The sequence below is a fragment of the Triticum aestivum genome, chromosome 2A (genome assembly GCF_018294505.1).
Source record: "Triticum aestivum cultivar Chinese Spring chromosome 2A, IWGSC CS RefSeq v2.1, whole genome shotgun sequence".
NCBI classification, from domain to species: Eukaryota; Viridiplantae; Streptophyta; class Magnoliopsida; order Poales; family Poaceae; genus Triticum; species Triticum aestivum.
The window spans coordinates 549,659,858-549,731,946 of NC_057797.1; positions in this window are offsets into that span (position 1 = coordinate 549,659,858).

The following is a 72,089-nucleotide window of genomic DNA, read 5'->3' on the forward strand; positions in this document are numbered from 1 at the left end:
ACTCCTCGTGACGTCTGGGATCTCATCCGGGACTCCGAACAACATTCGGTAACCACATACAAACTTCCTTTATAACCCTAGCGTCATCGAACCTTAAGTGTGTAGACCCTACGGGTTCGGGAGACATGCAGACATGACCGAGACGTTCTCCGGTCAATAACCAACAGCGGGATCTGGATACCCATGTTAGCTCCCACATGCTCCACGATGATCTCATCGGATGAACCATGATTTCAAGGACTTAATCAATCCCGTATACAATTCCCTTTGTCTAGCGGTACGATACTTGCCCGAGATTCGATCGTCGGTATCGCGATACCTTGTTCAATCTCGTTACCGACAAGTCTCTTTACTCATTCCGTAACACATCATCCCGTGATCAACTCCTTGGTCACATTGTGCACATTATGATGATGTCCTACCGAGTGGGCCCAGAGATACCTCTCCATCACACGGAGTGACAAATCCCAGTCTCGATTCGCGCCAACCCAACAGATACTTTCAGAGATACCCGTAGTGTACCTTTATAGCCACCCAGTTACGTTGTGACGTTTGGCACACCCAAAGCATTCCTACGGTATCCGGGAGTTGCACAATCTCATGGTCTAAGGAAATGATACTTGACATTAGAAAAGCTTTAGCGAACGAACTACACGATCTTGTGCTAGGCTTAGGATTGGGTCTTGTCCATCACATCATTCTCCTAATGATGTGATCCCGTCATCAACGACATCCAATGTCCATGGTCAGGAAACCATAACCATCTATTGATCAACGAGCTAGTCAACTAGAGGCTTACTAGGGACATGGTGTTGTCTATGTATCCACACATGCATCTGAGTTTCCTATCAATACAATTCTAGCATGGATAATAAACGATTATCATGAACAAGGAAATATAATAATAACTAATTTATTATTGCCTCTAGGGCATATTTCCAACACGAATCACCCCAGGCCACTCTTTTTTTGGATGTCTGTACAAGTACTAAATTTTGCCACAAAGTTTACTGAATTTTTGTACAGTATTTTGGCACAGTTCAGTACTGAAATTTTGGCACATGTTTCAACTGAATTTTGCTACGGTTTTCAATTGAATTTTGGCACAACTTTGTACATAATTGAACCATTAAAATAAGACAAAAAATCTGAAACTGTCATGAAGATTGTACACACATGGACCATCAATACGTTGCTCGACAGAAATCTGAAATAGTTTGAAACAAACAGAACATCATCCATAATTAACTGGAATATATGTTGCTCGAAACTACAAGTTCACTTGTCTTGATAACATAAAAAGGTGATCAAAAGGAGCAGTGCTTAACCCCATCAAAAGGAGCAATTCATTCATGAACATGATCATTCATGGCTAACAAAAGTTCATTCATGAACTTGATCACACGGTCATGAAAACTACAACGAAAGGAAATCATGCAGGTCTTCGGGCCAGCCTTCACGAAACAGAGCATCTTGTGGTGCATTTTGGCTCACAATTACCTCCTCTTTAGCCTGCATGAAGAGAGGTGATTCTTGATTGACAGCTCCAAAAAGCAAGTTGTAGAATCCTGGAGCAGCAGCCCTTGCTCCTCTGGGAGGATTGCTTCCAGATGCAACATTTCCTCCTATTGTAGCTCTTGAAACACCCCCCCCTTTGAACACTACCTCCTCTTGTTACATTGCCTCCTCTCCTTCCACCTATGCTTCCTCTTGCCCCTCTTCCTCTTCTTGGTACATTGCCTCCCCTTTGAGCCGAGCCTCCTCTTGTTACATTGCTTGCTGCAGTAGCTACACTCCTCACCCTGCCCCTTGTCATTGCTGTTGTCACCCTGCCTACAGGGATTGTGTCTCTAGCATTTGCAATGAAACTAGAATCAGGCAAGGGACCATCAAAAACCTTCTTTATGCAAAAGAAGAATTGGCTCCCTAGATTGCTCCTTCTCAGCTCATGCCCATAGTCCCACATTGAGTTGTATTGATCATCATCTTCTCCCCTAATTTCTTCCACAGCTGCTCTTCTTGCCCTTCCCAACTTACTTTTGTGAGCAACTAAGTTAAATTCTTGTTCCACCTTCTCTGAAAACTTCCTTAAGGGCATTTTCTCATTGTCTCTGAACTGTTTAGTAAGAAATGGAGCTACAAGAACTTTCAGGTCCCATTCTTTTGTGCATGTGTGCTTGTCAGTGTACTTCTTGATCTGAATGCTGCTGGATCTGTTGTCTTTGCCTGCCTTCAAGTACCAAGTACAGTCATCCTTGCATATAGCCTCTAATGACATGTTAGTATTTCTGAGCTTCCTCACCTTCACTCTATTTCTGACACTATATGCATTTAGAGCATGTCTGAGCTCTATCATGTCTGCGAATACCATCCCTAGCTTAAACACTGGTGCATTCAAGTCTGTTCTAGGGTTGAAAACACTAAATTTATGCTTCAGCTTCTCTTTCTCTGCTATTGACATATTCAAATGACTGTGCTCCAATGCATCTTCTGGAAGTTCTGCTTCATAGTCAGCAAATTCATTCTTTTCTCTGTGATCATCAACATCTTTGTCAACATTTTTCTCAAAAGGGTCATCATCACCATCTTGAACATCATAGTCACTCTCATAAAAATCCTCATCTGTTAACTCTTCTTCAACATTCTCCTCTTCTTCATTGTTATCACCATCATCCTCACATTCCTCCTCCACTTGAGCTGCAAACCCAGAACTAGATCCTTCACCATATGTCATCCTCCTCCTTGATTTCCTTGATACCTTTTTAATTGGACTATTTCCTTTCTCTGACCAGCTAACATTTTCTTTTCCATTGGGTTTTGTGGGAGTAATGACCTTCATGTTGGGGAACGTTGCAGAAAACAAAAAATTTCCTACAGTTTCACCAAGATCCATCTATGAGTTCATCTAGCAACGAGTGATCGGATGCATCTACATACCTTGTAGATCGCGAGCGGAAGCGTTCAAAGAACGGGGATGAGGGAGTCGTACTCGACGTGATCCAAATCACCGGATATCCTAGCGCCGAACGGACGGCACCTCTGCGTTCAACACACATACGGTCAGCATGATGTCTCCTCCTTCTTGATCCAGCAAGGGGAAGGAGTGGTTGAGGAAGATGGCTCCAGCAGCAGCACGACGGCGTGGTGGTGGTGGAGAAGCAGTACTCCGACAGGGCTTCGCCGAGCTCGACAGAGGAGGAGGAGGTGTTGGAGGGGAGAGGGAGGCGCCAAGGGCATGGGTGCGGCTGCCCTCCCTCCCCCCTCTATATATAGGGGCCCTAGGGGGGCGCCGGCCCTAGGAGATCCAATCTCCTAGGGGGGGGCGGCCAAGGGGGGTGGAGTGCCCCCCAAGGCAAGTGGGAAGCAACCCCACCCTAGGGTTTCAACCCTAGGTGCAAGGGGTGGGCCTTGGGGGGCCCATGGGGCCCTCCGGGATGGGTGGCCCCACCCGGTGGACCCCCGGGAACCTTCCGGTGGTCCCGGTACAATACCGGTGACCCTCGAAACTCCCCCGATGGCCGAAACTGCACTTCCTATATATAATTCTTCACCTCCGGACCATTCCGGAACTTCTCATGACGTCCGGGATCTCATCCGGGACTCCGAACAACTTTCGGGTTACTGCATATTCATATCCCTACAACCCTAGCTTCACCGAACCTTAAGTGTGTAGACCCTACGGGTTCGGGAGACATGTAGACATGACCGAGATGGCTCTCCAGTCAATAACCAAAAGCGGGATCTGGATACCCATGTTGGTTCGCACATGCTCCTCGATGATCTCATCGGATGAACCACGATGTCGAGGATTCAAGCAACCCCGTATAAAATTCCCTTTGTCAATCGGTACGTTACTTGCCCGAGATTCGATCGTCGGTATCCCAATACCTCGTTCAATCTTGTAACCGGAAAGTCACTTTACTCGTACCGTAATGCATGATCCCGTGACCAGACACTTGGTCACTTTGAGCTCATTGTGATGATGCATTACCGAGTGGGCCCAGAGATACCTCTCCGTCATATGGAGTGACAAATCCCAGTCTTGATCCGTGTCAACCCAACAGACACTTTCGGAGATACCCGTAGTATACCTTTATAGTCACCCAGTTATGTTGTGACGTTTGGTACACCCAAAGCACTCCTACGGTATCCGGGAGTTACACGATCTCATGGTCTAAGGAAAGGATACTTGACATTGGAAAAACTCTAGCAAACGAACTATATGATCTTGTGCTATGTTTAGGATTGGGTCTCGTCCATCACATCATTCTCCTAATGATGTGATCTCGTTATCAATGACATCCAATGTCCATAGTCAGGAAACCATGACTATTTGTTGATCAACGAGCTAGTCAACTAGAGGCTTACTAGGGACATGTTGGTATCTATTTATTCACACATGTATTACGATTTCCGGATAACACAATTATAGCATGAATAAAAGACAATTATCATGAACAAGGAAATATAATAATAATGCTTTTATTATTGCCTCTAGGGCATATTTCCAACACTTCGGCAGTTCTGTAACTCCAGTAATCAGAACATCATCATCTGTTGACTGCAGGGTTTCACCATGATATACTAGAAGCACTAAGTTCTTGTGCTCTACTATTGCAGTAATCATCAGCACCATATCTTCATCACAAGTGATAAGCTTAAGGCCATCAGCAATTTTCTTCGCTAGTTGCAACCAATAGACATTAATTTTGGAGGCGTCCATGTCACATCCTAGTTGTGAAAGAAAGTCATTGATCCATAGCATTGACCATGTGTCACTGTCACACATGTCAAACCAGTCAACCTCATAATCCATGTAAGTCTTGTTGCTCTCACTCCCACAAAAACCCTTGTGGTGAATCTCAACAGTAAAGAAACTGTCAAAATCACCTACATTGTTAAAATAATGCATATTCAGTAAGCGGGGTACAAAAAAGTAATGAACAAAAAATTCTGTTAGCAACTAAATCAGTACAACAAAAGTACAGAAGGAATTGACATTCAGGTAACATATTCACGTAATTCTCCTTACAAGTACAGCACCCATACCTGAAATCCAGTTAACATATTCACCTAATTCTCCTTACAAGTACAGCACACATACCTGAAATTCAGTTAACATATTCACCTAATTCTCCTTACAAGTACAACACACATACCTGAAATTCAGTTAACATATTCACCTAATTCTCCTTACAAGTATAACACACATACTTGATATTCAGTTAACATATTCACCTAATTCTCCTTACAAGTACAACACACATACTTGAAATAGCAATTTAAGTGCCAAATTCAGAGTACACGTCTTCAGTGTGAATTTTTTTCAGTTTACTACATTTTTTTCTTCAGAAATTCAGAGTACAAACAACATTATTTGCATCTCAGAAACATCACACAATTTTAGCTACATAATCCAACCAAATAGGATCATATCATAAACCATAGCGAAACAACAAATTTATCATACTTTTACACCTAAAAAACTGCGTCCTTTCATAACCCCTTCCAAAACCCTAGGTCGATTTGCAAACAGGGGAGTTTCACCTTGAAATGGCTACAGGGGAGCTGAACCCTAGCACAATTGAACATCTGCCAAGAACCCTAAGGGCACAAACACCGACCTAACTTGGCACAACGGAAGACGATGGCACAAAGAAGACGGCGGCGAGCAGAGGAAAAACAAGATGGCGGAGACCAGTGAGGGGGCAGGTGTACCATACGACGGCGCTGCTTCGCCCGGACATCGACGGCGTGGTTCACTCATCTCCTCCGACGACGGCCGCCGTGACCCGCTGGCTCCTCAGCCTTCGCCCCTGTACGATCAGGAAATGAAGCGGTGGGAGTCAAACTGAAAGGCCAGTGATTTTGGGGTTGTTTTGCGCACATAGAAACAACTTGAGGGGCGCCCGTGCATGTTTACCACACGCGGGTTGCTTCAGTATTTTTTCGCTCACTGATAGTGGCCCTGTGCATACGTGGCTTGCCACACCAGCAGCGGATACGGAGGGAATGACCGTATGTGCACCAAAATGCAAGTTGTATGACCAGAAAAACGTATTTTGATAGTTCTAGCACTAAACTGCACATCCAACGCAAGTTGTATGACCACCAGTGATATTACCTCTTAAATATTCCACTTCAATTTATGACATTGTCCATAGTTAAGACATTGCAGAATATGACATTGTGCTGTAGTGGGTAGGTTCACCACACCACTGGATTACGGATCAAGAACAGAAGCATACATGCAGTGCAAAAGAAGATCACTTGCTTTGCATAGTTTAATTTACATGGTATGAAGAAGGAACTTGGTTGTACAACTGAAAACTTAAATTAAGAAGGTCAAACTTTTGTTTTTGAACTACATAATGAACTTTAAACATGCAATTTGATGCAAACACCAAAAATAAACAGTTGCTACAGTCATGCCTAACCAAATATACACAACAAAGTTTGAAGGCATGATAAGGACAGACTTACATTATTGGTGAAGACTGGCTCTATAAAGCCCTTGTCCATGCTGATGGGGGGGGGGGGGACAATTCAAGAAGTTTAGCACATAATCTTCTTCATAAGCATTGCCTTTATTTTACATTTTGTTAAGAATAAATGTAGATGTGATAATATAAGAAAAAATGGAGAAGATTTAAGATAAGATGAAGAGTGATGCTACATAACCAAGTAGCTATAAATGTAAGTACAATGATACATGCAAAAGGAACAACCAAGAGCAATGCATAGCTAAACTTCTTCAGTACCATCGGTGTTATCCAACCTTATGGTAAGAGTAAATAGAGATCTAATGTGCAAAAAATAGAGGGAAAAGGAAAATAAGCTGCAGAGTGATGGTACATGAACAACTAGCTGTCAATATAAGTAGACTGATAAGGGACAATAGGTACTTACAAGAACAATGCTGAGCTAAAAAAATTCAGTGGCATTGGATATATTCTACACTAATGTAAACATTCATACAGATCAGATAATTTGGAGCGAACAATTGATAAGCAAGCTATCATGCATACTGTTGTGACATAATGAACCAGGTATGAATGCAAGTACAGTTATACAGGACAATAGGTACTAACAAGAGCAAAGCAGCGGGCAACATATTTGCGATATCCTGTCATCCTTTTCAAATCGGGATTCTTCTTTGAGAAGATTTCCTGCAAAAGAGATCTGTAAGGCACATGCGGAAAAGTAGAAGTTCAAATTGTCATGTGATATTATAGACAATACCTCATCTTGTGAACGAGACAAGTGCAACACAAGGTTTTTCCATTCAATGTATTCTAAATTTAGCATAGGAGACTTCACCGGAAATTCATTTATAGACTTGCCATCAAAGTGTGACTTCCTCAGGTAACACCGATACTACTGCAATGCTTCCTTGAAAAGCGCAAGCAAGCTTTCCTCATCATGACTATCCAGATTGACCCTCGCCTACTTACAACAATGTAAATCATTGATGTGTTCAATCAACAGAAAACAGGAAAATAATCACCATGAATAATAGCACTTACACGTAAGTGGGACAGGAAGATGTGAAAATGGTGTTTGTCTTCACTATAATCTTCCCATGATGGGAATATATGCACGTAGTCCCTAAAAACATTGAAAGCATTGTCTTTTAAACTGGGAACAACTGGAATGGGGTTCCAATCTGCAGGAATTGGCCATCTCTACAGTTGGGATAGGTCTTCGCCCGGTGTACTTGTTGTACTTTTTACTGGAGTGGGATTTTTCTGTGGTATGGCTGGTGCTATGGCAACTGAAATCGGCATACCTTTTGCTGGAGTGCAGGTCTTGTGTGGTGGGGCTAGTGGTGTGGCCAATGAAGTATGGGTACAACATAGTGGAGTTGGTCCTATGTTTTGTCTCACTGGTTGTTGAGCCAATATAAGTGGGGTGTTGTCTGATTTCTCCGGTACCACCACATTTTTCAAGGACTTTTCTGGTGCTCCTTCAGCTTCGGCAATCACCCTCTTCCTTTTTGATCTCTTATGCACAAGAACAACATTTGAGTGGAAAAACTTGGTATGATGACTCAGGGAGTCCTGGATAAGGGGGTGTTCGGATAGCCGGACTATACCTTCAGCCGGACTCCTGGACTATGAAGATACAAGATTGAAGACTTCGTCCCGTGTCCGGAAGGGACTTTCCTTGGCGTGGAAGGCAAGCTTGGCGATACGGATATGCAGATCTCCTACCATTGTAACCGACTTTGTGTAACCCTAACCCTCTCCGGTGTCTATATAAACCGGAGGGTTTTAGTCCGTAGGACAACATACACAACAACAATCATACCATAGGCTAGCTTCTAGGGTTTAGCCTCTCCGATCTCGTGGTAGATCTACTCTTGTACTACCCATATCATCAATATTAATCAAGAAGGACGTAGGGTTTTACCTCCATCGAGAGGGCCCGAACCTGGGTAAAACTTCGTGTCCCTTGCCTCCTGTTACCATCCGGCCTAGACGCACAGTTCGGGACCCCCTACCCGAGATCCGCCGGTTTTGACACCGACATTGGTGCTTTCATTGAGAGTTCCTCTGTGTCGTCGCCATCAGGAAGGATGCCTCGCCCCGTCTTTAAAGACGGCACCGTTGCTAAGGGAGCTTTGACTGTCGGCCAAACCCTCCAGCTAGGTGGTTTTCTTATGACCGCCTGTTCGGCTTCTGCGCCGACTATGACCTCTCGAGTGATCGAAAACAATCTTCATGTCAGCTCGGAACTCGCCGAGAAGTTAGATCCAATGGAGCTCTCCTCCATAACCGAGCTCTTGGATCGCTTCGCCACCCTGGGAGTCGCTATGGATTATGACCAGATTGGGCCTAAACCCGATCTGAGAGAGATTAACTCTCCCCAAGTCACCCATCATGTTGCCGTGGTAGAGGGATAGTGCGGCGACCCTTCATCTATCTTAAGGACTCGCTACGTCCGGATTCCCGATCCCTCCAAGCCGGATACCCGCGGAGGGGAGGATATCACTCAAGACCTGAACTTGGAGTCAGGCGACGGGCTGGATTCATTGGACAGCATTCAGGAATCCAAATTTTTGAGTTCGGAAATTCCTAGGCCTCTGAGCCTTAGATGCGGTGAGGCTTCGGATTTAATTCCACCCACCCACCCCAACATAAGCGATCTATCCAAAATCAGGCAAGAGCCCGATGAAACAGTACATCATTACTGGGCCAGATTCCTCCTGGTTAAGAACAGGCTAAGGGACTGCCGTGAAGAAGACGCAATCTCAATCTTCTGCAATAATTGCACGGACAAGGGAATACTCAACGCCATAAGTTGCCGTGATATTACACACTTCGCTGACTTGGCGTCCATTGTACGAAAGTACTGTGTGATGGAAAGCGCCTGGAAAACCGAAATCAAATTTTGGGACAATCCGGCCCTGAATACAAACCCAGTCTGAAATAAAAGGGTGCATCATCACCAGACACCCGGGTCAAGCACTAAAAAGCAAAAACCCTCCACAGGGAATGGAACCATACTGGAAGGATGGCTCAATGGACCCTGTAAAATTCACAGCACAGAGGACGCCACACCAACTCACAGCCTCAGAGCATGTTGGATACTCCGGCAGGTGCCCAAAATTGGTGAAAATCTCCTAATTCCAAAGGCCACTGAAAGCCACCCCAAAGACACCAATACGGTATTAACAGTCTTCGAGACTTTCGCATCAAATAATATGCGAAAAAGGACACTCCGTAGCCTTGCCGGAGTCTACCAAGTAGCAACAATAAATCCGTGGAGTGACACGGCTATTACCTTTAACGCCAGTGATGAACCTAAATTCCGAACAGCCCGAGCACTAGCCGCATTGGTCCTCAGTCCAATAGTGGACGACTTTCATCTTACCAAGGTACTCATGGAGGGCGGCAGCGGATTGAACCTCATTTATGAGGAAACCCTTCAAAAATGGAAATAGACTGGAACCGCATTGAGTGAAGCAGCACAACCTTTAGAGGAATAATCCCCAGTGGGGAAGCGCGCTGTACAGGAAAAATCACACTAGATGTGGTGTTCAGCACGCCGGATAATTACAGGTCCGAAGAGGTCACGTTCCATGTGGCTACGTTCAGCAGCAGTTATCACGCTCTGCTAGGGCGGGAAGCATTTACAATCTTCCAAGAAATACCCCATTACGGGTACATGAAGCTCAAGATGCCCGGGCCTAACGGGATCATCACTCTCGCTAGTGATCCGGACATAGCACTCCGCGCCAAAAATAAGACAGCCGCACTGGCCCTCGAGGCACTATCCGAAGCCCTAGCGGCTGAGGAACTGACTGCGCTGCTCTCTACGGTGAATAGGGACGATGTGGTACTCGACAAAAGATCCAAGTCCACCTCCTTTAAACCGGCGGACGAAATAGTCAAATTCCAAGTCCATCCAACGGACCCCAATAAAACAGCTTCCATCGGGGCACAATTAAACCCTGGCGTAGACACCGCACTGTGAGATTTCGTACGAGAGAATTGGGACATTTTCGCCTGGCACCCTTCAGACATGCCAGGAATCCCACGCAGGCTGGCGAAGCACATCTTAAATATCAAACAGGATTCAAACCTGTCAAAGAGGGTCTTCGGCGTTTTTCCGAGCCTAAGAGATAGGCCATCGGAGAGGAGCTTGAAAAGCTATTGGAGGCCGGATTCATCAGAGATATAAAACATCCGGACTGGCTAGCAAACCTGGGGATGGTACCAAAGAAGGACAAATCCTGGCGCTTGTGTGTTGATTTTAAAGACCTTAACAAGGCTTGCCCAAAGGATCCCTTCCCCCTCCCCCGCATCAATCAAATTATCGACGCTACCGCAGGACACGATTCGTTGTGTTTCCTCGACCCATATTCCGGCTACCATCAAATCAAGATGGCAGAACCAGAACAAGCCGCAACGGCATTTATCACACCATACGGCCCATTGTGTTTCAACATGATGCCCTTCAGGCTAAAAAACACCGGCGCAACATATCAGCGCATGATTCAGACATGTCTGGCAAGCCAGATCGGCAAAACAGTGGAGGCATATGTAGATGATGTGGTCGTCAAAATAAGACATGTTTAATCTCTAGTAGACGACTTGAGGCTCACATTTGATAACCTCCGAACATACGACATCAAGCTCAACCCGGAAAAATGCGTTTTCGGCGTTCCAACCGGAAAGCTCTTGGGCTTCATTGTGTCCGGTAGAGGAATTGAAGCAAATCCAGCCAAGATCCGAGCTCTGTCGCAACTGCATATCCCAAAGGACCTCAAACAAATACAAAAGTTGACCGGATGCGTGGCGGCTCTAAGCCGCTTTATCTCCCGCTTGGGAGAAAAGGCCCTACCCCTTTACCGCCTCCTTCGACGGGCCAAACACTTCAAATGGACGGATGCAGCCACGGCCGGACTCGATGAAATAAAAGCCATACTGGCAACAAACCCAGTCCTGGCCGCGCCAAACATCGGTGAACCAATGCTATTATACATTGCAGCAACACATCAGGTTGTAAGCGCAGTGCTCGTCGTCGAACGAGAAGCGGACGGACACAAATTCCCCCCTCAAAAGCCGGTCTATTATGTCTCCACTATCCTCACTCCCTGCAAATCACGGTACCCGCATTATCAAAAGATTGCGTACGCGGTATTCATGGCATCCCGGAAGCTACGACACTACTTTCAAGAGTGTTCAATAACAGTAGCCTCGGAAGTACCACTTAACGATATTATAAACAACCGTGACGCAACGGGCCGGATTGCAAAATGGGCCATTGAGCTCCTCCCGTTCGACATAACTTATAAGCCATGGCACGCCATCAAGTCGCAAGTCTTGGCCGACTTCATCACAGAATGGACGGAGGCCGAACTCCCTAAAGAGTACGACACATATTCAAATTGGATCATGCATTTCGACAGCTCCAAGATGTTGGCCGGACTTGGGGCCGGCGTCATTTTGACGTCCCCCACAGGAGACACAGTTCAATACGTACTCCAGATTATGTACACGGACTACAACAATGCAGCCGAATATGAGGCCCTTTTACATGGTCTCCGGATGGCAGTATCCATGGGCATTCAATGCCTAGAGGTGCGCAGGGACTCGAACCTTGCAATATCCCAAATAAATGGAGACTTTGATGCCAAGGATCCAAAAATGGTAGCTTACCGCAACACCGTCCTAAAAATGTCAGCTCGGTTCGAGGGGCTTGAATTTCACCATATAGCCCGGGAAAATAATCAGGCGGCAGATGTCCTGGCACGCATCAGAGCAAAACGCGATGTAGTCCCCCCCAACATATTCTTGGAAAGGCTGTTCAAGTGATCCGTAGTATGGGAAGGGGAGCCGAACAATAACAGCCCGGACCCAACCGCACTACCCGACACCGAACATACTGACACAGTCGGAGGCTCTGCCAATGAAATAACACCTTCAGCCCACGTAATAATGGCCATCATCGCCCCGTGGACAGAACCATTCCTCGCCTACCTTACTAGGAAGGAACTCCCCGAGGACCAAAATGAAGCACGCTGCATAGTGCGGTGATCCAAAGCCTATAGAGTCCACGAGGGAGAGCTTTATAAGAAAAGCACTACCGGAGTCCTTCAAAGGTGCATCTCCGAAGAGGAGGGGCGGAACCTCCTGGCTGAAATTCATGCTGGACTCAACGGTCATCACGCTGCAGCTCGGTCCCTTGTAAGCAAGGCCTTCCGTACGGGCTTTTATTGGCCGACGGCCCGGGCAGACACTCAGGACTTGGTCCAACGATGCACCGGTTGCCAGCTCTTTGCAAACCAAAGCCATATGCCACCCACCGCCCTCCAAACTATCCCCATTACTTGGCCCTTCGCGGTCTGGGGGCTTGACATGGTTGGACCCCTTAAAGGCGGAACCCACAAGCAAAAATACTTACTGGTCATGGTGGATAAGTTCACCAAATGGATAGAAGCCAAGCCTATTAAGACGGCCGAATCCGAACCGGTGATAGACTTTATATCCGGGGTTGTACACCGTTACGGCGTCCCCCACAGCATCATCACTGATAACGGCACGAACTTCACGACCGACGAGGTAAAACTCTGGTGCAGAAACATGGGCATCAAGCTCGATTATGCTTCCGTCTATCACCCACAAACTAACGGCCCGGTCGAATGTGCAAATGGTCTTATCATGAGCGGCATCAGACCCAGATTAGTGCGGTCCCTCAAGGAATCTAACACGCACTGGGTAGAGAAGCTCGACTCCGTACTCTGGGGGCTGCGGACCATGCCGAATCGCACCACCGGATACACACCATTTTTTATGGTGTACGGCACAGAGGCAGTTTTGCCTTGTGACATAATTCATGACTCACCTCGAGTGCGCATGTACGAAGAAAGAGAAGCCGAGCTCGATCGGCAGGACAGCTTGGGCGCATTGGAGGAGGAGCATGACGTGGCAAAAGCCTGTTCCGCATTCTATCAACAGCAGGCTCGAAGATACCAAAGCAGAGAAGTACAGGCCAAAAATTACAATGTTGGCGAATTAGTTCTACGACTAGCGGACAAGAAAAAGGACAAACTCAAGCCCAAGTGGGAAGGTCCCTTCATAATTGACCAAGTCCTGACTGGTGGAGCGTACCACCTGCGGGATGCATCGGATAACCGACTCGAGCCAAACCCATGGAACGCAGCCCGTCTCCGAAGATTCTATGCCTAGCGCCGGACTCTGTGTTCGTCTCCTTCCTCTGTCCATTTTTTATATATTTGTTGTCTTACATTTCTCTTCTTCTCTCTCTCTCTCCCTCTCTTATAGCCTTTACAGGCTCATAAAGTGACGCGCTATCCGCGCTCATTAAACCTGGGGGCTTCTTTAAATAGAAGCTTATTCATACAGGCTTCATGCCCAACACATGTGTCACACTTCCGCATGTACCTTTTATTCACCATTATATGCATCGATATGACTTAAGTTTTGGCCAAGCTGGGTTGCCTGGCTCATGTGCTTACCCCTACGTTCCCGATTGTTCGTCTAGGTGGTAAAGGGAGCACCTCTGTGATTGTTACTGCCGGGTCAGCCGGACGTGTACCTCAGACTGGGTGAAGCCGAAAGCTAGCGTTATTAAGGGAATATTCGGTCGGTGAACTAAAGATGATCTTTTTTTATTTTTATCTATACGCCCCAGATGTTTTTCCTGCGTTTCTTTTCGCAGCATGGACATGCACCTTAGGGCATGCCTCCCAGGGAAAGGAACCCCAACAGAACTATTCTCCCTGGAAGATGTTTCTTACTAACCATGTAATATAACATAACTAGTCGGGCACTTGTCTGTTCAAGCACTAATGACCCCTACGCCTGGTCTCCATGCATTCCCCGGTTACTATATAACCGCATGGGAATTCGGACACACTCCGGACCGTCAGGTCCCGAGGCTGAAGCGAAAAGTTCGGCCATGACAAATGATCTACAATCCGGCTAGAAGGCATTATAAATGTCAATTAAATTACATAGTCATTTTGACTGATTGTATTCCTCTTCAATACCATCTAACAGGCTGTCTAATTTACAGTCCTACTAGGAATACTTTGCGGCCAACTCTACTTGGCCGTATACTAAGCTTACAGGGATCTCCTTCCCATCGGGCCCTACAGGACCGACCTCGGCCATGTGGTTGGGGTCAGCCTTTGCGTACCGCGTCTTCACCATGGCCAGGCCTCCCTAGCGCCTTGACGGCAGGCCGATATCTTCCACAATCGGAAGCACCGCTGTGATCCCTTTAGCTTCTCCGCAACCTCTCCAAGACCTTTGGGCATGGAGACGGATGGCCACAGGGCCTGGGCGACGCCTTGCATCGCCTGCCGAAATCGATCGAGCAGTTGCGAGAGCTCGGGAAGAAGGTCACCCGTAGAACCGGGCATCTCCTCTGCAGGACGAGCTGTTAGCACACCTACAGATATTGCTCTGTTAGTCGACTTCCCCGCCGAACTTTCTTTCAAAGGTTCGTTCAAGCACTTACTAAATATGTCGAGACGAAGCCGCTGATTCTCCTTCACGGAGTCTGACAGCTGGGCACGAACATCTTTCAGCTCGACGCCCAGCTTGGTGTTGGCATCTTGGAGATCGTTCTTCTCCTGCCTCACCTTTGTCAGCACCTTCTCACCAAACTTTAGCTGGCGTAGGAGGTGTTGCCTTTCCGGATTCAATCCGGCGCCATCTGCAGTTTCATTTGTCAAATTTGCACCCATGCCGTGCTTCGCAGAATACTTATCTTTCGAAGTATATATTACCAAAGGGGGTCTCCTTGGGCTCCCCTGCCGCGGCTAGTGCGGCCTCGAGTTGGGCTTTGCACTCTTCCAGCTCCTTGGACAGTATGGAATTCTTTTCTGTAAGAACCTACATAACAAATGATCCTTAAATCAGTTATTCTAACTATTTCAAGTCTCGGGGGCTACTGGTATCAATATATAATTACCAAAAATTTCTTACCCGTATGTCTTTTACATATTGCTCCGTGGCTCTGGCTAGACCATTTTGAGCGGCAAGGAGGTACGCATCTCCCGGTTTGAAGGCATCTAACGCCTCTTGGGAGAAACAAGCGTCGCGTAGAATTGTCCGGCGATGCCTGTGGTTCATGGCACTCTCCACCTCAGAGTTGGTGGCAGACAAGCTGTCCACATCCTCCGCCGGAGGAGCACCCGGTGCGCGCATTATGCTCGCCTTCACCTCCGGACCAGGCTTTGGAGCCTGGCTGGTGGAGGCGCGACTGGCAGCCTCTACGAATCCAGTCCGGCAAGGTCTCTTTGTCCTGAAGAGAGCACGAGTGTTAATGTTCCTTGAAGGTGTAACACCTAGGATAAGGGGGCGCGCCATACATTTGCGCCGACGTCTCGGTCCGGACTGCACCTCTTTTCTGCCCACGGGGCCCTGCGGTCCCTCGTTGGCTTGTCGCCACAGGATCAGCCTCCGGTTTCTGGGAGGCTGGGATTAGCCTTGGGTAATCAGCCATAATGGCCACCAAGGCGTTGTCCTTGCTCAATTGATGGAACACTCCATCAATCAGCTCCACCGAAAAGTTTGGATCCTCTTGAGAGTCCGGGTCGAGGGACCGTCCTGGGTCCTCGGGTTGTGGAGGAGGGCTGCTTATTTCTTTAACAGCCTGGCGCAGTTCCTGCGTTGAAATCACTAGATTGAATATTTAACAATGGAGATATAAAATGGATGGGCAAGATGTGACCACTCACCCAGCTTGGAGGATTGTACATGGAAAATCCACCCTTTGGGTCGACGTGGAGAAAATCCTCCTCTTCTCCCTTGTACAAAGCGGACAAGGTCTTTATTAGAGCCGCAGCTGAATCCGGCCCCTTACGGCCATAGCGGGTGTTGTCTTCCTCCCCGTTGAAGTCCAACATGGGGTGGCCTCTATACTGTAGTGGCTGCACCCCTCGCATGATGCATGCGGCCATGACCCCGATCATGGCCAGTCCAGAATGAGCTAACAATCTTATCCGGCCCATCAGGTAAATAACGTCCCTGTCACATTCCCTCTGAGGGCTCCGTGGACGCCAGCTTAGGCGTTTCTTCAAGGGAGCACTGTCGAATTCAGGGAGGCTGATCCGGACAGGATCCGGCAGTGGGACGTCTTCTATATAAAACCATTCCGAGGGCCAGTCTTCGGACGCCTTCTTTGGGGTTCCGGACAGATATCCGGTCCCGGCGATGCGCCACACTTCGGCTCCGCCCACTTGATACATTGACCCCTTCTTGGAACGGGGCACGAGGCAGGATAGCTCTTTCCACAGCCCGAAATGAGCCTCAACACCCAAGAACAGCTCGCAGAGGGCTACAAAGCCCGTGATATGCAATACGGAGGCAGGCGTGAGATTATGTAGCTGGAGGCTATAGAACTCCAGCAGCCCCCGGAGAAATGGATGGATTGGAAATCTGAGCCCCCTTATTAAATAAGGGACGAGGCACACCCGCTCTCCTTTGGAGGGATTAGGGGCACTCTCTGCTTGCTCTCCGCCGTTATAGACGGCAAGACCGGCTCGAACCGGACCATATAGGCCCGGGGGAGAAATCCCTTGGTCTGGAGCGGTACTAGCTCGCTATGCGGGATGGAGCATCTCTCCCAATATCCAGGCTTAGGGCTGGAAGGGTGAGGGGAGGAGTTGTGACGGCTGGCCATGGTGGAATGGACCTTTGTGGGATGCGCTCTGATGAACACTCGCGAAGGGGAGAAGGTGTGGTTTGGATCTAAATCCTCGTCCCCTTAAATAGGGCAGCTCATTTACGTGGCTAGGGGTGTGGATGTAAAAACACTCAGACTTTTCATATTCGTTTGACACGTGGGAAGCGGCCATTATTAGGCGTAGAAGCCAAGGAGCACAACATCTACAAGAAACTGGACTTTATTCAACAGGTACACGGAATTTGGGGGAGAACCCGCCTTGCAATGCCGAAGACAATCTGCGCGCCGGACTCATCGTCATTGAAGCCTAGTTCGGGGGCTACTGAGGGAGACCTGGATAAGGGGGTGTTCGGATAGCCGGACTATACCTTTAGCCGGACTCCTGGACTATGAAGATACAAGATTGAAGACTTCGTGCCGTGTCCGGAAGGGACTTTCCTTGGCGTGGAAGGCAAGCTTGGCGATACGGATATGCAGATCTCCTACCATTGTAACCGACTTTGTGTAACCCTAACCCTCTCCGATGTCTATATAAACCGGAGGGTTTTAGTCCATAGGACAACATACACAACAACAATCATACCATAGGCTAGCTTCTAGGGTTTAGCCTCTCCGATCTCGTGGTAGATCTACTCTTGTACTACCCATATCATCAGTATTAATCAAGCAGGACGTAGGGTTTTACCTCCATCGAGAGGGCCCGAATCTTGACATATATGATGAGTAAACTAAGCAGATGGCGATGTAAAAAAGTAGAAGAAATGAAAGACAACTTATGCAAGATATGCGCAATCAAGAAAACCTCGCCAAATTAGAACAGACACCTTGATGGGTGAACAGGACAGGCCATCTACCTTTGACTCCTTGAGGTCAAAATAGTCATTAGGACCATATTTTGAACAAGAATCTACAGGTGGGGAGCGTATGAGTTTCATTGCATCCAGAATGGCACTCAATGCCTTGGTGCCAATTTTGTAAGTCATTGTAGTGTTCCACAATATTCTTCTGATGCACAGATTCTGATATTCACTTTGATTATGTATAATATCTGAGAAGCATGAAAACATAAATAGTAGTGAGATTATCTTAGTAACGCAGAGGATATTCTAATATAGGGGCGCCCCTGTAAACCCTTATGTGCTATCACTGGATTCTGATGAGAGAGCTCACGTGTAATGTAATATGGTGCGCGCGTTAATATAATCTGGCACAAGTACACAAAAAATAGGCTCCAGAAGTAAGGATAGTTGGCAGATGATAGGTTCATAATATACTGTATGGTGAGTTTATTGCCAAACCATGATAACAAGAGCACACAGCAACTAGGCAGATTGTAGTGTACATAAAAGGGGTACACCATAACCAAGATATATAAATCGGGAAAGTGGAACTGGCTAGAAAATACGGTGTTGTATTGTCACTACTAATTGAAAGCCTATCGATCACTTACAAGACAGCTCTATCAGCTGTTGACTGCAGATGTCCCTGCTCCCCTTCCTGACAAGGAACATACTGTCCGTACTAAATACAGAATAACAAAATAGGAACATGCTAAAGAATAGAAGAGGAAGCATATTCTTGAGGTTCCGGTTCATTGCATACAATGTTGGTTGCCCACTCATGATGAATCACATCGCCCAAAGAAATGCAATTCCATGCTGTCTCTCTATATGTGGCCACATGCATTTGGAAAATGAAGAGGGAGCATTACCTAACCAATTAAATGTGTGTCTGTTAACTAATATCAGTATCATATCACAATTCATATTTGAAGAAGTAAGCTTCGGACTTATGATTGTGTGTTGTTTAGCTTCAAGAGTGGACTGCTGCTAGTGCGACACAAAGTAGCTACACAGATCACAGTGTAGATATAATGGGAAAACCGTAAGCATCAGGAGTAAATTCAGCAAAGTGGAACTTGCTAGAATATATGTGCTAGTATTGCCGGTATGGCTAGAAAGGCTTCGGATACCAGCTCTCTTCAACTGAAGGTGCGGCACTGTTAATATCAGTGTAACTCTCAAAGGTGACACAGCTCGCCGCATTTCCATGATAATCTTATAGGATTCAAGTGGGCGGGCCACTACAATTCCTATTCCTATGTTTACCAAATCCTATGAATCAAAGAGGACCGAAGAGTTCAAAGTGTCCATCACAACCGACCGTATAGACCTCTACACTGCAAATGTCCCAGCTCATCTTCACTACAAGGAATATACTGTACTACTATCATACTCCCTCTGTTCCAAAATATAAGTCTTTGTAGAGATTTCCACTATGGATCACATACAGATGTATACAGATACATTTTAGAGTGTAGATTCACTTATTTTGCTCCATATGTAGTCCATGATGGAATCTAAACAAATACTTGTATTTAGGAACGGAGAGAGTACTTATTAGAGAAGAACGGAAGAGGAACATGCTAAAGAAGAGCAAGCAGATTTTGGATAATAAAATGTTCATTGCACAATGCCCATACATGATGAACCAGAGCGCATTAAGAATGCAACTCCCAGTTGTCTCTCTATATGTGGTGCACGTGCTTTTTGAAAGTAAAGTAGGAACATTATCTGACTAATTAAACGTTATCTATTCTAGTAATATCAGCATCATGTCAGATTCATATTTGAGCAACAAGTTTGGAATTATGAGTAGCACGTTGTTTAGCTCGATGGATTCAGGAGCAGTGCTAAGAAGCTATGATGATGGTATTGAATATAAAGGCATGTATGCATGCAAGTCACGTGACTTTTGTCATTTTGGTAAGTCGACCATTTCAGGCGGTTGGATGAAGATCCTACATCTCCTAACTCTTGTTCTTCCTCGTCTTTAATTCTTCCCATGCAGAACACCGCACGGGCCGCCGGCCAAACCACTGGCCCCGCCCCCCCCCCCCCCGCCCTCCCCTGAACCGCCCCCACCGCTTGTGTTCCTCCGCCACCCCCAACCCCACCCCGCCCCCACCCACGTAGAGTTTTCTTCGTTCGCGCGAGGACCCACCACTGCCCCGCACAACCACCTTCCCCACCCAGCCCCTTCCTTCGCACCGACGAACTCCGGCGAGCTCTGAAAAATCGACTGACCTAATTTTGAAATTTAGTCTACTGTCATTTGACTAGTGTGGAATATAAAAGCGTAAAACCATAAGCATTATGAGTATAGTGTTGAGCGTGGCATGGCGGATCTGAAGGTGCAAACCGATCAAAGGCAACTTCGCAACCAATGGTTGCTTTCAACTAACAAAGTAAGTGATGGACAAGAAATCAGAGTAAAGTAGTGGCGATCTATTTTCTTGCCACGATAAATAAATTGAGCAGATACGAAAGAGTACCGCCTCTGGTGCGGCGCCGTGTATGCATCTGCTTAGAATTTGACAGTGTTGTGGTAGCGATGGTTGTCGGCGGCATGGAAGCAGATCTAGGAGGGTAGACGGTGGCGGCAGGGCGCGGTGGACGAGACGGTCGTATAGGAGCGGAGCTGGCAAGGTGGACAACGGCGGTGATGAAGCGAGAAGATGGGATGCAAGGATCTTGGTCCGAAGCCGTGGATGAGAGAGGCCGATCTCTTATAATGGACGATGGCGTCGGGGTATCAGCTCCTACATGGTGGAGGAGGACCGAAGGATGGGGTGGAGGACGGAGGAGGCTGGGGTGGAGAGGGTGTTTTGGCGCCCACAGAGTATGAATGGGGAAATGGAAGGAGAGAGGAAGGGGGGAACCATTTCTTCAGGGCGCGTTTGTCTCAAATGCGAGGAAATTTACAAACTTAGCCCCCGTTTAAAATTTCCTACATCACAGCAATATTAGTCGGTTGGGGATAGGATGGTAATCTCGCATACACCGAACATTTGTCGACGAGAGTTTGTTTTGGCGCCCACCGTGTATGAATCGGGGAGGGAGTCGATTTCGATCGAGGAGACACTGTGTTTTGGCTCCCAACATGTATGAATCTAGGTGAGAGTCGGTTATGTCATGTTTGAGTGAAATTACAAACCTACCCCTATCAAAACCTATAGAAATCGAGCCGATAGGCTTTGTGTGTCAGGGATAGGCTGTAATTCCGTCTCGCAGATTTTGGTTTCGGGCGGTTACTGCGACTTTCTCCGCTTCGTTCCAATTTTTGCAGAGCAAGAGTGCATGTCTATCGTGCCAACTCAATTTGAATCTAGTTTGTTTTCTATTTTTGTTCGGGCATGATCCATTTTCAATTGGAATAAAATTCTATATACATCATTTTTTATGTATATTTGCATGTCAGGGTTAGGCTTTGCGTGTCAGGGATAGGCTGTAATTCCGTCTCGCAGATTTTTGTTTCGGGTGGTTACTGCGACTTTTTCCGCTTCGTTCCAATTTTTGCAGAGCAAGAGTGCATGTCTACCTTGCCAACTCAATTGGAATCCAGTTTGTATTCTATTTTTGTTCGGGCATGATCCATTTTCAATTGGGATAAAATTCTATATACATCATTTTTATGTATACTTTCAAAAGCGCAAAAAAGAATTCTGCTCCTTTATATATATAATATGATTTACAAATACAATGATGTCAAAATCATAAGGTTGAATTCAAAAAAATTAAACCAAATTATGTTCTACTAAAATGTATGGGTCAGTAATATCTACATATTAAATAACATAGATGCACGTGAGTTCATATGAGTATGTATGTTTGATAGATCAATTTTCGTTCAAGTATGAATTACGTGTATCATCATCTCAAATTCAAATATCTGAATCCTTTTTATGTTGACTACTTTCACGCCCATCTCTCTCGCATGCTCTTTCATGTAGCTATCACTCTCTTTTCTCCAGCTCACCCGCATGCTCACTTCATGCATGTTTCTCCTATTTTCGCAAACATAGTCTCTCTACATCTCCCTTGAGAAGTGTCACACTCTCCCTATCATTATACATTACACGGTTTTCATTATCTCTCACGTCTCTACCATTCTCTGGTATCACTAGGTACCTAACCTTTCTTTTTCACCGCCACACACACAATCTCACTTGTCTTTCACTTTGCCTTTCTCTCTATGGAGTTCTCTCACACACCCTATATCTCTCTAGATATGACTCATACCACTTAAATTACTCTCTCCTGCAGACACAACATTTGTTGCGGTCTCCTTTCCGTCTGCATCCCAGTTATAAAACTATCATTATTCATTTGTTTACCGATCAGACAAACTCCACCCCCTCTCTCTCACACACACAGACACAACTACTTCTTCCACTCCTGTCGGGGGGATGAACCCCAGGCAGGCAATGGAACCTGGATCCTTTTCAAAAACAACGGGGCCAGCAACGCCCCTCAAGCCAGCTCATGCTTGGCCGAGTCCCTCGACCCGGCCAAGCCCCTCGACCCGGCCAAACTCCTCAACCCGGTCAGACTCCTCAACTCAGCCTCAACAACTAGCTCAAGACAGCTGAACCCGGCATATGAAGACTTCTCCAACAAGCCAGCTTCACCCTTGGCGCGTTCCTCAACCCAGCCATGGGTCAGCTCCTGTCCCATCCCATTCATACGATGGGACAAGTCTCCATCTACCGATGACCAAGGCAATAGTGCCCCACGCATGCCTCTGGTCAGCCGGGGCGTGGCAACAGTGGCCCACCTACCCACTGACTAGGGCCGGTGTGGCAACAGTGTGACCATCGTCACCAATGATGCCAGCAAGCGGCGACCTGATGGAGCGCCACTGTAGCTGACTCAACCCGGGCACTCCCTGACGATCGACAAGATGGCCAACAGTGCCCTGTACCCAGCGGGCTCCACGCCCAGAGAACCCGGCGATTCCTGACCCCCGGCGGGTCCTAGTGCCGGCTTCCCGAACAATGACAACCCGACCCCATGTCCTTGTAACATTACCATTATACCCCCAGGGGGTTGTCCTATAAAACCCCTAGGATCCCTCATGCATACAGAGACGCGATCGATCACTCACCCACTCACACACACATAGCAATCCACACCCAAGGAGAGGGAGCATCCTAAGCCTTGGCATGCCTTCTTTCTTCCTCCATACTGTCGGCGTTCTGGGAACGGGGGTCCCCAGACTTGCCTGCCTGCGGCCTGCGGTGTGGCGCAATGGGGGGCCCAACATGGCCCATCTTCATCAACACAAGACTCAAGACCATCGCGAGGGGCCAAGCCTCGTTAGGCGGACGACACAGCGCATCCTCAGGCGAAGCCTCATCAGGCTGGCTCGCGAGGAGGAGGAGATATCAAGGCGGGGTACCTCGCGAGGTGCCCATGACGTAAGTCGTGATGACTCAGGGTGCCAGGTGGGTGCCAGCGCGCGCAGCATCCCTCTTTCCTCTTTGGTGCAAAGGGGGCAAGCGCAGCCATGGAGTACCGAGGCATCAGGCAAAGGTTGTCACTTCGGTGCAACGAGACCAAGACCAGGAGGACTACGAGACGGAGGTCACCATGGAGCCCTGCACGACATCATCACCAGAGCCTTTGGCAGGCGGAGACTGCTTTTGTCAGGATAAGTGTACTCGCTGTCCCCCTTCAAATTAGCCCGCCATTGTTGGCTCCCTTCCCGCTCAATATTTGGGAAGAGGACCAAGGCCTCTATAAATAGGACTAGCCGCCCACATAGCAAAGGGTTCAATCGGTTGGTTCATCTGGTTCGCAAGCAGAGAGAGTGGGTGAGAGAGAGAAAGGTGACCGAGCTCCCCCTAGCAGTTCATCACCCCAGCCAAGAACAGACCCTCGCGAGGCTGTTCTTCCCTGTATTGTTCATCATCACCAGCCCCAGGAGGCAATCCACAAACCACACACTGGAGTAGGGTATTACACCACAACGGTGGCCCGAACCAGTATAAATCTTGTGTCTCTTGCGCAGTTCTTTTAGTAGTTTAGTTCCTTGCGAGATGGTGAGGTTGAAGGAGTAATCTCCGTGCGCACCCCAGTGTTCGAACCTTAAGGGTCTGCCGGAACCCACGAATCCGACATTTGGCGCGCCAGGTAGGGGTGCGCCGGAGGTCGTCTTCCACCACTCCGTGCCCCGTCGCCTCTTCATCACCATGACTGGCGACCAGGAGGGCAACCCTGACCCATGGGCTGCGTGGCACGCCCGCGTGGAACAGCTCGCCTCGGGCGAACCCACGCCCCAGGCAGCTCGTGGGCCGCGGGCGACGCGGACAGACTTCGACGACTCTTACGCCGCGGCAGGCTCGGTCGGCAGCGAGGGCCTCCAGTCACGCCGCGACAACGACGTCGTACACGTGCCGGGAGCAGGCGAACTCGAGGGCCGCGCTCACGGTGGCCCGAGAGCTGCTACGGTGCAGACTACCGGAGGGCGGCCACGACGCGCTGCTGGAGCGAGTGGCGGAGCTCCTGGGCTTCGCCTCCTCGGGGGCTCACCCCTTCTCCACCCAGCTCCCATCTGAAGCCCAGGGCGACCCGCACGGGGGCTCCGCGCGCGCCTGCAGGCCCCAAGGCTGCTCCAACGCCAGTGAGGCTGTCAGCACCGGACCGGCGGCGGCGCTGCCCCCGCCCCCGGCCCGCGAAGAAGAAGGACTCAACGCGACCCGCGGCCCCGGAGGGCGGCCGCTTTGCCACCCCGCAGTAGGCATGACAGGTGGGACTGCGTGGCATGCGGGGTGTCGCGGCGTGGCACTCGGGATGCGCGGCGACAGAAGAGTACGTGCCCCTCATGATAGACCAAGGGCACCCTCACGGGGACGGACAAGGCTCGCTCCTCGGTCCAAGCTGGGGGGACGAGGCAATGGAGGCTGAGCTCTTCCAGGAGCTCCGGGACGAACCCGCTGGCCACGCTAGAGGCAACGATCATTGGGCACCGCTAACTCTTCAGGGGCAGGTATACGCTAACCATGAATCGCAGGAGGTGCAGGTCACCGCGGCAAGCGGCTGCCCCGCTCCTACAGTCTCCTACCCCTCGGGAGGAGGGTGCAGGGGGCTGCAGGGGAGGGGCCGGGATCCGACATCACCACCGCGGCATTCGGAGCAAGGCGTTCTTAGGAGGTAGGCCCTCTGCTGGGGAGGTGCCTCAGGGCCTGCCCCTGGCAGAGGACCCGTGGTCGTCGGGGGAACCACTGGCGACCGCTCTACCCCATCGGGCGGCGTCTTGGGTTCCGGTCGTTGCTGATGGCACTAGAGTGTGGCGCAAGGCGGGGCCCTCGTCTGGCGATATGAAGCAAGGCCAGTACCTGTGAAGAAGGCCCGGTGCCTGTGAAGCTCGCCGCCCCGTGACACTCTCACGTAATAATTAGTGGGGCTGTACACGCCCTGGAGTCTCAGGGGTGCCGGCTTCAGGCCCTGGGGCTGCTTCCCACGCCTAGTGGACAGCAGTTAGCTCCGCGCTGGTAACAAGACGTCCAAGACTAGATTAGGTGCCGGACGCGGCCTTTTGTCTGCCTTTTGTTGCCTTTCCCTTTGGCTGTAACTTTTCTCTCGCTGGATTTAAGTTGGATTCGAATTCAAGATTTGCGTGTGTTTGGGGAAGGGGTGCTTATTCTCGCTCGAGCCATTTCTCGCGTTCTGGTTACCGCTTTGCCACAGCTGCCTCCCCTCGCGAGCCCTTCGCGAGTCGGGTCAGGCCAGGCTCGAGCGCAGCCCAGGCTGCCTCCGTTGCTCCCTCTCGGGAGGATTTTCGGGTGCCTGCGGAGGTTGTCCTATTCGGAAAAGGCCCAGTGCCTGTGAAGCCCTCGCGCTCGAGGAAAAGGCCCAGTGCCTGTGAAGCAAGGCGAGTGCCTGTGAAGCTCTCACGCTCGAGGAAAAGGCCCAGTGCCTGTGAAGCAAGGCGAGTGCCTGTGAAGCTCTCGCGCTCGAGGAAAAGGCCCGGTGCCTGTGAAGCAAGGCGAGTGCCTATGAAGCTCTCGCGCTCGACGAAAAGGCCCAGTGCCTGTGAAGCAAGGCGAGTGCCTCTGAAGCTCTCGCACTCGAGGAAAAGGCCCAGTGCCTGTGAATCAAGGCGAGTTCCTGTGAAGCTCTCGCGCTCGAGGAAAAGGCCCGGTGCCTGTGATGCAAGGCGAGTGCCTGTGAAGCTCTCGCGCTCGAGGAAAAGGCCCGATGCCTGTGAAGCAAGGCGAGTGCCTGTGAAGTCATTGCGCTCAAGAGAAGGCCCAGAGCCTGTGAAGAAGGCCAACGCCTGTGAAGTTTCTCATCAAAAACGGTCTCACATCCTGAGAACCCAACTAGAGAGCACCCAAGGCGTCGCGCCCTCCTGCAGGCCGCCTCGGGGCCAGCGTGGAGCAAAGGTAAACCAGCCCACCGTCAGGCGCGCGCGCAATTTGACTACTACTGACATGATGGACACAAGTTTTTACATGAGGGGCTTCCCCTCCCAAAATGCTCCCACGACCGTCAGGCCAAACACCTGGCCGACCGTGCCTCCAACTGCGTCACCACGGCGATGAAGAACTGCAGGTTACCGGCATAGTTGATCGTGTGCGGCTCACCGACGGCCGCCTCGCAGATGTTGCCCAAGGCCACGTTAGCCCTCTCCCTAAGCGTGGTGAGCATGGGGCCGTGCGCGTGCTCCAGGAGTCGCCGCTGGCGTATTTCGTCGGCATTCTGATGCTCAACAGCATCAGCTTCCTCCATCCGCTGGCGAAGACGGAGCACCTCGGCCTGGGAGGCGGCCAACTCCTTTTGCGCTGCCTCAAGGGCGGCTAGGGAGGCGTCGGCCCGCCGCATCGCCTCGTCCCGTTGGGCCCTCAGGGCTGCGTTTCTGCCCTCGGCTTCAACTTGGATCATCCCCAGCTTCCCCTCGAACTCACGCTCGAGGCCTTGGCGCGTCGTCGCCGCCCGACGACAAACCTCCTCCAGGACACGCGCTTCCCGCACAGCGACATCGTCTTCCACCCGCGTCACCAGGCGCTCCCTCGTCTCCAGCCGCTCGTACTCAAGGGTGCATTCGGCGGCTTCCAGCACCAACGCTTCCTCGCGCTTCTGAAGCTCAGCCGAGTCGCCAGAAGCCACCCTCATCGACGCAAGGGCCGCCTCGTGCCGCTCCGCTTGCTCCTCCAGCGAGTGGCACCGGGCCAGGAGCTCGCGAGCCCGCTCCTCCGTCACCTCTCGCCACCCGTCAGTTCTCCGGGCCTCCTCGATGGCCTGGGAATGGGCCACTCGAGAGGCCTCCAGCAACGCCTTCGCCTCTTCATCATCGAGGTCACGCTAACGACGCGCGAGGGCGACGGCGGCCTCCAGCTCGCACCTCCCGGCGGCCAAGCGCAGGCCCTCGGCCTCCAGGCGAGCGTCTTCGTCAGCAAGCTCCTCCCCAAGCAAATCTACCGCATCAGCCGCTCGTCGAAGGAACCCTTGGCGGCGAGCGCGGCGCTCCCGGGCGTGCTCGAGCACATCTTCTACACCATCATCCGCCCCAAGCAAGCGCTGGGGGCTGCGAGTCACCGTTCCTCCTCCGGGCAGGGGGCTGGGGGCTGCCACCCTCGCGATGGCCGGGCGCGCCGCATCAGAAGGCCGGCCTAGGGCCAGCCCATCTCCAGATGAGGGGCGCAGGAGGCACCTCAACCAGTCACAGTCCACGACCAGACGGGAGGCACCCGACAGACTGGCTATTCCCTGACAGGGCCCGCGAAGGAGAAGCGCGGGGAACGAAGGGCCGCGGTGCACCTCGAGATGGTCCGCCCAATCAGACGCCCTCCCACAAGGGCAGAGCTGCTCGGAGCATTGGAGGACGGTAGAGGAGCCGGAGCCAAGGGAGGCGGCACCTCGGCGACTTCCGCGAGCTCAGTCGGAAGGGGCCTGTGGAGCAAGGATCAGCAAAAGCAACAAGAGGATCAGGAGCGAGAAAGGAAAAAGACTTACTCGTCAGTGGCAAAGTACTTCCTGCGCTTCAACACGCGACAAGGGGAGTCATCACCCAGGGCCTCCCTCTTCCTCCAGAGGGCCTCAAAGTCCACGCGGAAGCGACCCAAGAGAAGAGTGCAAGGATCAACCTGCCGCGAGGATGAAGCAGTGGAGCGGTCCGCGTCAGGGGCGCCTGCCTGGCACATGCCTTCTATTACCCCACCATAAGACGCGGTTGGGGCCTCCAAGGCCTCAGCCCCAGGTGCTGGGAGTGGCTGCTTGCCACCTTCGGCCGCAGCGGCACGGGCCTCAGGAGTTGTCTCCTCACGAGCGTCACCAGGCGCTGCCGCCTCATCAGGAGCCCCCTCGGCCTCAGGCGCCTCTTGCCTCCCTACTCCGCCACTTGAGGAGGAGTCGCCTTGGCCAATTGAGAGAGCAGTCACCACCACTGGATTCTCGCGAGGTCCTTGGAGGCCGACGGGACGTAGCCCGCACTCATCGAAGACGGGCATCTGCTTCATGAAGTCAGCCCTACTCTGGCAGAGATACAGCAGGGCCCCTCCCTGCCGGACGTTGCCGGGGTTGGGCTCCCCGGCCAAGGTCAAGAGCGTCGACTTCAGCGCCGCAGGAGCCAGGTCTTCTTCCTGGAGCCTCATGTTATCCTCGCACCCACGGAAGGCCCACATCCGGCAAGAGTGGCGTTGCAGGGGAGCGACGCGGCACAACAGAAACTCCTTCACCACTTTGGGCGCCCTTACCCCGAGCTTCCTCAGCAGCGTGAAGCGAGTCCAGACGAAGACGAGCCGTGGGTTCTTAAGCGTCTCCTGGCCCCAACCCGAATTGGGGATGGCAGGCGAGGTCGGCTCCGATAGCCGGGGGCTGGGCACCCCTGCGTCCATGTACAACCACCGCTCGCGGAACCCAGCCGCGGGCTGGGGGAGTTTGAAGTCAATCCCAGAGGCCTCGGTCTCAGGCTCGGCAGCAAAGCTCGTGCACGCCCAGCGCTGGGAGGGGTCGACAAGACGCAGCGAGAAGAAGTGGCGCAGCAGGGCAACCGTAGGAGGGATGCCCACCATGGCGTCGCAAACGAAGGCGAAGACCGAAAGGAGGGTGATGGACTCAGGACTTAGATGCATCAAGTGGATCTGATAATGGGAGAGCACGACATTGAAGAAATCGGAGAAGGGGGGAACCAGACCCGCCCACAAGGCGTCGGTGAGACATGGGACCTCGGTTGCTATCCTGTCAATGGAGAAGTGGGATGTGGGCCAGGCCGTCGTCCTCCCGCACTCATTGAAGACGGTGGCCAGGGCCAAGCTGTCCCTGCCCAGGCACTCTTGGTTGAGTACGGTCGACTGGCCGACGGCGGGGGCCACCGATGGCGGCGCGCGAGACGAAGGCATGGGTTTCTCACCACTCTCCTTCCTCGTCGGAGTCATGGCGATGGGAAGGAGGGGGAAGATTCGAGATTGGATTGAAGGCGGGAGCAGGCGTTCAAAGGAAGGAAGAACAGGGGGTGCCCGAGCAACGGGAAGGGGAGCGGCTGTGTGCAACTACCAGTCCTTCTAGCAGGGCGCACAATAAGGAAGCGTGGGGGAACGGTGCCGCCCACGTCCAATCAACCGCCACGCGGCGCCCAAGGCCGCAGGCTGTTAGGGCCCGCGGCACTTCGCCCTTGCCCTTTCGCCTCTCGGCACGGCCAAGTCCATGCGCGCCTTGGGCCCGGGGGCTACTGTCGGCGTTCTAGGAACGGGGGTCCCCAGACTTGCCTGCCTGCGGCCTACAGCGTGGCGCAATGGGGGGCCCAACATGGCCCATCTTCATCAACACAAGACTCAAGACCCTCGCGAGGGGCCAAGACTCGTGAGACGGACGACACAACGCATCCTCAGGCAAAGCCTCATCAGGCTGGCTAGCGAGGAGGAGGAGATATCAAGGCGGGGTACCTCGCGAGGTGCCCACACATAAGCCGTGACGACTCAGCGTGCCAGGCGGGTGCCAGCGCGCGCAGCGTCCCTCTTTCCTCTTTGGTGCAAAGGGGGCAAGCGCAGCCGCGGAGTACCGAGGCATCAGGCAAAGGTTCCCACTTCGGTGCAACGAGACCAAGACCAGGAGGACTACGAGACGCAGGTCACCATGGAGCCCAGCACGGCGTCATCACCAGAGCCTTTGGCAGGCGGAGACTGCTTTTGTCAGGATAAGTGTACTCGCTGTCCCCCTTCAAATTAGCCCGCCATTGTTGGCTCCCTTCCCGCTCAATATTTGGGAAGAGGACTAGGGCCTCTATAAATAGGACTAGCCGCCCACATAGCAAAGGGTTTGATCACTTGGTTCATCTGGTTCGCAAGCAGAGAGAGTGAGTGAGAGAGAGAGAAAGGTGACCGAGCTCCCCCTAGCAGTTCATCACCCCAGCCAAGAACAGACCCTCGCGAGGCTGTTCTTCCCTGTATTGTTCATCATCACCAGCCCCAGGAGGCAATCCACAAACCACACACTGGAGTAGGGTATTACACCACAACGGTGGCCCGAACCAGTATAAATCTTGTGTCTCTTGCGCAGTTCTTTTAGTAGTTTAGTTCCTTGCGAGACGGTGAGGTTGAAGGCGTAATCTCCATGCGCACCCCAGTGTTCGAACCTTAAGGGCCTACCAGAACCCACGAATCCGACACATACAGCTCTAGGAGCAACCCTGTACTGATACACATCAACTACACTCGACAGCACTAGGGGTGTTATCTCTCTGGAGAGCCCCGAACCTGGGTATGACTTGCGTCCCGCGCTTGCTCATGCCGACCTCGCCTCTGGAGCCCACCAGTGCTCTCGAGACTCCTCCTATCTTTAGCCATCTCTTGGCATCTACCATGCACCCATTGTGGGGCAGCTCGAGGCGGTCCTGGCCGGGAGCATGCTTCAGACGGGGCTCCTCTTCGACTCCGATGAGCCCATCACGCTGGCGGACGACGTCATCGACGCACTCACCGCCTTCTTCGCCGCGCTGTGCATCTCCAATGCGCCTGCGGCCGATGAGTACCCCGGCGAGGTACTAGACATTTCCGACTCCCCCCTTCCTCTCGGCGGCAAAGCTCCCGCCGGGGCAATGGACCTCTGCGTGGAGGTCTTCGTCACCGACACCGGTGCCTCTTCCCTAGAGAGCGCGGTGAGGAAGGCCGCCGAAGCCAAGGCCACAGTGGAGCGGGCCGGCTCGCCCAACCTGCTGCGCGCCATGATGCAGAGCCTTCGTGTCCCCATCGGCACCGACATTGATGCCTCCAACATCGCCGAGGCCCGGACTTGCCTCGAGGAGGACATCCAGCGCCTCCTGGACCTCACTGGGACGCTTGCCGCCATGCAGCGTCACCCGGACTCCGCTCAGCTGGAGCGCAATGCCGCCTACGGCTTCACGCCGGACGTGCCCCGAGCCAAGTTGGGTCGCCGATGTGCAGGCCTGGGGCGGCGCGATCGGATGCGCCTTCGGCGCCCTCCCGCCTGTCTACAAGACTCCCGTCAAGAACATGCGCGCCGCCCAGGCGGCTGTGGTCGGCCTGGATCAGCTCATGGGCGAGGAGCTGAAGGATCGCCTCAAGCTGGTGAATGACCGCCTCGATGCAACCAACGCATAGCAGGACCACCTCAACCAACTCGCCAAGCCGGCGGGATCCGGCTCCCTCCGTGACAACGGACCCGGCGATCATCAGAACACGGCGTCTTTGCCACCCGGTGAGGCGCACTCCGGTCGCACCCGGACCCGACGCAATCCCGCCCCAATGACTGCCGGTTCCTTGGGCGACGAGCTGGCCTTGGAAGACCGACACCGGTTTGATCCCCCTCTCCAACCCGGCCGACGTCTGACTACAGTCGCCCCGGCCGCCAGCGGAGCGGTCGCCAGCCGGCTGGGCCCCCGCGCCATTGACGACACCAACGTCCGCCACCGCCTCGACCGATTCTCCCTCTCCCAGGAGCTGGAGGAGAACGGCCCTGTCGGCCCGACGTGATTCAGTCCACGTCACCAAATGGTTCACGCTCCCCCATGATACCCCCAACTACAACGGCATCGTGAAGACGGAAGACTGGCTCACCGACTACACCACCCCCATCGGCATCGCCGGCGGCAACCACCGCCTCACCGTGCGCTACGCACCGCTCATGCTCCAGGGATCAGCCTGCACGTGGTTGAACAACCTGCCGGTGGGAAACATCAATGCGTGGGTCGACTTCGAGCAAGCTTTCGTGCGCAACTTCACCGGCACCTACAAATGACCCGGCCACCCTAGTCAGCTCGCCATGTGCGTGCAGGTACCGGCGGAAACCGGCCGCGAGTACCTGCATGCTGGACCGAGCTTTGAAACAGCTGCGAGGGCGTCCACGAAGTCCAAGCAATCCATTACTTCGTCAAAGGGTGCCGGGATGGCACCCTCCTCAAGCACAAGCTCTTACGCTCCGAGCCGGCCACCATGGCCGCGCTCATGGTGATGGCTGACAAGTACACCAACGCTGACTCCGCCATGAAGATCCAGGTGGCACTGGATGAAGCCGGCAAAGAGAAACCGGTTCCCCCTCTGAAGTCGGCCGGTGAAGGAAGCCGGCAGCAGCACAAGCGGTAGAAATACAAGCGCAAGGACAATCAACCGGCCCAGCGCTACTACAACTGGCTTGACGTGGCCGCTGAACAGGCCTCCACGACCGACCTGGTCGCCAAGCACCGGCAGACCGGCAAGACAATGTGGGAACCCGGCATGAGCTTCGAGGAGATGCTCGACACCCCTTGCAAGTACCATAGCGGAGCAAGGCCGTCCACGCACACGCTTCGGCAGTGCGCCATCACCAAGCGCATCATGAGGGGTGACGTCTCGCCTGCTCCAGCCCCCGCAGCGGGAGCGGGGCAGCCGCCTCCGCCTCCACCACCGCCCCAGGCCGGCGGCGCGATGCGCAATGACACCTACCCCTCCCAGAACGCGACATACGTCGTCTTCACCAGCCTCGACGACGACAAGCACAACGAGCGCCTCCTTCGGCAGGAGGTGAACACCGTCATCCCGGCCAAACCAGAATACATGCATTGGTCGGAGCGCTCAGTCACATGGACCCAGAAAGACCACCCGACTGTCATGCCGAGTCCAGGTGGCTACGCCCTCGTCCTCAACCCCACCATCGTCGCGCCTCGGCGCACCTGCAAGTTCTCCCAAGTCCTCATCGACAGCGGCAGCAGCATCAACATCCTCTACCGCGACACCATGACCAAGCTCGGCCTCGAGGCCAATGACCTAGAGGCGACCCGGACGATCTTCCACGGCATCGTCCCCGACCTCTCCTGCTCTCCAATCGGCCGGATCCGGCTAGACGTCCTGTTCGGCGACAACGACCATTTCTGACGCGAGACGCTTTGATAAGAGGTGGTGGACCTGACCAGTGCGTACCATGCGCTGCTGGGCCAGCCTACGCTCACCAAATTCATGGTGGCCCCCCCTACGCCTACCTGAAGATGAAGCTACCGGGTCCGAAGGGCCTCATCACCATCACTAGCGACTATAAAATTGTGGGTTTTGGCAAAACCCTTGAGGTTCAAACACCGGGGTGCACACGAAGATCTCTCCCCCTCTCTAGCTCACGCACTCTACGATCTCACGGCCTAGCTCGACGAACCCAAAGAACACGAGACACAAGATTTATATTGGTTCGGGCCACCGTTGTGGTGTAATACCCTACTCCAGTGTGGTGTGGTGGATTGCCTCTTGGGTTGAGGATGAACAGTTACAAGGGAAGAACAGCCTCGCGAGGAGAGGTGTTCTTGTGCTTGGTGAACTTGAGTGCTGGGTGCTATGGATTCGATCTAGGTTTCGATCCCCCTACTGTGGTGGTGGCTAGTCCTATTTATAGAGGCCTCGGTCCTCTTCCCAAATATTGAGCGGGAAGGGATCCCACAACGGCCGTATTCGAAGGGAGACAACTAGTAAAAGCGTATATGGTGGCTAACATATGCAAATAAGAGCAAGAAGAGAAGCAACACAGCGGTCGTGAACTAGAAGTGATCAAGAAGTGATCCTGAAACTACTTACGTTCGAGCATAGCACAAGAACCGTGTTCACTTCCCGGACTCCGCCAAAAAGAGACCATCACGGCTACACACGCGGTTGATGCATTTTAATTAAGTCAAGTGTCAAGTTCTCTACAACAGGACATTAACAAATTCCCATCTGCCACATAACCGCGGGCACGGCTCTCGAAAGTTTAAACCCTGCAGGGGTGTCCCAATGTAGCCCATCACAAGCTCTCACGGTCAATGAAGGATATTCCTTCTCTCGGGAAGACTCAATCAGTCTTGGAATCCCGGTTACAAGACATTTCGTCAATGGTAAAACAAGACCAGCAGAGCCGCTCGATGTGCCAACAATCCCGATAGGAGCTGCACATATCTCGTTCTCATGGCAACACCGGATAAGCAATCCGTACAACTAAAACCAAACCTCAAGTTTCCCCGAGGTGGCGCTGCAAGGGGCTCTAGTTCGGACCAACACTTAGAGAAGCACTGGCTCGGGGGGTTAAAATAAAGATTACCCTCGGGTTGGCCGACCCAAGGGAAGGGTAATAGGTTGTTAGGCAAATGTAAAACCAAGGTTGGGCCTTGCTGGAGGAGTTTTATTCAAAGTGAACTGTCAAGGGGTTCCCATAACACCCAGCCGCGAAAGGAACGCAAAAATCAAGGAACATAACACCGGTATGACAGAAACTAGGGCGGCAAGAGTGGAACAAAACACTAGGCATATGGCCGAGCCTTCCACCCTTTAACAAGAATATAGATGCATTAATTAAAATATAAGAGATATTGTGATATCCCAACATATCCATGTTCCAACATGGAACAAAACTTCAACTTCACCTACAACTAGCAATGCTATAAGAGGGGCTGAGCAAAAGCAGTAACATAGCCAAACAACAGTTTGCTAGGAAGGTGGGTTAGAGGCTTGACATGGCAATATGAGAGGCAGGATATAACAAGTGGTAGGTAGCGCGACATAGCGATAGAACGAACAACTAGCAAGCAAAGATAGAAGTGATTTCGAGGGTATGGTCATCTTGCCTGAGATCCCGCAAGGAAGGGCGTCGGAGGTAGGCTGATGCGGTGGGGACAACCCGGATCCGGGACGAGGGGTTTCGCCGGGGCATGTTCTAGGCCGGATCGAGGCGGAGACGACGAGCACGGGAGGTGTGGCCCTCACGGCAGCCGACGCCGGCGAGCTCCTGCAGCGGGCGACGCGACGAGCACGAGAGGCGACGATGGGGAAGGCAGGATCCGGTGGGCGGCGGCTCAAAGGCGGCGGGTCGAGGTCGACGGGAGGCGGGAGGCGGCGCTCCGGTGCGGTGCGCAATGGCGGCAGGGCCCGAGGTCGCCGGCGGGAGGGGCGGTGGCGGCGCTCCCCCAATCCAGCTCGGGGTCGAGTGGGAGGAGGCGCGGGCTTGCGCGAGGAACGGACGGCGGCGTTCGGGCGGCTGCGCGGGCCTGGGCGGGCCGTGCCTAGGCCCGGCGGGCCACGGTGATACGTCTCCAACGTATCCATAAATTTTGATTGCTCCATGCTATATTTTCTTCTATTTTGGACATTATTGGGCTTTAGTATACACTTTTATATTATTTTTGGAACTAACCTTTTAACCAGAGGCCCAGGCCAGAATTGCTGTTTTTTTTGCCTATTTTAGGGTTTCGAAGAAAAGGAATATCAAACGGAGTCCAAACGGAATGAAACCTTCGGCAACGTTATTTTTGGAACGAACAAGATCCAGGAGACTTGGACCCTTCGTCAACCAACCAACAGGGAGGCCACGAGGTAGGGGGCGCGCCTACCCCCCAGGCGCGCCCTCCACCCTCGTGGGCCCCCTATTGCTCCACCAACGTACTTCTTCCTCCTATATATACCAACGTACCACCAAACGATCAGATACGGAGCCAAAACCCTAATTCCATTGCCATAACTTTCTGTATCCATGAGATCCCATCTTGGGGCCTGTCCGGAGCTCCGCCGGAGGGGGCATCGATCACGGAGGGCTTCTACATCAACACCATAGCCTCTCCGATGAAATGTGAGTAGTTTACCTCAGACCTTCGAGTCCATAGTTATTAGCTAGATGGCTTCTTCTCTCTTTTTGGATCTCAATACAAAGTTCTCCATGTCTCTTGTGGAGATCTATTCGATGTAATCTTCTTTTGCGCTGTGTTTGTTGAGACCAATGAATTGTTGGTTTATGATCAACTTTATCTATGAACAATATTTGAATCATCTCTGAATTCTTTTATGTATGATTGGTTATCTTTGCAAGTCTCTTCGAATTATCAGTTTGGTTTGGCCTACTAGATTGATCTTTCTTGCAATGGGAGAAGTGCTTAGCGTTGGGTTCAATCTTGCGGTGTCCTTTCACAGTGACAGTAGGGGCAGCAAGGCATGTACTGTATGGTTGTCATCGAGGATAACAAGATGGGGTTTTCATCATATTGCATGAGTTTATCCCTCTACATCATGTCATCTTGCTTAAAGCGTTACTCTGTTCTCTTGAACTTAATACTCTAGATGCATGCTGGATAGCGGTCGATGTGTAGTACTAGATGCAGGCAGGAGTCGGTCTACTTGTCTCGGACGTGATGCCTATATACATGATCATACCTAGATGTTCTCATAACTATGCTCAATTCTATCAATTGCTCAACAGTATGTTCACCCACCATAAAATACTTATGCTCTTGAGAGAAGCCACTAGTGAAACCTATGGCCCCCGGGTCTATCTTCATCATATTAATCTTCCAACACCTAGTTATTTTCATTGCTTTTATTTTGCTTTGCATCTTTATCATAAAAACACCAAAAATATTATCTTATCATATCTATCAGATCTCACTCTTGTAAGTGACCGTGTAGGGATTGACAACCCCTTATCGCTTTGGTTGCGAGGATATATTTGTTTTGTGTAGTTGCGAGGGACTCGTGCGAAGCCTCCTACTGGATTGATACCTTGGTTCACAAAACTAAGGGAAATACTTACGCTACTTTGCTGCACCACCCTTTCCTCTTCAAGGGAAAACCAACGCAAGTGCTCAAGAGGTAGAATGCGACGGTAGGGGGAGCAGGGCTGGGACGCGTGGCGGACTCTTGTTGGTGGAGGGCGGCAGCGCTAGCCGCATAGGCGGTGCCAAGTGGCAGAGGCGATGTGGCTGGGCATGGAAAACGAGGCAGAGGGGGGGGTGGCGGCGGCTGAGGGTTAGGGGAGGCTAGGGGTAGGTTTTAGTCTATGATTAGTCCGAAAATGGACTAGGGGTCTATATAGCCTAGGTATTGCTAGGGTTTGGGTCTAGGGGGGTTTCTCGAGCGTTTTGGTTCCAAATAGAGGGGGGAACTAGGTGGGGCTTGTGGGCTGTGCAAGAGAGGTCTCAGGCTGAGAGGAGACAGACGGAAATGCAGCCCGGCAGGGTTTCCAGAGACCGAAAACGTCCGACATGTGACTGGCTATAGTGGCGCTATATGTTTAACGGTTGGGCCATCAAACGAGCTCCGAATGCGATGAAACTTGACAGGAGGTCTACTGACAACATAACAACACCACATGTCAACTTCAACCCATTCCAAGAACATTTTCTGGCCACTTATAAAATAATATTTCGGATGTGCCGCGGGCGCGTGCAAGCGTGTCTGGGCTCAGAACGAACAACGGAAGGAACGGGGAGACCGAGACGGATGCAAGTTTCGAAAACATGTAGATGCAATGCGGATGATGACATGGCAAGATGCAACACGCAAGCTAATGGCTAGGCAACAACAACGAATAACTGGAAGACACCTGGCGCAACGGCCTTGGGGCGTTACACCACCCCACCACTACAAGAGGATCTCGTCCCGAGATCTAGGATGGCACTAGAGAGAAGCAGAAAAGGAAGAGGAGAGGTAAACTAAATTGCTTCTTTGACAAACGAGTGAAACCAAAGAACCTTGAGATGTTAAAAAAATTCGAGAAAAGAATACAATGAAGGTGAACGAAGTTAAAAACACACTATTAGAAAAGAGGAACAAGGAACATTACGGGAACCTTGTAGGTTGAAAGACATAAGAAAAGGGTTACAATGGACAAGAAGTCCTCTTTTCTAAAGGGTTACAATGGACAAAAGGGTTACAATGAACCTTGTAGGTTGAAGGTCTCTTTGTCCTGAAGAGAGCACGAGTGTTAATGTTCCTTGAAGGTGTAACACCTAGGATAAGGGGGCGCGCCATACATTCGTGCTGACGTCTCGGTCCGGACTGCACCTCTTTTCTGCCCACGGGGCCCTGCGGTCCCTCGTTGGCTTGTCGCCACAGGATCAGCCTCCGGTTTCTGGGAGGCCGGGATTAGCCTTGGGTAATCAGCCGTAATGGCCACCAAGGCGTTGTCCTTGCTCAATTGATGGAACACTCCATCAATCAGCTCCACCGAAAAGTCTGGATCCTCTTGAGAGTCCGGGTCGAGGGACCGTCCTGGGTCCTCGGGTTGTGGAGGAGGGCTGCTTATTTCTTTAATAGCCTGGCGCAGTTCTTGCGTTGAAATCACTAGATTGAATATTTAACAATGGAGATATAAAATGGATGGGCAAGATGTGACCACTCACCCAGCTTGGAGGATTGTACATGGAAAATCCACCCTTTGGGTCGACGTGGAGAAAATCCTCCTCTTCTCCCTTGTACAAAGCGGACAAGGTCTTTATTAGAGCCGCAGCTGAATCCGGCCCCTTACGGCCATAGCGGGTGTTGTCTTCCTCCCCGTTGAAGTCCCACATGGGGTGGCCTCTATACTGTAGTGGCTGCACCCCTCGCATGATGCATGCGGCCATGACCCCGATCATGGCCAGTCCAGAATGAGCTAACAATCTTATCCGGCCCATCAGGTAAATAACGTCCCTGTCACATTCCCTCTGAGGGCTCCGTGGACGCCAGCTTAGGCGTTTCTTCAAGGGAGCACTGTCGAATTCAGGGAGGCTGATCCGGACAGGATCCGGCAGTGGGACGTCTTCTATATAAAACCATTCCGAGGGCCAGTCTTCGGACGCCTTCTTTGGGGTTCCGGACAGATATCCGGTCCCGGCGATGCGCCACACTTCGGCTCCGCCCACTTGATACATTGACCCCTTCTTGGAACGGGGCACGAGGCAGAATAGCTCTTTCCACAGCCCGAAATGAGCCTCAACACCCAAGAACAGCTCGCAGAGGGCTACAAAGCCCGTGATATGCAATACGGAGGCAGGCGTGAGATTATGTAGCTGGAGGCTGTAGAACTCCAGCACCCCCAGAGAAATGGATGGATTGGAAATCTGAGCCCCCTTATTAAATAAGGGACGAGGCACACCCGCTCTCCTTTGGAGGGATTAGGGGCACTCTCTGCTTGCTCTCCGCCGTTATAGACGGCAAGACCGGCTCGAACCGGGACCATATAGGCCCGGGGGAGAAATCCCTTGGTCTGGAGCAGTACTAGCTCGCTATGCGGGATGGAGCATCTCTCCCAATATCCAGGCTTAGGGCTGGAAGGGTGAGGGGAGGAGTTGCGACGGCTGGCCATGGTGGAATGGACCTTTGTCGGATGCGCTCTGATGAACACTCGCGAAGGGGAGAAGGTGTGGTTTGGATCTAAATCCTCGTCCCCTTAAATAGGGCAGCTCATTTACGTGGCTAGGGGTGTGGATGTAAAAACACTCAGACTTTTCATATTCGTTTGACACATGGGAAGCGGCCATTATTAGGCGTAGAAGCCAAGGAGCACAACATCTACAAGAAACTGGACTTTATTCAACAGGTACACGGAATTTGGGGGAGAACCCGCCTTGCAATGCCGAAGACAATCTGCGCGCCGGACTCATCGTCATTGAAGCCTAGTTCGGGGGCTACTAAGGGAGACCTGGATAAGGGGGTGTTCGGATAGCCGGACTATACCTTCAGCCGGACTCCTGGACTATGAAGATACAAGATTGAAGACTTCGTGCCGTGTCCGGAAGGGACTTTCCTTGGCGTGGAAGGCAAGCTTGGCGATACGGATATGCAGATCTCCTACCATTGTAACCGACTTTGTGTAACCCTAACCCTCTCCGGTGTCTATATAAACCGGAGGGTTTTAGTCCATAGGACAACATACACAACAACAATCATACCATAGGCTAGCTTCTAGGGTTTAGCCTCTCCGATCTCGTGGTAGATCTACTCTTGTACTACCCATATCATCAGTATTAATCAAGCAGGATGTAGGGTTTTACCTCCATCGAGAGGGCCCGAACCTGGGTAAAACTTCGTGTCCCTTGCCTCCTGTTACCATCCGGCCTAGACGCACAGTTCGGGACCCCCTACCCGAGATCCGCCGGTTTTGACACCAACAATGACAGATGGAATATGTATTGATAATGGATGGGCATGGCATCTTGACATATACGATGAGTAAACTAAGCAGATGGCGATGTAAAAAAATAGAAGAAATGAAAGACAACTTATGCAAGATATGCGCAATCAAGAAAACCTCGCCAAATTAGAACAGACACCTTGATGGGTGAACAGGACAGGCCATCTACCTTTGACTCCTTGAGGTCAAAATAGTCATTAGGACCATATTTTGAACAAGAATCTACAGGTGGGGAGCGTATGAGTTTCATTGCATCCAGAATGGCACTCAATGCCTTGGTGCCAATTTTGTAAGTCATTGTAGTGTTCCACAATATTCTTCTGATGCACAGATTCTGATATTCATTGTGATTATGTATAATATCTGAGAAGCATGAAAACATAAATAGTAGTGAGATTATCTTAGTAACGCAGAGGATATTCTAATATAGGGGCGCCCCTGTAAACCCTTATGTGCTATCACTGGATTCTGATGAGAGAGCTCATGTGTAATGTAATATGGTGCGCGCGTTAATATAATCTGGCACAAGTACACAAAAAATAGGCTCCAGAAGTAAGGATAGTTGGCAGATGATAGGTTCATAATATACTGTATGGTGAGTTTATTGCCAAACCATGATAACAAGAGCACACAGCAACTAGGCAGATTGTAGTGTACATAAAAGGGGTACACCATAACCAAGATATATAAATCGGGAAAGTGGAACTGGCTAGAAAATACGGTGTTGTATTGTCACTACTAATTGAAAGCCTATCGATCACTTACAAGACAGCTCTATCAGCTGTTGGCTGCAGATGTCCCTGCTCCCCTTCCTGACAAGGAACATACTGTCCGTACTAAATACAGAATAACAAAATAGGAACATGCTAAAGAATAGAAGAGGAAGCATATTCTTGAGGTTCCGCTTCATTGCATACAATGTTGGTTGCCCACTCATGATGAATCACATCGCCCAAAGAAATGCAATTCCATGCTGTCTCTCTATATGTGGCCACATGCATTTGGAAAATGAAGAGGGAGCATTACCTAACCAATTAAATGTGTGTCTGTTAACTAATATCAGTATCATATCACAATTCATATTTGAAGAAGTAAGCTTCGGACTTATGATTGTGTGTTGTTTAGCTTCAAGAGTGGACTGCTGCTAGTGCGACACAAAGTAGCTACACAGATCACAGTGTAGATATAATGGGAAAACCGTAAGCATCAGGAGTAAATTCAGCAAAGTGGAACTTGCTAGAATATATGTGCTAGTATTGCCGGTATGGCTAGAAAGGCTTCGGATACCAGCTCTCTTCAACTGAAGGTGCGGCACTGTTAATATCAGTGTAACTCTCAAAGGTGACACAACTCGCCGCATTTCCATGATAATCTTATAGGATTCAAGTGGGCGGGCCACTACAATTCCTATTCCTATGTTTACCAAATCCTATGAATCAAAGAGGACCGAGGAGTTCAAAGTGTCCATCACAACCGACCGTATAGACCTCTACACTGCAAATGTCCCAGCTCATCTTCACTACAAGGAATATACTGTACTACTATCATACTCCCTCTGTTCCAAAATATAAGTCTTTGTAGAGATTTCCACTATGGATCACATACAGATGTATACAGATACATTTTAGAGTGTAGATTCACTTGTTTTGCTCCATATGTAGTCCATGATGGAATCTAAACAAAGACTTGTATTTAGGAACGGAGAGAGTACTTATTAGAGAAGAACGGAAGAGGAACATGCTAAAGAAGAGCAAGCAGATTTTGGATAATAAAATGTTCATTGCACAATGCCCATACATGATGAACCAGAGCGCATTAAGAATGCAACTCCCAGTTGTCTCTCTATATGTGGTGCACGTGCTTTTTGAAAGTAAAGTAGGAACATTATCTGACTAATTAAACGTTATCTATTCTAGTAATATCAGCATCATGTCAGATTCATATTTGAGCAACAAGTTTGGAATTATGAGTAGCACGTTGTTTAGCTCGATGGATTCAGGAGCAGTGCTAAGAAGCTATGATGATGGTATTGAATATAAAGGCATGTATGCATGCAAGTCACGTGACTTTTGTCATTTTGGTAAGTCGACCATTTCAGGCGGTTGGATGAAGATCCTACATCTCCTAACTCTTGTTCTTCCTCGTCTTTGATTCTTCCCATGCAGAACACCGCACGGGCCGCCGGCCAAACCACTGGCCCCGACCCCCCCCCCCCCGCCCTCCCCTGAACCGCCCCCACCGCTTGTGTTCCTCCGCCACCCCAACCCCACCCCGCCCCCACCCACTTAGAGTTTTCTTCGTTCGCGCGAGGACCCACCACTGCCCCGCACAACCACCTTCCCCACCCAACCCCTTCCTTCGCACCGACGAACTCCGGCGAGCTCTGAAAAATTGACTGACCTAATTTTGAAATTTAGTCTACTGTCATTTGACTATTGTGGAATATAAAAGGGTAAAACCATAAGCATTATGAGTATAGTGTTGAGCGTGGCATGGCGGATCTGAAGGTGCAAACCGAGCAAAGGCAACTTCGCAACCAATGGTTGCTTTCAACTAACAAAGTAAGTGATGGACAAGAAATCAGAGTAAAGCAGTGGCGATCTATTTTCTTGCCGCGATAAATAAATTGAGCAGATACGAAAGAGTACCGCCTCTGGTGCGGCGCCGTGTATGCATCTGCTTAGAATTTGACAGTGTTGTGGTAGCGATGGTTGTCGGCGGCGTGGAAGCAGATCTAGGAGGGTAGACGGTGGCGGCGGGGCGCGGTGGACGAGACGGTCGTATAGGAGCGGAGCTGGCAAGGTGGACAACCGCGGTGATGAAGCGAGAAGATGGGATGCAAGGATCTTGGTCCGAAGCCATGGATGAGAGAGGCCGATCTCTTATAATGGACGATGGCGTCGGGGTATCAGCTCCTACATGGTGGAGGAGGACCGAAGGATGGGGTGGAGGACGGAGGAGGCTGGGGTGGAGAGGGTGTTTTGGCGCCCACAGAGTATGAATGGGGAAATGGAGGGAGAGAGGAAGGGGGGAACCATTTCTTCAGGGCGCGTTTGTCTCAAATGCGAGGAAATTTACAAACTTAGCCCCCGTTTAAAATTTCCTACATCACAGCAATATTAGTCGGTTGGGGATAGGATGGTAATCTCGCATACACCGAACATTTGTCGACGAGAGTTTGTTTTGGCGCCCACCGTGTATGAATCGGGGAGGGAGTCGATTTCGATCGAGGAGACACTGTGTTTTGGCGCCCAACATGTATGAACCTGGGTGAGAGGCGGTTATGTCATGTTTGAGTGAAATTACAAACCTACCCCTATCAAAACCTATAGAAATCGAGCCGATAGGCTTTGTGTGTCAGGGATAGGCTGTAATTCCGTCTCGCAGATTTTGGTTTCAGGCGGTTACTGCGACTTTCTCCGCTTCGTTCCAATTTTTGTAGAGCAAGAGTGCATGTCTATCGTGCCAAATCAATTTGAATCTAGTTTGTTTTCTATTTTTGTTCGGGCATGATCCATTTTCAATTGGAATAAAATTCTATATACATCATTTTTTATGTATATTTGCATGTCAGGGTTAGGCTTTGCGTGTCAGGGATAGGCTGTAATTCCGTCTCGCGATTTTTGTTTCGGGCGGTTACTGCGACTTTCTCCACTTCGTTCCAATTTTTGCATTGCATGAGTGCATGTCTACCTTGCCAACTCAACTGGAATCCAGTTTGTATTCTATTTTTGTTCGGGCATGATCCATTTTCAATTGGGATAAAATTCTATATACATCATTTTTATGTATACTTTCAAAAGCGCAAAAAAGAATTCTGCTCCTTTATATATATAATATGATTTACAAATACAATGATGTCAACATCATAAGGTTGAATTCAAAAAAATTAAACCAAATTATGTTCTACTAAAATGTATGGGTCAGTAATATCTACATATTAAATAACATAGATGCACGTGAGTTCATATGAGTATGTATGTTTGATAGATCAATTTTCGTTCAAGTATGAATTACGTGTATCATCATCTCAAATTCAAATATCTGAATCCTTTTTATGTTGACTACTTTCACGCCCATCTCTCTCGCATGCTCTTTCATGTAGCTATCACTCTCTTTTCTCCAGCTCACCCGCATGCTCACTTCATGCATGTTTCTCCTATTTTCGCAAACATAGTCTCTCTACATCTCCCTTGAGAAGTGTCACACTCTCCCTATCATTATACATTACACGGTTTTCATTATCTCTCACGTCTCTACCGTTCTCTGGTATCACTAGGTACCTAACCTTTCTTTTTCACCGCCACACACACAATCTCACTTGTCTTTCACTTTGCCTTTCTCTCTATGGAGTTCTCTCACACACCCTATATCTCTCTAGATATGACTCATACCACTTAAATTACTCTCTCCTGCAGACACAACATTTGTTGCGGTCTCCTTTCCGTCTGCATCCCAGTTATAAAACTATCATTATTCATTTGTTTACCGATCAGACAAACTCCACCCCCTCTCTCTCTCACACACACAGACACAACTCCTTCTTCCACTCCTGTCGGGGGGATGAACCCCAGGCAGGCAATGGAACCTGGATCCTTTTCAAAAACAACGGGGCCAGCAACGCCCCTCAAGCCAGCTCATGCTTGGCCGAGTCCCTCGACCCGGCCAAGCCCCTCGACCCGGCCAAACTCCTCAACCCGGTCAGACTCCTCAACTCAGCCTCAACAACTAGCTCAAGACAGCTGAACCCGGCATATGAAGACTTCTCCAACAAGCCAGCTTCACCCTTGGCGCGTTCCTCAACCCAGCCATGGGTCAGCTCCTGTCCCATCCCATTCATACGATGGGACAAGTCTCCATCTACCGATGACCAAGGCAATAGTGCCCCACGCATGCCTCTGGTCAGCCGGGGCGTGGCAACAGTGGCCCACCTACCCACTGACCAGGGCCGGTGTGGCAACAGTGTGACCATCGTCACCAATGATGCCAGCAAGCGGCGACCTGATGGAGCGCCACTGTAGCTGACTCAACCCGGGCACTCCGTGACGATCGACAAGATGGCCAACAGTGCCCTGTACCCAGCGGGCTCCACGCCCAGAGAACCCGGCGATTCCTGACCCCCGGCGGGTCCTAGTGCCGGCTTCCCGAACAATGACAACCCGGCCCCATGTCCTTGTAACATTACCATTATACCCCCAGGGGGTTGTCCTATAAAACCCCTAGGATCCCTCATGCATACAGAGACGCGATCGATCACTCACCCACTCACACACACATAGAAATCCACACCCAAGGAGAGGGAGCATCCTAAGCCTTGGCATGCCTTCTTACTTCCTCCATACTATCGGCGTTCTGGGAACGGGGGTCCCCAGACTTGCCTGCCTGCGGCCTGCGGTGTGGCGCAATGGGGGGCCCAACATGGCCCATCTTCATCAACACAAGACTCAAGACCATCGCGAGGGGCCAAGCCTCGTGAGGCGGACGACACAGCGCATCCTCAGGCGAAGCCTCATCAGGCTGGCTCGCGAGGAGGAGGAGATATCAAGGCGGGGTACCTCGCGAGGTGCCCATGACGTAAGTCGTGATGACTCAGGGTGCCAGGCGGGTGCCAGTGCGCGCAGCATCCCTCTTTCCTCTTTGGTGCAAAGGGGGCAAGCGCAGCCGCGGAGTACCGAGGCATCAGGCAAAGGTTGTCACTTCGGTGCAACGAGACCAAGACCAGGAGGACTACGAGACGGAGGTCACCATGGAGCCCAGCACGGCATCATCACCAGAGCCTTTGGCAGGCGGAGACTGCTTTTGTCAGGATAAGTGTACTCGCTGTCCCCCTTCAAATTAGCCCGCCATTGTTGGCTCGCTTCCCGCTCAATATTTGGGAAGAGGACCAAGGCCTCTATAAATAGGACTAGCCGCCCACATAGCAAAGGGTTCGATCGGTTGGTTCATCTGGTTCGGAAGCAGAGAGAGTGGGTGAGAGAGAGAGAAAGGTGACCGAGCTCCCCCTAGCAGTTCATCACCCCAGCCAAGACCAGACCCTCGCGAGGCTGTTCTTCCCTGTATTGTTCATCATCACCAGCCCCAGGAGGCAATCCACAAACCACACACTGGAGTAGGGTATTACACCACAACGGTGGCCCGAACCAGTATAAATCTTGTGTCTCTTGCGCAGTTCTTTTAGTAGTTTAGTTCCTTGCGAGATGGTGAGGTTGAAGGCGTAATCTCCGTGCGCACCCCAGTGTTCGAACCTTAAGGGTCTGCCGGAACCCACGAATCCGACATTTGGCGCGCCAGGTAGGGGTGCGCCGGAGGTCGTCTTCCACCACTCCGTGCCCCGTCGCGTCTTCATCACCATGACTGGCGACCAGGAGGGCAACCCTGACCCATGGGCTGCGTGGCACGCCCGCGTGGAACAGCTCGCCTTGGGCGAACCCACGCCCCAGGCAGCTCGTGGGCCGCGGGCGACGCGGACAGACTTCGACGACTCTTACGCCGCGGCAGGCTCGGTCGGCAGTGAGGGCGTCCAATCACGCCGCGACAACGACGCCGTACACGTGCCGGGAGCAGGCGAACTCGAGGGCCGCGCTCACGGTGGCCCGAGAGCTGCTACGGTGCAGACTACCGGAGGGCGGCCATGACGCGCTGCTGGAGCGAGTGGTGGAGCTCCTGGGCTTCGCCTCCTCGGGGGCTCACCCCTTCTCCACCCAGCTCCCATCTGAAGCCCAGGGCGACCCGCACGGGGGCTCCGCGCGCGCCTGCGGGCCCCAAGGCTGCTCCGACGCCAGTGAGGCTGTCAGCACCAGACCGGCGGCGGCGCTGCCCCCGCCCCCGGCCCGCGAAGAAGAAGGACTCAACGCGACCCGCGGCCCCGGAGGGCCGCCGCTTTGCCACCCCGCAGTAGGCATGACAGGTGGGACTGCGTGGCATGCGGGGTGTCGCGGCATGGCACTCGGGATGCGCGGCGACAGAAGAGTACGTGCCCCTCATGATAGACCAAGGGCACCCTCACGGGGACGGACAAGGCTCGCTCCTCGGTCCAAGCTGGGGGGACGAGGCAATGGAGGCTGAGCTCTTCCAGGAGCTCCGGGACGAACCCGCTGGCCACGCTGGAGGCAACGATCATCGGGCACCGCTAACTCTTCAGGGGCAGGTATACGCTAACCATGGATCGCAGGAGGTGCAGGTCGCCGCGGCAAGCAGCTGCCCCGCTCCTACAGTCTCCTACCCCTCGGGAGGAGGGTGCAGGGGGCTGCAGGGGAGGGGCCGGGATCCGACATCACCACCGCGGCGTTCGGAGCAAGGCGTTCTCAGGAGGTAGGCCCTCTGCTGGGGAGGTGCCTCAGGGCCTGCCCCTGGCAGAGGACCCGTGGTCGTCGGGGGAACCACTGGCGACCGCTCTACCCCATCGGGCGGCGTCTTGGGTTCCGGTCGTTGCTGATGGCACTAGAGTGTGGCGCAAGGCGGGGCCCTCGTCTGGCGATATGAAGCAAGGTCAGTACCTGTGAAGAAGGCCCGGTGCCTGTGAATCTCGCCGCCCCATGACACTCTCACGTAATAATTAGTGGGGCTGTACACGCCCCGGAGTCTCAGGGGTGCCGGCTTCAGGCCCTGGGGCTGCTTCCCACGCCTAGTGGACAGCAGTTAGCTCCGCGCTGATGAGAAGACGTCCAAGACTAGATTAGGTGCCGGACGCGGCCTTTTGTCTGCCTTTTGTTGCCTTTCCCTTTGGCTGTAACTTTTCTCTCGCTGGATTTAAGTTGGATTCGAATTCGAGATTTGCGTGTGTTCGGGGAAGGGGTGCTTATTCTCGCTCGAGCCATTTCTCGCGTTCTGGTTACCGCTTCGCCACAGCTGCCTCCCCTCGCGAGCCCTTCGCGAGTCGGGTCAGGCCAGGCTCGAGCGCAGCCCAGGCTGCCTCCGTTGCTCCCTCTCGGGAGGATTTTCGGGTGCCTGCGGAGGTTGTCCTATTCGGAAAAGGCCCAGTGCATGTGAAGCCCTCGCGCTGGAGGAAAAGGCCCAGTGCCTGTGAAGCAAGGCGAGTGCCTGTGAAGCTCTCACGCTCGAGGAAAAGGCCCAGTGCCTATGAAGCAAGGCGAGTGCCTGTGAAGCTCTCGCGCTCGAGGAAAAAGGCCCGGTGCCTGTGAAGCAAGGCGAGTTCCTATGAAGCTCTCGCGCTCGACGAAAAGGCCCAGTGCCTGTGAAGCAAGGCGAGTGCATGTGAAGCTCTCGCGCTCGAGGAAAAGGCCCAGTGCCTGTGAATCAAGGCGAGTGCCTGTGAAGCTCTCACGCTCGAGGAAAAGGCCCGGTGCCTGTGATGCAAGGCAAGTGCCTGTGAAGCTCTCGCGCTCGAGGAAAAGGCCCGGTGCCTGTGAAGCAAGGCGAGTGCCTGTGAAGTCATTGCGCTCAAGAGAAGGCCCAGAGCCTGTGAAGAAGGCCAACGCCTGTGAAGTTTCTCATCAGAAACGGTCTCACATCCTGAGGACCCAACTAGAGAGCACCCAAGGCGTCGCGCCCTCCTGCAGGCCGCCTCGGGGCCAGCGTGGAGCAAAGGTAAACCAGCCCACCGTCAGGCGCGCGCGCAATTTGACTACTACTGACACGATGGACACAAGTTTTTACATGAGGGGCTTCCCCTCCCAAAATGCTCTCACGACCGTCAGGCCAAACACCTGAGTTCTATTCATGCAGGATAAAAGACAGGAATGATACATGGTCAGTCTGACAAATCCCCCAACGCATCCTCGGGGGCGCCTCCCGAGCTGTCGCTGGCATCACTGAACTCTCCCTCGTTGTCTGCACCACCGTCAGCGGCGTCGGGGCCATCCACCGCGCCGCCCTCGTCGGCACCCACGATCACGTCGTCATCATCTGAAGCGAAGGCTCGGACGAGGGCGTCCACGTTGTCCTCCACCCAACTCGCCAGGTTGTCTCGGATGGCCTGGGGAACTGGGGCGATGGCGGCATCAAAGTCGAAGTGGGGATCCCTGTCCTGGAGATGGCTGAAGACACGGAAAAAGGCACGCTTGAGCAGGGCGCGGCTCCTCTCCTCCACCAACCTGTCGGCCCTGGCCGACCGTGCCTCCAACTGCGTCACCACGGCGATGAAGAACTGCAGGTTACCGGCATAGTTGATCGTGTGCGGCTCACCAACGGCCGCCTCGCAGATGTTGCCCAAGGCCACGTTAGCCCTCTCCCTAAGCGTGGTGAGCATGGGGCCGTGCGCGTGCTCCAGGAGTCGCCGCTGGCGTATTTCGTCGGCATTCTGATGCTCAACAGCATCAGCTTCCTCCATCCGCTGGCGAAGACGGAGCACCTCGGCCTGGGAGGCGGCCAACTCCTTTTGCGCTGCCTCAAGGGCGGCTAGGGAGGCGTCGGCCCGCCGCATCGCCTCGTCCCGTTGGGCCCTCAGGGCTGCGGTTCTGCCCTCGGCTTCAACTTGGATCATCCCCAGCTTCCCCTCGAACTCACGCTCGAGGCCTTGGCGCGTCGTCGCCGCCCGACGACAAACCTCCTCCAGGACACGCGCTTCCCGCACAGCGACATCGTCTTCCGCCCGCGTCACCAGGCGCTCCCTCGTCTCCAGCCGCTCGTACTCAAGGGTGCATTCGGCGGCTTCCAGCACCAACGCTTCCTCGCGCTTCTGAAGCTCAGCCGGGTCGCCAGAAGCCACCCTCATCGACGCAAGGGCCGCCTCGTGCCACTCCGCTTGCTCCTCCAGCGAGTGGCACCGGGCCAGGAGCTCGCGAGCCCGCTCCTACGTCACCTCTCGCCACCCGTCAGTTCTCCGGGCCTCCTCGATGGCCTGGGAAAGGGCCACTCGAGAGGCCTCCAGCAATGCCTTCGCCTCTTCATCATCGAGGTCATGCTAACGACGCGCGAGGGCGACGGCGGCCTCCAGCTCGCACCTCCCGGCGGCCAAGCGCAGGCCCTCGGCCTCCAGGCGAGCGTCTTCGTCAGCAAGCTCCTCCCCAAGCAAATCTACCGCATCAGCCGCTCGTCGAAGGAACCCTTGGCGGCGAGCGCGGCGCTCCCGGGCGTGCTCGAGCACATCTTCTACACCATCATCCACCCCAAGCAAGTGCTGGGGGCTGCGAGTCACCGTTCCTCCTCCGGGCAGGGGGCTGGGGGCTGGCACCCTCGCGATGGCCGGGCGCGCCGCATCAGAAGCCCGGCCTAGGGCCAGCCCATCTCCAGATGAGGGGCGCAGGAGGCGCCTCAACCAGTCACAGTCCACGACCAGATGGGAGGCACTCGACAGACTGGCTATTCCCTGACAGGGCCCGCGAAGGAGAAGCGCGGGGAACGAAGGGCCGCGGTGCACCTCGAGATGGTCCGCCCAATCAGACGCCCTCACCACAAGGGCAGAGCTGCTCGGAGCATTGGAGGACAGTAGAGGAGCCGGAGCCAAGGGAGGCGGCACCTCGGCGACTTCCGCGAGCTCAGTCGGAAGGGGCCTGTGGAGCAAGGATCAGCAAAAGCAACAAGAGGATCAGGAGCCAGAAAGGAAAAAGACTTACTCGTCAGTGGCAAAGTACTTCCTGCGCTTCAACACACGACAAGGGGAGTCATCACCCAGGGCCTCCCTCTTCCTCCGGAGGGCCTCAAAGTCCACGCGGAAGCGACCCAAGAGAAGAGCGCAAGGATCAACCTGCCGCGAGGATGAAGCAGTGGAGCGGTCCGCGTCAGGGGCGCCTGCCTGGCACATGCCTTCTATTACCCCACCATAAGACGCGGCTGGGGCCTCCAAGGCCTCAGCCCCGGGTGCTGGGAGCGGCTGCTTGCCACCTTCGGCCGCAATGGCACGGGCCTCAGGAGCTGTCTCCTCACGAGCGTCACCAGGCGCTGCCGCCTCATCAGGAGCCCCCTCGGCCTCAGGCGCCTCTTGCCTCCCTACTCCGCCACTTGAGGAGGAGTCGCCTTGGCCAATTGGGAGAGCAGTCACCACCACTGGATTCTCGCGAGGTCCTTGGAGGCCGACGGGACGTAGCCCCCACTCATCGAAGACGGGCATCTGCTTCATGAAGTCAGCCCTACTCTGGCAGAGATACAGCAGGGCCCCTCCCTGCCGGACGTTGCCGGGGTTGGGGTCCCCGGCCAAGGTCAAGAGCGTCGACTTCAGCGCCGCAGGAGCCAGGTCTTCTTCCTGGAGCCTCATGTTATCCTCGCACCCACGGAAGGCCCACATCCGGCAAGAGTGGCGTTGCAGGGGAGCGACGCGGCGCAACAGAAACTCCTTCACCACTTTGGGCGCCGTTACCCCGAGCTTGATCAGCATCGTGAAGCGAGTCCAGATGAAGACGAGCCGTGGGTTCTTAAGCGTCTCCTGGCCCCAACCCGAATTGGGGATGGCAGGCGAGGTCGGCTCTGATAGCCGGGGGCTGGGCACCCCTGCGTCCACGTACAACCACCGCTCGCGGAACCCAGCCGCGGGCTGGGGGAGTTTGAAGTCAATCCCAGAGGCCTCGGTCTCAGGCTCGGCAGCAAAGCTCGCGCACGCCTAGCGCTGGGAGGGGTCGACAAGACGCAGCGAGAAGAAGTGGCGCAGCAGGGCAACCGAAGGAGGGATGCCCACCATGGCGTCGCAAATGAAGGCGAAGACCGAAAGGAGGGTGATGGACTCAGGACTTAGATGCATCAAGTGGATCTGATAATGGGAGAGCACGGCATTGAAGAAATCGGAGAAGGGGGGAACCAGACCCGCCCACAAGGCGTCGGTGAGACATGGGACCTCGGTTGCTATCCTGTCAATGGAGAAGTGGGATGTGGGCCAGGCCATCGTCCTCCCGCACTCATTGAAGACGGTGGCCAGGGCCAAGCTGTCCCTGCCCAGGCACTCTTGGTTGAGTACGGTCGACTGGCCAACGGCGGGGGCCACCGATGGCGGCGCGCGAGACGAAGGCATGGGTTTCTCACCACTCTCCTTCCTCATCAGAGTCATGGCGATGGGAAGGAGGGGGAAGATTCGAGATTGGATTGAAGGCGGGAGCATGCGTTCAAAGGAAGGAAGAACAGGGGGTGCCCGAGCAACGGGAAGGGGAGCGGCTGTGTGCAACTACCAGTCCTTCTAGCAGGGCGCACAATAAGGAAGCGTGGGGGAACGGTGCCGCCCACGTCCAATCAACCGCCACGCGGCTCCCAAGGCCGCAGGCTGTTAGGGCCCGCGGCGCTTCGCCCTTGCCCTTTCGCCTCTCGGCACGGCCAAGTCCATGCGCGCCTTGGGCCCGGGGGCTACTGTCGGCGTTCTGGGAATGGGGGTCCCCAGACTTGCCTGCCTGCGGCCTACAGCGTGGCGCAATGGGGGGCCCAACATGGCCCATCTTCATCAACACAAGACTCAAGACCCTCGCGAGGGGCCAAGCCTCCTGAGACGGACGACACAACGCATCCTCAGGCAAAGCCTCATCAGGCTGGCTAGCGAGGAGGAGGAGATATCAAGGCGGGGTACCTCGCAAGGTGCCCATGACATAAGCCGTGACGACTCAGTGTGCCAGGCGGGTGCCAGCGCGCGCAGCGTCCCTCTTTCCTCTTTGGTGCAAAGGGGGCAAGCGCAGCCGCGGAGTACCGAGGCATCAGGCAAAGGTTGCCACTTCGGTGCAACGAGACCAAGACCAGGAGGACTACAAGATGGAGGTCACCATGGAGCCCAGCACGGCGTCATCACCAGAGCCTTTGGCAGGCGAAGACTGCATTTGTCAGGATAAGTGTACTCGCTGTCCCCCTTCAAATTAGCCCGCCATTGTCGGCTCCCTTCCCGCTCAATATTTGGGAAGAGGACCAGGGCCTCTATAAATAGGACTAGCCGCCCACATAGCAAAGGGTTTGATCGGTTGGTTCATCTGGTTCGCAAGCAGAGAGAGTGAGTGAGAGAGAGAGAAAGGTGACTGAGCTCCCCCTAGCAGTTCATCACCCCAGCCAAGAACAGACCCTCGCGAGGCTGTTCTTCCCTGTATTGTTCATCATCACTAGCCTCAGGAGGCAATCCACAAACCACACACTGGAGTAGGGTATTACACCACAACGGTGGCCCGAACCAGTATAAATCTTGTGTCTCTTGCGTAGTTCTTTTAGTAGTTTAGTTCCTTGCGAGACGGTGAGGTTGAAGGCGTAATCTCCATGCGCACCCCAGTGTTCGAACCTTAAGGGCCTACCGGAACCCACGAATCCGACACATACAGCTCTAGGAGCAACCCTGTACTGATACACATCAACTACACTCGACAGCACTAGGGGTGTTATCTCTCTGGAGAGCCCCGAACCTGGGTATGACTTGCGTCCCGCGCTTGCTCATGCCGAGCTCGCCTCTGGAGCCCACCAGTGCTCTTGAGACTCCTCCTATCTTTAGCCATCCCTTGGCATCTACCACGCACCCATTGTGGGGCAGCTCGAGGCGGTCCTGGCCGGGAGCATGCTTCAGACGGGGCTCCTCTTCGACTCCGATGAGCCCATCACGCTGGCAGACGACGTCATCGACGCACTCACCACCTTCTTCGCCGCGCTGTGCATCTCCGATGCGCCTGCGGCCGATGAGTACCCCGGCGAGGTACTAGAATTTTCCGACTCCCCCCTTCCTCTCGGCGGCAAAGCTCCCGCCGGGGCAATGGACCTCTGCGTGGAGGTCTTCGTCACCGACACCGGTGCCTCTTCCCTAGCGAGCGCGGTGAGGAAGGCCGCCGAAGCCAAGGCCACAGTGGAGCGGGCCGGCTCGCCCAACCTGCTGCGCGCCATGATGCAGAGCCTTCGCGTCCCCATCGGCACTGACATCGATGCCTCCAACATCGCTGAGGCCCGGACTTGCCTCGAGGAGGACATCCAGCGCCTCCTGGACCTCGCTGGGACGCTTGCCGCCATGCAGCGTCACCCGGACTCCGCTCAGCTGGAGCGCAATGCCGCCTACGGCTTCACGCCGGACGTGCCCCGAGCCAAGTTGGGTCGCCGATGTGCAGGCCTGGGGCGGCGCGATCGGATGCGCCTTCGGCGCCCTCCCGCCTGTCTACAAGACTCCCGTCAAGAACATGCGCGCCGCCCAGGCGGCTGTGGTCGGCCTGGATCAGCTCATGGGCGAGGAGCTGAAGGATCGCCTCAAGCTGGTGAATGACCGCCTCGATGCGACCAACGCATAGCAGGACCACTTCAACCAACTCGCCAAGCCGGCGGGATCTGGCTCCCTCCGCGACAACGGACCCGGCGATCATCAGAACACGGCGTCTTTGCCACCCGGTGAGGCGCACTCCGGTCGCACCCAGACCCGACGCAATCCCGCCCCAATGACTGCCGGTTCCTTGGGCGACGAGCCGTCCTTGGAAGACCGACACCGGCTTGATCCCCCTCTCCAACCCGGCCGACGTCTGACTACAGTCGCCTCGGCCGCCAGCGGAGCGGTCGCCAGCCGGCTGGGCCCCCGCGCCATTGACGACACCAACGTCCGCCACCGCCTCGACCGATTCTCCCTCTCCCAGGAGCTGGAGGAGAACGGCCCTGTCGGCCCGACGTGCTTCAGTCCACGTCACCAAATGGTTCACGCTCCCCCGTGATACCCCCAACTACAACGGCATCATGAAGACGGAAGACTGGCTCACCGACTACACCACCCCCATCAGCATCGCCGGCGGCAACCACCGCCTCACCGTGTGCTACGCACCGCTCATGCTCCAGGGATCAGCCTGCACGTGGTTGAACAACCTACCGGTGGGAAACATCAATGCGTGGGTCGACTTCGAGCAAGCTTTCGTGCGCAACTTCACCGGCACCTACAAATGACCCGGCCACCCCAGTCAGCTCGCCATGTGCGTGCAGGTACCGGCGGAAACCGGCCGCGAGTACCTGCATGCTGGACAGAGCTTTGAAACAGCTGCGAGGGCGTCCACGAAGTCCAAGCAATCCATTACTTCGTCAAAGGGTGCCGGGATGGCACCCTCCTCAAGCACAAGCTCTTACGCTCCGAGCCGGCCACCATGGCCGCGCTCATGGTGATGGCTGACAAGTACACCAACGCTGACTCCGCCATGAAGATCCAGGTGGCACTGGATGAAGCCGGCAAAGAGAAGCCGGTTCCCCCTCTGAAGTCGGCCGGTGAAGGAAGCCGGCAGCAGCACAGGCAGTAGAAATACAAGCGCAAGGACAATCAACCGGCCCAGCGCTACGACAACTGGCTTGACGTGGCCGCCGAACAGGCCTCCACGACCGACCCGGTCGCCAAGCACCGACAGACCGGCAAGACAATGTGGGAACCCGGCATGAGCTTCGAGGAGATGCTCGACGCCCCTTGCAAGTACCATAGCGGAGCAAGGCCGTCCACGCACACGCTTCGGCAGTGCGCCATCACCAAGCGCATCATGAGGGGTGACGTCTCGCCTGCTCCGGCCCCCGCAGCGGGAGCGGGGCAGCCGCCTCCGCCTCCACCACCGCCCCAGGCCGGCGGCGCGATGCGCAATGACACCTACCCCTCCCAGAACGCGACATACGTCGTCTTCACCAGCCTCGACGACGACAAGCACAACGAGCGCCTCCTTCGGCAGGAGGTGAACACCGTCATCCCGGCCAAACCAGAATACATGCATTGGTCGGAGCGCTCGGTCACATGGACCCAGAAAGACCACCCGACTGTCATGCCGAGTCCAGGTGGCTACGCCCTCGTCCTCAACCCCACCATCGTCGCGCCTCGGCGCACCTGCAAGTTCTCCCAAGTCCTCATCGACAGCGGCAGCAGCATCAACATCCTCTACTGCGACACCATGACCAAGCTCGGCCTCGAGGCCAATGACCTGGAGGCGACCCGGACGATCTTCCACGGCATCGTCCCCGACCTCTCCTGCTCTCCAATCGGCCGGATCCGGCTAGACGTCCTGTTCGGCGACAGCGACCATTTCTGACGCGAGACGCTTTGATAAGAGGTGGTGGACCTGACCAGTGCGTACCATGCGCTGCTGGGCCAGCCTACGCTCACCAAATTCATGGTGGCCCCCCTACGCCTACCTGAAGATGAAGCTACCGGGTCCAAAGGGCCTCATCACCATCACTAGCGACTATCAGATTTTGGGTTTTGGCAAAACCCTTGAGGTTCAAACACCGGGGTGCACACGAAGATCTCTCCCCCTCTCTAGCTCACGCACTCTACGATCTCACGGCCTAGCTCGACGAACCCAAAGAACACGAGACACAAGATTTATATTGGTTCGGGCCACCGTTGTGGTGTAATACCCTACTCCAGTGTGGTGTGGTGGATTGCCTCTTGGGTTGAGGATGAACAGTTACAAGGGAAGAACAGCCTCGCGAGGAGAGGTGTTCTTGTGCTTGGTGAACTTGAGTGCTGGGTGCTATGGATTCGATCTAGGTTTCGATCCCCCTACTGTGGTGGTGGCTAGTCCTATTTATAGAAGCCTCGGTCCTCTTCCCAAATATTGAGCGGGAAGGGATCCCACAACGGCCGTATTCGAACGGAGACAACTAGTAAAAGCGTATATGGTGGCTAACATACGCAAATAAGAGCAAGAAGAGAAGCAACACAGCGGTCGTGAACTAGAAGTGATCAAGAAGTGATCCTGAAACTACTTACGTTCGAGCATAGCACAAGAACCGTGTTCACTTCCCGGACTCCGCCGAAAAGAGACCATCACGGCTACACACGCGGTTGATGCATTTTAATTAAGTCAAGTGTCAAGTTCTCTACAACAGGACATTAACAAATTCCCATCTGCCACATAACCGCGGGCACGGCTCTCGAAAGTTTAAACCCTGCAGGGGTGTCCCAATGTAGCCCATCACAAGCTCTCACGGTCAATGAAGGATATTCCTTCTCTCGGGAAGACTCAATCAGTCTTGGAATCCCGGTTACAAGACATCTCGTCAATGGTAAAACAAGACCAGCAGAGCCGCTCGATGTGCCAACAATCCCGATAGGAGCTGCACATATCTCGTTCTCATGGCAACACCGGATAAGCAATCCGTACAACTAAAACCAAACCTCAAGTTTCCCCGAGGTGGCGCTGCAAGGGGCTCTAGTTCGGACCAACACTTAGAGAAGCACTGGCTCGGGGGGTTAAAATAAAGATGACCCTCGGGTTGGCCGACCCAAGGGAAGGGTAATAGGTTGTTAGGCAAATGTAAAACCAAGGTTGGGACTTGCTGGAGGAGTTTTATTCAAAGTGAACTGTCAAGGGGTTCCCATAACACCCAGCCGCGAAAGGAACGCAAAAATCAAGGAACATAACACCGGTATGACAGAAACTAGGGCGGCAAGAGTGGAACAAAACACTAGGCATATGGCCGAGCCTTCCACCCTTTAACAAGAATATAGATGCATTAATTAAAATATAAGAGATATTGTGATATCCCAACATATCCATGTTCCAACATGGAACAAAACTTCAACTTCACCTACAACTAGCAACGCTATAAGAGGGGCTGAGCAAAAGCAGTAACATAGCCAAACAACAGTTTGCTAGGAAGGTGGGTTAGAGGCTTGACATGGCAATATGAGAGGCAGGATATAACAAGTGGTAGGTAGCGCGACATAGCGATAGAACGAACAACTAGCAAGCAAAGATAGAAGTGATTTCGAGGGTAGGGTCATCTTGCCTGAGATCCCGCAAGGAAGGGCGTCGGACGTAGGCCGATGCGGTGGGGACAACCCGGATCCGGGACGAGGGGGTTCGCCGGGGCATGTTCCAGGCCGGATCAAGGCGGAGACGACGAGCACGGGAGGCGTGGCCCTCACGGCGGCCGACGCCGGCGAGCTCCTGCAGCGGGCGACGCGACGAGCACGGGAGGCGACGATGGGGAAGGCAGGATCCGGTGGGCGGCGGCTCAAAGGCGGCGGGTCGAGGTCGACGGGAGGCGGGAGGCGGCGCTCCGGTGCGGTGCGCAATGGCGGCAGGGCCCGAGGTCGCCGGCGGGAGGGGCGGTGGCGGCGCTCCCCCAATCTAGCTCGGGGTCGAGTGGGAGGAGGCGCGGGCTTGCGCGAGGAACGGACGGCGGCGTTCGGGCGGCCGCGCGGGCCTGGGCGGGCCGTGCCTGGGCCCGGCGGGCCACGGTGATACGTCTCCAACGTATCCATAAATTTTGATTGCTCCATGCTATATTTTCTTCTGTTTTGGACATTATTGGGCTTTAGTATACACTTTTATATTATTTTTGGGACTAACCTATTAACCAGAGGCCCAGGCCAGAATTGCTGTTTTTTTTGCCTATTTTAGGGTTTCGAAGAAAAGGAATATCAAACGGAGTCCAAACGGAATGAAACCTTCGGCAACGTTATTTTTGGAACGAACAAGATCCAGGAGACTTGGACCCTTCGTCAACCAACCAACAGGGAGGCCACGAGGTAGGGGGCGCGCCTACCCCCCAGGCGCGCCCTCCACCCTCGTGGGCCCCCTATTGCTCCACCAACGTACTTCTTCCTCCTATATATACCAACGTACCACCAAACGATTAGATACGGAGCCAAAACCCTAATTCCACTGCCATAACTTTCTGTATCCATGAGATCCCATCTTGGGGCCTGTCCGGAGCTCCGCCGGAGGGGGCATCGATCACGGAGGGCTTCTACATCAACACCATAGCCTCTTCGATGAAATGTGAGTAGTTTACCTCAGACCTTCGAGTCCATAGTTATTAGCTAGATGGCTTCTTCTCTCTTTTTGGATCTCAATACAAAGTTCTCCATGTCTCTTGTGGAGATCTATTCGATGTAATCTTCTTTTGCGCTGTGTTTGTTGAGACCAATGAATTGTTGGTTTATGATCAACTTTATCTATGAACAATATTTGAATCATCTCTGAATTCTTTTATGTATGATTGGTTATCTTTGCAAGTCTCTTCAAATTATCAGTTTGGTTTGGCCTACTAGATTGATCTTTCTTGCAATGGGAGAAGTGCTTAGCGTTGGGTTCAATCTTGCGGTGTCCTTTCACAGTGACAGTAGGGGCAGCAAGGCATGTACTGTATGGTTGTCATCGAGGATAACAAGATGGGGTTTTCATCATATTGCATGAGTTTATCCCTCTACATCATGTCATCTTGCTTAAAGCGTTACTCTGTTCTCTTGAACTTAATACTCTAGATGCATGCTGGATAGCGGTCGATGTGTAGTACTAGATGCAGGCAGGAGTCGGTCTACTTGTCTCGGACGTGATGCCTATATACATGATCATACCTAGATATTCTCATAACTATGCTCAATTCTATCAATTGCTCAACAGTATGTTCACCCACCATAAAATACTTATGCTCTTGAGAGAAGCCACTAGTGAAACCTATGGCCCCCGGGTCTATCTTCATCATATTAATCTTCCAACACCTAGTTATTTTCATTGCTTTTATTTTGCTTTGCATCTTTATCATAAAAACACCAAAAATATTATCTTATCATATCTATCAGATCTCACTCTTGTAAGTGACCGTGTAGGGATTGACAACCCCTTATTGCTTTGGTTGCGAGGATTTATTTGTTTTGTGTAGTTGCGAGGGACTCGTGCGAAGCCTCCTACTGGATTGATACCTTGGTTCACAAAACTAAGGGAAATACTTACGCTACTTTGCTGCACCACCCTTTCCTCGTCAAGGGAAAACCAACACAAGTGCTCAAGAGGTAGAACGCGACGGTAGGGGGAGCGGGGCTGGGACGCGTGGTGGACTCTTGTTGGTGGAGGGCGGCGGCAGCGGCAGCGCTAGCCGCATAGGCGGTGCCAAGTGGCAGAGGCGATGTGGCTGGGCATGGAAAACGAGGCAGAGGGGGGTGGCGGCGGCTGAGGGTTAGGGGAGGCTAGGGGTAGGTTTTAGTCTATGATTAGTCCGAAAATGGACTAGGGGTCTATATAGCCTAGGTATTGCTAGGGTTTGGGTCTAGGGGGGTTTCTCGAGCGTTTTGGTTCCAAATAGAGGGGGGAACTAGGTGGGGCTTGTGGGCTGTGCAAGAGAGGTCTCAGGCTGAGAGGAGACAGACGGAAATGCAGCCCGGCAGGGTTTCCAGAGACCAAAAACGTCCGACATGTGACTGGCTATAGTGGCGCTATATGTTTAACGGTTGGGCCATCAAACGAGCTCCGAATGCGATGAAACTTGACAGGAGGTCTACTGACAACATAACAACACCACATGTCAACTTCAACCCATTCCAAGAACATTTTCTGGCCACTTATAAAATAATATTTCGGATGTGCCGCGGGCGCGTGCAAGCGTGTCTGGGCTCAGAACGAACAACGGAAGGAACGGGGAGACCGAGACCGATGCAAGTTTCGAAAACATGCAGATGCAATGCGGATGATGACATGGCAAGATGCAACACGCAAGCTAATGGCTAGGCAACAACAACGAATAACTGGAAGACACCTGGCGCAACGGCCTTGGGGCGTTACACCACCCCACCACTACAAGAGGATCTCGTCCCGAGATCTAGGATGGCACTAGAGAGAAGCAGAAAAGGAAGAGGAGAGGTAAACTAAATTGCTTCTTTGACAAACGAGTGAAACCAAAGAACCTTGAGATGTTAAAAAAATTCGAGAAAAGAATACAATGAAGGTGAACGAAGTTAAAAACACTCTGTTAGAAAAGAGGAACAAGGAACATTACGGGAACCTTGTAGGTTGAAAGACATAAGAAAAGGGTTACAATGGACAAGAAGTACATGCAAGCACTCCGGTTGAAACGAGATGTACAAGGAACAAGAAAGATCAATTACGAGAACACTCCGATTGTAAATGGAAGGCATAGAATATGAACTTGGCAAAATGAAAGCACTTGGATGAGACTCCGTTTAGAAGAGGAATGATAGACCCAACACTCCGGTTAAAACAAGATAGAGAAGGAATAAGAATGATATAATTTGGACAGCACTCTGATTGTAAATCGAAGGAATTGAACATGATCTTGAAAAAACAAGATGATGGGTCGAAGAGGGCAACATCACAATGCCTCCAGAAGAAATGAGAGAATGGAATGGAATGAATGGAGGAGAAAACAACATTTTCTACCTCAAATGAGCTTGAAAAGCATCTTTAGGAGAAGGGTCGAACGGAGTTGTTGGAAAACCAACAACGAAAAGAGTAAGCTTGTTGTGGACTTATGGAAAACATCTCAAAATTTGAGGTGAAATTCTGCCACTAGCGGAAACAACATATTGAATTAACATCAACAAGGAGATGAGAAGCTTATATCACCGGGAGGATAAATGAAGAACTTGGGTCATTTATAACCACCATAAATAGCAACAATCCTTAGGGAAAGCTTTAGGTGAAATATAACACAAGATAATTCCAATGAAGAGATTGATGGATTGAGAAGAGCTCATGCTCGACGAAATTGATGGGTTTAACTATCTCATTCTTGTCAACTGTTGAATCATGACACACGAAGGGAAATTGTCAAGAGTGACATAACACCACCTTGAAAGATAAAGTAGAACGGATTGCATTTCGGAATGCAAGACGAAGAATGCTTGAACTCCTCAAAACAAGACATGTGTTGAGCACCATGTTTATTTGAGATTATAGCTTGGCAGATCATAACTTCAAGAGAAATCTTGAAGAGCAATAGAAGAATGCAAAGAATCCTTGATGAACCACCACGTAGAAACACCATGAAGAACTCCGGTAATAAAGGATGATAGAAAGGAAGGGAAGTTGAAAACACCAGGTGAAGTCTTGCGATGATTAGATGGAGCTTTGAAATGATATAATTGAAATAACTTGGAGCTCCGGAAAATAAATATGAAACAATTGAAACAGAGAATTTTATATCATGAACGAACTCCGAAAATGAAAAGATGAAGCATCTCGACCCAAGAATGTGATATGATGAACAACTCCGGAAAGAAGAAATTAGATCACTTGGATGAAATGATAATAAGAATTACATTATGCGTATCCTTCACCAATTTAAATTCATGACAAACAACGGATTTGGCATACTACTTATTCTCGTAGAAAGGATTAAGATACATATAGCGCAAACTTAGGAAGGTCTTCAACGAACCACCGGTAGGATTGAAACAACAAATAAATTAATATGAGAACATAGGAAGAGGAATCTTGAAGAAACTGCCGTAAGAATTGAAAATGAAAGTAGCAAACGCACAATTCACTGGGAAGAATTGGAAAAATAATGAAGATACTTGCTAGGATTTAGATACATGAGAACGAAGAGATCCTAAACTAATTAGAGGATATTTGAACGATGCACCGGTAAGATTAGGAGAACAAGAGCTGAAAGCTGGAATGAATAATTCTGAGATGAAGGTCTATAGAGAATCAAACTGAAAAGACTCCTGAATTGCGCTGGATGGGTGAAAGAATTCTCACAATCGAAAACAATTATGAGAGGATGGCAGCAAGCTTGAGCTATGCGTCTCTGAGAGAACGGATAAGGTTTGGAGGAAAAACTCTTCTTCGGTCTTCAAATGTTGAGAATTGTCGGCGTTCTGGGAACGTGGGTCCCCAGACTTGCCTGCCTGCGGCCTGCGGCGTGGCTCAAGTGGGGGCCCAACGCGGCCCATCTTCATCAGCACAAGACTCAAGACCCTCGCGAGGGGCCAAGCCTCGCAAGGCGGACGACACAGCACTTCCTCAGGAGCAGCCTCATCAGGATGGCTCGCGAGGAGGAGGAGACATCAAGGTGGGGTACCTCGTGAGGTGCCCGTGACATGAGCCATGACGACTAGGGGCGCCAGGCGGGCGCCAGCGCGCGCAGCGTCCTTCTTTCCTCTTTGGTGCAAAGGGGACAAGCGCAGCCGCGGAGTACCAAGGCATCAGGCAAAGGTTGCCACTTCGGTGCAACAAGACCAGGACCAAGCGGACTACGAGACAGAGGTCACCATGGAGCCCAGCACGGCGTCATCACCAGAGCCTTTGGCAGGCGAAGACTAGTTTTGACAGGATAGATGTACTAGCTGCCCCCCTTCAAATTAGCCCGCAATTGTTGGATCCCTTCCCACTCAATATTTGGGAAGAGGACCAGGGCCTCTATAAATAGGACTAGCCACCCACATCACAAGGGGGGAGAGGTTCGGACAATCGACGAGAGAGAGAGAGAGAGACTGAGGGGCGGCTGCACTCCCCTTTGCAGTTCATCCCCCAGCCAAGAACAGACCCTCGCGAGGCTGTTCTTCCTTGTAGTGTTCATCCTCACCAGCCCCAAGAGGCAATCCACAAACCACACACTGGAGTAGGGTATTACACCACAACGGTGGCCCGAACCAGTATAAATCTCGTGTCTCTTGTGCATTACTTTCAGTAGCTTAGATCCTTGTGAGACGGAGAGGTTGAAGGCGTAATCTCCGCGCGCACCCCAGTGTTCGAACCTTAAGGGTCTGCCGGAACCTGAAATCCGACAAGAATGACGAAAAGAAACACCACCATGAATTGTTGAGACACTCTGGAATAATGTAGAATATAAAGGTTGAATCAACAATGAAAAGAATTTGAAAGATCTTGGAGAAAGTCATATGACTAATGACAATTCATTCTTACGTCAAACTTGGAGAAGAATTAGAGAGTAACTCCGGGAGAAATAGAAGAGTCGGGTAAGATCCTAGGAAAGGACCTGTGGGTTAGGGCCCACTCAAAAGAAACACCGTTGAACGATTTAAAAGAGAGATTGCACCGGTTGAATTAAATGGCTTCAATGAGATAACAACCTCGAGATAGCTTAAACGAATTAGAAATGGAAACTCGAATCTTCTGAGATATCTTTAGCACTCCGGAACAAATGAATAGCGAGAGGTGTATAAATAAGAGAGTCTTTGATAAAAACTTCAAACATGGAAAGCATGTGAACCAATGAAAATGATATGATCAAAAATGAAAGCCTGGTTTGAATGCACCGGAGAAGATAAAAGAAATGAAGAATGATGAACTTGTAGAGCAGCTTCATGAGAAGCACCGGGTAAGAACATTGAAGGAAAAGAATGAAGAGACTTCACATGAATAAATGGATACTTGATTAAGAAATACGAATCCTTGAATAAAAAGGGTGGGAGGGCGGGAAAACAAAAGGCAGCTTGGGACGGATGAAATGAAGACCGTTGAGAAGAACTGAAATTTGATCTCGCAAATGGCAAAAATGATAGGATCATCTTGAAAAGAACCGCACCGGTTGGAAATAGAATTGAGATGACAATCTCGATAAATAAGAAGGGTTAGTATTCACATAGGAATATGAGACCACCGCTTAGGAAAGGTATGGAATCCACATTTGACTTCGAAGCAACTCGAATACCACAACTCAAAACAAAACAAGGATTGGCTTGCAGAATTAGCCGGAACAAACATATGATAGAGATTTCGTCTGAAGTTTTCGTGGTGGGGCCCACACAGGATCGATCATACAACACCATCATGTACAAGGCAGTTCACAAGACATACGAAGCGTCCCCGAGTCAGCATAAGGACTCTTTAAGACACAACGAGACCACTGTAAAACCAACCGTGGATAGGGGGACCATTAGACGTCGAACCCCAATTTCATATCATACATCTGTCGGAAAGATATCTTAGGAGCTACTTGAATTCCCACTTATAAACTCCCAAAACTTTCTGGTTATGCAATCAGGTGTTGGAGATACAGGGGAAGCAATATATCTCACCCAAACTAACAATCCCTACATCCAGCTGTATCCATCCTTCAACACATAACCAAGAAACCTTCAGAAATCGTGTACCTCAACCTTCATAATTCATCTGTTATTCAAGTTATGGCAATACTCCCAAACTCCCGCCCCAGTACTGGGTGGCGTCAAGGTTATCTCACCAACAACTTCATAAAAGAGATTCTCAATGTCGGCGAACTCAGGTATTCCAGAACTGTAACGATAAAATTATGACGACAACACCTCGGAGCTCAACTCCCTAGAACACTGCCACAACCCCTAAATGTCAGGAGGCACCAAGAACAGTGTTCTCATCACAAGACTATCGGAACGATTCCAAGATACCCACGTGATCCTAATTTTTTTTGTGAAATTTGAGGTGAGGAGAGTCAAAACTTCTACGTCCGGAGGCCTCACCAGAGCGACGAAGAGACTGAGTAAAAAGAATCCTACTCTCCGATATATATAATCCTAAGACTCAAAACATTTTGTTCTAGACACAACAACATCAGCTATTCGATCAAGCAGGGTGCTCCTAAGTTGGGGATGGCTCGGATACCAACTTGTCACACCCACAATGCGGCTATATCTCCCATGTGTCGAGGCACGACTTAGAGGCATAGCCGCATGGTAGGTTTGTCGCAAGAGGGGTAATCTTCACACAATCCCATGTACTGAATAAGAAAGGGATAAAGAGTTGGCCTACAATCGCCACTTCACACAAATACAAGTTAAACATGCATCATCCAGAATACAAACAAGGTCTAACTACGGAACCAAAATAAAAGAAGACAACCACAAATGCTAGATCCCTGATCGTCCCAACTGGGCACCACTACTGATCATCCGGAAAAGACACATAACAACGATCAAGATCTTCATCGAGCTCCCACTTGAGCTCAGTTGCGTCACCTGCACTTGTATTATCGGCACCTACAACTGTTTGGAAGTATCTGTGAGTCACGAGGACTCATCAATCTCACACCCGCGAGATCAAGACTATTTAAGCTTATGGGTAGGATAGGGTAATGAGGTGGAGCTGCAGCACACACTAAGCATATATGGTGGCTAACATACGCAAATAAGAGCGAGAAGAGAAGCAACGCAGCGGTCGTGAACTAGAAGTGATCAAGAAGTGATCCTGAAACTACTTACGTTCAAGCATAACACAAGAACTGTGTTCACTTCCCAGACTCCGCCGAAAAGAGACCATCATGGCTACACACGCGGTTGATGCATTTTAATTAAGTCAAGTGTCAAGTTATCTACAATCGGACATTAACAAATTCCCATCTGCCACATAATCGTGGGCACGGCTCTCGAAAGTTTAAACCCTGCAAGGGTGTCCCAACTTAGCCCATCACAAGCTCTCACGGTCAACCAAGGATATTCCTTCTCCCGCGAAGACCAGATCAGTCTCGTAGTCCTGGTTACAAGTCATTTCGACAATGGTAAAACAAGACCAGCAAAGCCGCCCGATGTGCCAACAATCTCGATAGGAGCTGCACATATCTCATTCTCAGGGCAACACCGGATGAGCAATCCATACAACTAAAACCAAACCTCAAGTTTCTCTGAGGTGGCGCTGCAAGGGCCTCTAGTTCGGACCAACACTTAGGGAAGCACTGGCCCCGGGGGGTTAAAATAAAGATGACTGAGGGAGTCCTGGATTAGGGGGTCTCCGGACAGCCGACTGTTGGACTATGAAGATACAAGATTGAAGACTTCGTCTCGTGTCCGGATGGGACTCTACTAGACGTGGAAGGCAAGCTTAGGCAATACGGATATGTATATCTTCTCTTTTGTAACCGACCTTGTGTAACCCTAGCCCCCTCCGGTGTTTATATAAACCGGAGGGTTTTAGTCCGTAGGACAACATACAATCATACCATAGGCTAGCTTCTAGGGTTTAGCTTCTCCGATCTCATGGTAGATCAACTCTTGTAATACCCATATCATCAAGAATAAATGAAGCAGGACGTAGGGTTTTACCTCCATGAAGAGGGCCCAAACCTGGGTAAAACATCGTGTTCCCTGCCTCCTGTTACCATCCGCCTTAGACGCACAGTTCGGGACCCCCTACCCGAGATCCGCCGGTTTTGACACCGACATTGGTGCTTTCATTGAGAGTTCCTCTATGCCTCGCTAGAAGGAAGGATGTCCCGTCTCGTCTTTAAAGACAGTACTACTGTTGGGGGAGCTTTGGCTGTCGGCCAAACTCTTCGGCTAGGCGGTTTCATCATGACCGCCTGTTCGGCCGCCGTGCCGACGATGACTTCTCGGGTCATCGAAAACAGCTCCATGTCAAATCGGCACTCGCCGAACAGATGGATCCAGTGGAGCTCGCCTCCTTAAACGATCTCTTGGATCACATCGCCACCTTGGGAGTCGCTATGGACTATGATCAGATTGGGCTTAAACCCGATCAAAGGGAGATTATCTCTCCACCGGTCACCCATCATATTGGAGTGGTGGAGGAACAATGTGGTGACCTTTCCTCTATATTGAGGACCAACTATGTTCGGATTCCTGAGCTATCCGAGCCGGACGCCCATTCGTGGGAGGACAACATCCAATCCCTGAACTTAGAGTCAGGCAGTGGGCCATGATTATCGGGTAACACCCCGGCAACCGGAGCTTCCAAAATTGGAAACTCCTCGGCCCCTGGATCCCAGATCAGGTAAGGGTTCGGATTCAATTCCACCCACCCACCCAAACATAAGTGATCTTTCCCACATCAGGCAAGAGCCCTAGGAAATAGTACATCACTATTGGGCCAGATTCCTCCTTGCAATGAACAAGGTTAAGGACTGTCGCGAGGAAGACGCAATCCTATTTTTCTGCAATAATTGCACAGACAAGGGAATCCTTAATGCCATAAATCGCCGTGAGATAACACGCTTCGATGACTTGGCGTCCATAGTATGAAAGTACTATGCGATGGAAAGTGCCTGCAAAACCGAAACAAACTTTTGGGATAATCTGGCCCTGAATACAAACCTAGTCCAAAATAAAAGGGTGCATTATCACAATACACCCGGGTCAACTACGAAAAAGCAAAAACCCTCTACAGGGAATGGAACCGTACTAGAGGGATGGCTCAACGGACCCTGCAAAATTCATAGTACAGTGGATACAATACCAACGCACAGCCTTAGAGCATGTTGGATACTCCGGCAGGTGGCCAAAAGTGGTGAGGATCTTCTTCTCCCAAATACCACAGAGCACCATCCCGTGGATAACAATACGGTGTTAACAGTCTTTGAGACCTTCGCGTCAAATAGTAGGTGCAAGCGAACACTCCGCAGCATGGCCGGAATCTGCCACATAGCAGCAGTAAATCCATGGAGTGACACGGCTATTACCTTCAATGCCAGTGACGAACCTAAATTCCGAACAGCCCGAGCACCAGCCGCACTGGTCCTCAATCCAATTGTGGAAGGCTTTCGACTCACCAAAGTACTCATGGACGGCGGCAACGGATTAAACCTCATCTATGAGGAAACTCTTCAAAAGATGGAAATAGACTGGAACCGCATTGAGCAAAGTAGCACAACCTTTAGAGGAATCATCCCTAGTCGGGAAGCACGCTGTGCTGGGAAAATCACACTAGATGTGGTATTCGGCACGCAGGATAATTACAGGTCCAAAGAAATTACATTCCAAGTGGCCCCGTTCGGCAGTGGTTATCACGCTCTTTTAGGATGGGAGGCATTCACAATCTTCCAAGCCGTACCCCATTACGGGTACATGAAGCTCAAAATGCCCGGGCCCAACGAAATCATCACTCTTGACAGCGATCCGAACATAGCACTCCGCACCGAAAACAAAATAGCTGCATTGGCCCTCGAGGCATTATCTAAAGCCCTCTCGGTCGAGGAATTAACAACTCTATGCTCCACAGCGGACAAGGATGACATGATACTCGACAAGAGATCCAAGTCCACCTCTTTTAAACCAGCGGATGAAATAGTCAAATTCCAAGTCCACCCAACGGACCCTACAAAAACAACCTCCATCGGGGAACAGTTAAACCCCGTTGTGGACGCCGCACTACGAGAGTTCCTACGCGAGAACCGAGACATATTCGCCTGGCATCCCTCAGACATGCCAGGAATCCCACGCAGGCTGGCCGAGCATAGCCTCAATATCCTAAAGGGATTCAAGCCGGTCAAGCAAGCTCTTCAGCGTTTCTCCCAACCTGAGAGACAGGCCATGGGAGACGAACTAGCCAAGTTATTGGAGGTCGGATTCATCAGAGAAATAAAACACCCGGACCGGCTAGCAAACCTGGTGATGCTACCAAAGAAGGACAAATCCTGGCGCCTTTATGTCAATTTCCAAGACCTCAATAAAGCTTGCCCAAAGGATCCCTTCCCCCTCCCATGCATCGATCAAATCATTGATGCTACCGCAAGACACGAGTCATTGTGTTTCCTCGACGCATACTCCGGTTACCACCAAATCAAGATGGCGGAGTCCGACCAAGCCGCAACACCATACGGTCCCTTATGTTTTAACACAATGCCTTTTGGGCTCAAAAACACCGGCGCAACATATCAGGGCATGATTCAGACATGTTTGGAGAAACAAATCGGCAAAACAGTAGAGGCATACATAGACAATGTGGTCGTCAAAACCAAACACGTCGACTCTTTGATAGGCGACTTGAGGCTCACATTCGACAACCTCCGAACGTACGACATCAAGCTCAATCTGGAAAAATATGTTTTCGGCGTACCAGCCAGAAAGCTCTTGGGTTTCATTGTCTCCGGTAGAGGTATTGAAGCTAATCCGGCCAAAATCCGAGCTTTTCACAGTTGGCTACCCCAATAGACCTCAAACAAATCCAGAAGTTAACTGGATGCATGGCGGCTCTAAGCTGCTTTATCTCCCGCTTAGGAGAAAAGGCTTTACCCCTTTATCGCCTCCTTCGGCGCACCGAACACTTCGAGTGGACGGACGCGGCCACAGCCAGATTGGAAGAAATAAAGGCCATCTTGGCAAACAACCCAATCCTGGCCGCGCTAAACATCGGCAAACCAATGCTATTGTACATTGCAGCAACTCATCAAGTTGTAAGCGCGGTGCTCGTTGTCGAACGGGAAGCGGACGGACATAAATTCCCTCTTCAAAAGCCGGTATACTATGTATACACTGTCCTCACTCCATGCAAATCATGGTACCTGCATTACCAAAAGATAGCTTATGCGGTATTCATGGCATCGCGGAAGTTGCGACACTACTTTCAAGAGTGTTCGATTACAGTAGCCTCGGAAGTGCCACTTAATGATATTATAAACAACCGCGACGCTACGGGCCGGATTGCCAAATGGGCCATTGAGCTCCTCCCGTTCGACATAACATACAAACCTCGACGAGCCATTAAGTCACATGTATTGGCCGACTTCGTCGCCGAATGGACGGAGGCCGAACTCCCTAAAGAGTATGGCGCATACTCCAATTGGATCATGCACTTCTACGGTTCTAAAATGCTGGCTGGTCTAGGGTCCGGTGTTGTCCTGACTTCCCCAACCGGAGATACCATTCATTACGTACTACAAATATTGTATACAGACTCCAACAATGCAGCCGAATACGAAGCTCTGTTGCATGGTCTTCGGATGGCAATCTCCATGGGCATTCAACGCCTGGAGGTGCGTGGGGATTCAAACCTCGCAATATCCCAAATAAATGGAGACTTTGACGCCAAGGATCCGAAAATGCCGGCCTATCGAAACGCCGTCCTAAAAATGTTAGCTTGGTTCGTGGGGCTCGAATTTCACCATGTGGCTCGGGAAAACAATCAGGCGGCGGATATCCTCGCCCGCATCGGTGCAAAACGCGATGCGGTCCCCCCAACATATTTTTGGAAAGGCTGTTCAAACCATCTGTAGTATGGGAAGGGGACACCGCTAACAATAGTCCGGACCCGGCCAAAATACTCGATACCGAAATCTCTGACATAATCGGAGGCTCCGCCACCGAAATAACACCTTCAGCCCATGAAATAATGGCCATTATTGCCCCGTGGATAGAACCATTCCTAGCCTACCTAACTAGACAGGAACTTCTGGAGGACCAAAATGAGGCACGCTGCATAGTGCGGCGATCCAAGGCCTACAGGGTCCATGAGGGAGAATTGTACAAAAAAGCACTACCGGAGTCCTTCAAAGGTGCATCTCCAAAGAGGATGGGCGGAATCTTTTGGCAGAAATTCACGCCGGACTCGGCGGTCATCACGCCGCAGCCCCGGCTCTTGTAAGAAAGACCTTCTATACAGGATTCTATTGGCCAACGGCCCGGGCAGATCCACAGAACTTGGTCCAATGCTGCGCCGGTTGCCAGCTCTATGCAAATCAAAGCCACATGCCACCCACCGCCCTCCGAACAATCCCCATTACATGGCCCTTTGCAGTCTGGGGGCTTGACATGGTTGGACCCCTTAAAGGGGGAACCCACAAGAGAAAATACTTATTGGTCATGGTGGAGAAATTCACCAAATGGATAGAGGCCAAACCTGTTAAAATAGCCGAATCTGGACCGGTGATAGACTTCATATCCGGGGTTATACACCATTATGGCGTCCCCCACAGCATCATCACTGATAATGGCACGAACTTCACGGCCGACAATGTAAAACTCTGGTGCAGCAAAATAGGCATCAAGCTCGATTATGCCTCAGTCTATCACCCACAAACCAACGGTCAAGTCGAGCGAGCAAACTGTCTTATAATGAGCGGCATTAAACCTAGATTAGTGCATTCCTTAACAGAGTCTAACACGCACTGGGTAGAGGAGCTCGACTCCGCACTCTAGGGGCTGCGGACCACACCGAATCGTAGTACCGGATATACACCCTTCTTTATGGTGTACGGCGCAGAGGCAGTCTTGCCCTGTGACATAATTCATGACTCACCTCGAGTGCGCATGTAAGAAGAAAGAGAAGCCAAGCTCGATTGGCAGGATAGTCTGGACACCCTGGAGGAGGAGCGCGATGTAGCCAAAGCCCGTTCCGCATTTTATAAGCAACAGGCTCACAGATACCAAAGCAGAGAAGTACGGGCCAAAACTTATAACATTGGCGAACTAGTTCTACGCCTGCCAGATAAGAAAAAGAACAAGCTCGAGCCCAAATTGGAAGGTCCCTTCATTATTGACCAAGTTCTGACCCGTGG